The sequence below is a fragment of the Panicum virgatum genome, chromosome 4K (genome assembly GCF_016808335.1).
Source record: "Panicum virgatum strain AP13 chromosome 4K, P.virgatum_v5, whole genome shotgun sequence".
Lineage (NCBI taxonomy): Eukaryota > Viridiplantae > Streptophyta > Magnoliopsida > Poales > Poaceae > Panicum > Panicum virgatum.
Window position 1 is genome coordinate 3,672,737 of NC_053139.1, and position 70,001 is coordinate 3,742,737.

At 47.9% G+C, this 70,001-nt stretch overlaps 5 protein-coding genes, 1 non-coding gene and 1 pseudogene across 9 annotated transcripts; 3 read left to right on the forward strand and 4 right to left on the reverse strand.

Moving 5' to 3' along the window:
* Positions 1-12,883: 12,883 nt before the first annotated feature.
* LOC120702583 (uridylate kinase-like) lies at positions 12,884-16,074 on the reverse strand. The gene is made up of 7 exons (XM_039986443.1): positions 15,738-16,074; positions 15,125-15,272; positions 14,968-15,021; positions 14,680-14,771; positions 14,138-14,364; positions 13,393-13,569; positions 12,884-13,266 (listed from the first exon to the last, which is right to left on the reverse strand). Exons 1-7 carry the CDS (start codon positions 15,914-15,916, stop codon positions 13,121-13,123), a joined length of 1,023 nt encoding a protein of 340 aa, XP_039842377.1. The 5' UTR covers positions 15,917-16,074; the 3' UTR covers positions 12,884-13,120.
* A 406-nt stretch (positions 16,075-16,480) lies between these two features.
* LOC120702584 (carboxypeptidase SOL1) lies at positions 16,481-23,170 on the reverse strand. 3 transcript variants are annotated; one of them, XM_039986444.1, is made up of 15 exons: positions 23,011-23,170; positions 22,247-22,304; positions 22,032-22,127; positions 21,433-21,463; positions 21,295-21,351; positions 20,575-20,670; positions 20,075-20,197; positions 19,857-19,961; positions 19,726-19,772; positions 18,771-18,896; positions 18,574-18,676; positions 18,419-18,481; positions 17,480-17,563; positions 17,283-17,346; positions 16,481-16,917 (listed from the first exon to the last, which is right to left on the reverse strand). In XM_039986444.1, exons 1-15 carry the CDS (start codon positions 23,111-23,113, stop codon positions 16,631-16,633), a joined length of 1,443 nt encoding a protein of 480 aa, XP_039842378.1. In that variant the 5' UTR covers positions 23,114-23,170; the 3' UTR covers positions 16,481-16,630. The 3 variants fall into 3 exon arrangements, 2 of the variants coding, with proteins under 2 accessions (XP_039842378.1, XP_039842379.1); XM_039986445.1 differs by lacking the exon at positions 23,011-23,170 and adding an exon at positions 22,850-22,925; XR_005686456.1 differs by having other exon boundaries at positions 18,419-18,676; positions 21,433-21,486; positions 23,011-23,152.
* Positions 23,171-23,294: 124 nt separating this feature from the next.
* Positions 23,295-23,365, forward strand: TRNAG-GCC. Its single transcript has one exon. It is a non-coding gene; the product is annotated as a tRNA-Gly (tRNA).
* Positions 23,366-23,478: 113 nt separating this feature from the next.
* LOC120702585 (translation factor GUF1 homolog, mitochondrial) lies at positions 23,479-34,625 on the reverse strand. Of its 2 annotated transcripts, none has more exons than XM_039986447.1 (12): positions 34,187-34,625; positions 28,865-29,603; positions 28,533-28,689; positions 28,371-28,425; positions 27,874-27,941; positions 27,700-27,804; positions 27,525-27,596; positions 27,330-27,443; positions 26,769-26,909; positions 25,519-25,578; positions 24,611-24,877; positions 23,479-23,856 (listed from the first exon to the last, which is right to left on the reverse strand). In XM_039986447.1, exons 1-11 carry the CDS (start codon positions 34,496-34,498, stop codon positions 24,703-24,705), a joined length of 1,998 nt encoding a protein of 665 aa, XP_039842381.1. In that variant the 5' UTR covers positions 34,499-34,625; the 3' UTR covers positions 23,479-23,856; positions 24,611-24,702. The 2 variants fall into 2 exon arrangements, with proteins under 2 accessions (XP_039842381.1, XP_039842380.1); XM_039986446.1 differs by having other exon boundaries at positions 23,482-23,926.
* Positions 34,626-39,656: 5,031 nt separating this feature from the next.
* On the reverse strand, positions 39,657-41,145 carry LOC120704993 (pectate lyase-like). Its single transcript, XM_039989543.1, has one exon. The coding sequence runs from the start codon at positions 41,108-41,110 to the stop codon at positions 39,803-39,805; it is 1,308 nt and encodes a 435-aa protein (XP_039845477.1). The 5' UTR covers positions 41,111-41,145; the 3' UTR covers positions 39,657-39,802.
* A 7,753-nt stretch (positions 41,146-48,898) lies between these two features.
* Positions 48,899-53,282, forward strand: LOC120704959 (annotated as a pseudogene).
* A 143-nt stretch (positions 53,283-53,425) lies between these two features.
* Positions 53,426-55,303, forward strand: LOC120702586 (anthocyanidin 3-O-glucoside 6''-O-acyltransferase-like). The gene has a single exon (XM_039986448.1). It carries the CDS (start codon positions 53,844-53,846, stop codon positions 55,251-55,253), a length of 1,410 nt encoding a protein of 469 aa, XP_039842382.1. The 5' UTR covers positions 53,426-53,843; the 3' UTR covers positions 55,254-55,303.
* The last annotated feature ends 14,698 nt before the right edge of the window (positions 55,304-70,001 follow it).

Here is a 70,001-nt window from a genome sequence, read left to right on the forward strand (position 1 = left end):
CGCCGCGGAATGCCGTAGCCCCGCGCGGCGTGGAGCATGGCTTGCCCCTGGCTGCGGGGTGTGCTGCGTGGCGCGCCGCTCCGCCCTTCCCGCCCATGACCGCGCACGCCGCTCCGCCGCCCGCTGCCAGCGTGCTTGAGAAGACAGCGGAGCTCGAGGCGGCGAATGGGAGGGCGGAGAGGGAGGGAGGGAGGACGGCCGCGGAGGAGCTGCCGCCGCCGCCGGAGCGCCCTTCTCCGCCTGTCCGCGAGCAGGGGATGGGGGCGGAGGGAGCAGGGGAGCCCGATCCACCGACGTCCGCGCCCGATCCGAGCAGATCCGCGTCGGGGATGGCGGAGGAGGTGCAGACCGGGGGAGAGGCGCAACTGGGTAGAGAGCGGCAGGGGAGGCGCGGGCGGCCGGAGGTGTGGAGCACAGCGGCGGCGGCGGCTCGGGGACCGGTGGTGGAGAGAGGAGAAGAAAGAAAGAGAGAGGAAGGGGAGAGGAGGGGAGAGATGTGGCTGACAAGTGGACCCCACCGCCCTGTGGCGTCCACGTCAGCGAAACCGGGTAACAAAACCGTCTGATGGTCGAAAATGAATGGTTTCAAGAGTGGGATGGTCAAAGATACCCGGTTTTGGAGTTCGATGACCGAAATCAAACCGAGGCAAGAGTTGGATGACCAAAAATGGACTTTTTTCTTATTATTAAGAATGGGCAATAAACATGAGCACTCGTGCAGTGAATCGGTAACTGTATACTATTATTCAACAAGGCAGCATGCAGTTTCCGATAGCAGAATGACTACCCCTATTCCATCCTCCATCCAGAATTCTAGAGAACTGGAGTGCTGGAATTTTGCTAGACTCTTGCAGTAATTCTATTGTTCCATGCAGTACTTGCAGAATTCCATCGAAATTCTTACGCCCCAAACGGGGCCTCCTTAATGCGTACTAGTAGTGATCGAGACTCCAAGTTACTGTAACTAAGCCCAACGATCAGAAAAAGATATCCAGCCATCACCCATCTGATTTTTTCAGGAAAATCCCGAAACATCTGTATCTAGCATCAAACTTCCTTTAGGCTTAGGGACCTGGTTACCCTACGTGCAGTACCAGCACATGGTACCAACCGATTTGAACTTTCTTATTAACAATGTGCAATAAACCCTTTCAAAAAAAACAATGTGTAATAAACATGAGCCCTTGTGCAGTGAATCAAGAACCGGATACTATTCCACAAGGCAGCATGCAGTTTACAGTAGCAGAATGGCGAGCCTATTAGAGTCTCGGAAATTCCAGAGGAATACCCCTATTTCATTTTCCATCTAGAGAACTAGAGTCCTGGAATTTTGCTAGATTCTTTCAGTAATTCTATTGTTCCATGCAGTACTTGCAGAGTTTCCATCGAAATTCTTACGCCCCAAAACGGGGCCTCCTTAATGCGTGCTAGTAATGATCGAGACCCTAAGTTAGGGTAACTAAGCCCCATGATCAGAAGCAACATCCACCCATCACCCATCTTTTTTTTTCAGGAAAATCCTGAAACATCTGTATCTAGCATTAAACGTTTATCGCCATATGTCAATCAAACCGATCGGTGCTAGTCTTCTCCCCCGCGTCACTCCCGCAAGGCGACCGGGGGGCTCCCTCGCGCCGCCGCCCCAGACCCAGCCACCTCCCCTTCCCTCCCTCGCCGTCGCTTGAGCGGGCCTCCGGAAGCCCGGCGGCCGGCGAGGAAGGCGACGGCGGGGCAAGGCGGCGGCGGGGGCCCCCTGTGCCAGTGCGGGACAGCGTTTGGTGGCTTTGGCCGGGTGGCGCACCGGGACGACGACGGCATGGATCCGGGCCTGCCGTGAGTGGATCCAGTCTTCTTGCTGCCGGATCTGACGGTCGGCACTGCACCGGCGTTGCCTAGGCTCGGCGTGTTGGGGGCGCGTGCGGCGGCTGTGGCCTGACATGGTGAGCTGGAGCTGGGGGCGACGCCCCCGGTGGTGGTGCGGCTGGGGTGGAGCTGCGGCCGTGAAGCCACCCCCGCGACATCGTGCCGGCGGCGACGACATGGGGGCCCCGGTGACTGCGTGGGGGCCGTGCTGGCCACGGCGCGGGTGCCGGCGGGCACGACGTCGGCCTCGACGCAGGCGTGGCGCGGTGCGCTCGCCGGTGCTGGCAGTGACGGGCCACGGCGGGGACTGCACCCCTCTGCGGAGCAGCTTGGCGTTGTTGTGAGAAGCTCTAAACAATGAGCGCAGCAGATGTGGAGGTCAGTGGCATGGTGCGTGGAGGCGCGGCGGCGGCAGAGCCGCTCCGGATGGGCTGCCGTGTCTGTAGTCCGGGAGTGCCTAGCCATGATCGGGTAGCGAGGATTTGGAAGCTCCGGGCGAAAGCCCTTGCCGGCATTCTTGTTGGCAGAGATGACGACGGCGCCCTAGGGCGTTGTTTTCCTGTTGAGGGCGTTATCGTGGAGCTACAACTTTGTTACACGGGGCTCTCGGGGTGAAAACCCGGTCCAGTTCTTGGACGAGCGACGGCGGCGCCTTTGGCGTCGTGACCTCCTTGGAGGCGTCGTCTTTCGAGGCCCATCTAGGCTTAAGGTATTCCTGACCCATTGGTCATGGGCAGCAGCAGATGGTGTTGGCTATTCCATCGCGTGGCAAGCTGAATGGGTGTTGCCGCGCTCTCGTTGTGGCGTTCGCAGTTTTGGTGGTGGTCGGAGGTTGTCACATGTTTGTCGGTTGGGGCTGCTTGCAGCGGACCGTGGCGGCTGACGTTGTTTGGCAACTGTCAGTGCGGCGGGGGACTGCGTCGAAGGACGACGCTTGCGGCATTGGCATCATGGGACGGCTTGGCTTGCAGCGGACCGCGGCGGTCTGCTCAGCTTGGCTGGGCTTTCCGGTGTGGTACATCGTCGGAAGATGGTGCAAGCGACTTCTTCGGCTGCTGGGACGACGGCGGAGGTCATGTGTGTGGGCGAAGCAAGTAGGTGAGGCCGGCCTGCGCCGGCGGCTCGGTTTAGATGGAGACCTACGGACGTGGGGCAACCTTGCTCACCCCCTCGACGGCGATAAAGGAGACGGAACCGTGGAGTGGAGTACTGTGGCGGGCGTGGCGAAGCCCCCACGCGTGGTGTTTCTTCGAGGCGACTGGAGTGAGGTCCAACGGCAGAAGTGGCGAGGCCCCCGCGCATTGCGTTTTCATGGTGGCGACTGTGTGGCAGCCTTGAGAGGTTCAGTTTCGGTGGTTTCACTCCGTCAGGTGGTGGGTGGTGTTGCAGCGGCACGGTGGCGGTGGACCCTGCATGGCGGTGGTCCTCCCGGTGTGGTGTGGTCTACATCTTTCGGTTCCCTATCGACGCGGGTCACGCCTGGAGGTTCTCGGCGACTACATGAGTGTGGATGGTTCGGGGTGTGCCGCGGGCTTTGGTTCTGTTGTATTTGTTGCGTGGGCTAATTCCAAACCGGGCGGAGTTGGCTTGGAGTTGAGTTGTGCGACTGTGTCGATGCCCCAATCCGATCAGTCTGGGTTGTTTGAGTAGTTTGAGTTCGGCGCGTGTTGATGCCCCAATCCAACCCGCCGGTTTGTTCTTGTGGTGTTCTTTGTTTTTGCTTTTATTACCTAGTTATGGCCTCCCAGGGACATAACTTTGTATTTTTTTTCTGCTGTGTCAATAGAAACGCACTAGTCGAGTGCCGTTCGTTCAAAAAAAAATATGTCAATCAATCCTCACACCAAATTAATCAGGAAATCAATCAATCCTCACACCAAATTAATCAGGAAATTTGCTGAGGAAGGAGAAGGGAGTAGGGCTCGGGAGACTTACTGGGCCTAATGTGGCTTCCGGCCACCGAGCAACGAGAAGACGCGGTTTTTTTATTTTTATATTTTTTATTTTCGTTATTTACAAAAATATATTTTCGGTTTGGAAATTTACAGAAATATACTCTGGCCGCCCGGCAGCCGGACGGCAGAGGCTTATTCGCAAAAAAAAGACGAAAAAAAATTGCTAACAGGTCCCTGGGGACCGGTCGCCCGGCAGCCGGGCGGCCGGCCCCCATCCCTATATAAGGTGTTAGCTGCCTCCTTACCCCTCGTTTGCCTTACAAAAAATCTAGAAAAAAAAGAAAAGAGGGAGGGAGGGAGAGGCAAAGCGGCGAAGCCCTGTTGGATTTTCAAGCAGGCGACTTTAGGTAACTAAAATTTTCTACATTTTATAAATAGATTATGTTGTAATTATTTTTTTTAAACAGTAGATTAGAAATCAGTTCAATTATTGTTAGGAGTGATTAGTGGTACATTTAGATGCAGTTACTTGTAGTGATTAGCATTGCTATAGTACATTTTGTGTTAGATTTAGTATTAGAAAATACTAGAAAATTGTTAGAGAAGTATTAGAAAGTCTTAAAAATTAGAAAATAATATTAATAAATTTTAGAAAATGTTAGAAAATTATAGAAAATTTTAGAAAAAATGTTAGAAAATAATTTAGCAATCAGTTTAATTATTATTAGGAGTGATTAGTGGTATATTTAGGTGTAGTTACTGATAATGATTAGCATTGATATAGTATATTAGTAATCTGATTGCTCACTTGTGGTTGCCAGGGCTCAACACCATGGCATCCTCAGGATCCACCTACATTCTATTGAATAAGGTGACGGAAACAGTCCCCCAGGAGTCCACATGCCATGTTTTTTATTGTTCAAGTATCTAGTAGTACGAACGGCTTAAGCCTCTGCTTTGTAATCGTAGCATTGTTTACAAAACTGTATTGCAAACCGAAAATTTATGATTCGTAAGTACCCTTCTATTTCCAGTACACTACATTCAGTGAGCAATGTAATTGAACCAACCTACACATTTAGAACTACAACCAAGAAATCTTACTATACAAATACCTTCGTAATATTACATGCTACAATCTGGTGCAAATATATATCCATACATAACGAAATGTAATTATGACATACAGGTCGGAATACATATCCATACATCTAGTTCAAATACATATGCACACATAACGAAATCTAGACGCGACGGGCTCCAAAATCCGGAGGCAATCCATCGGTGGGATTTCCAGAAGGTCCAACCTCAGCACCAGCATTATCTTCTTGCATTTTAGGGCACTTCTTGTAAGTGTGACCATCTGCTCCACACAGGTTGCATCTTTTTTTCTTCTTTCCTGCCTCAGACTCATCCATTCTGTTACGGATACGAAGTGTCTGCCGTCGACCTACCCCTCTCCTAGCATCTGGATTGGAAATGTACATTGGAGAGATATTTGATGTAGTGAATGATCCCAGACTGCCTATGTCATATATCTCATGGCCCTAGTGTGCACAGCGGTTTCTTTTCTGTAATATTGTGAAACAAAAACCCTAGGATCCAACCCAGATTCTGAACATGCCGCAATGACATGGGAGCATGGTAAGTGAAGAAGCCGTGGCTTCTTGCATCTGCAAAAAAAACCTTGCCTTCCGGCGTTATCAAGCAATCCTGAATGACCCTTTGTCTGCGGACACCCTGCCCTGTCCTGTCCTTTCATGAAACCTCAAACATTTGATCCTTTGTGCCATGGAGATCACTCTGTGATATCGAGCCTTTTCAATCTTTTCTTTCATATAGTTAGTGACCCTATTACAAAAAATCACACCTAGATCATTAAATAAAACAGAAGTTGCCTGGTACCGCTCTTTGAAGTACCTTATGCATCCGTACATGATGAAATTCAACTATGCCAATAAGAGGAAATCCACGAACATGACGCATTACCATATTGTAACACTCTGCGTGGTTGGTTGTCTCGATCCCATATCGACGACCACCAGTGTCGTATAGAATTGACCACTTCTCCTTAGGTGCACCCTTAATCCACTGTGTGAAAGGTCCGCCGCCGGAACGTCTCCGGCTGGAGGTTGAGACATGTTCCTTTAGCAGCTCGGCGCACATGTTATCTAGCACCTGCCACAATGCATTAAACTTCCACTGCTGATTCTGAGTGTACAATCTCTTGAACAAATTCATAAGTTCCTTATTCTTGAAGTGCTCATAAAAGTTTGCACCCATATGACTTATGCACCACCTACTCACAACATCTGGCCATAGAGGAGGTTGTCCTCGACTTCCTTCATGTAGTTGCCTTATTGCTGCTAGAAGTCCAGCATGTCTGATGAGGCAAACATCAGGCCTTCCAGCAACAACGTGAATCTTCACACGTTCAAGGAACCAGTATCAGCTCTCTGTGTTCTCATTCTCAACAAAAGTAAAGGCGATGGGAACCACCTGCTTGTTGCAATCAACTCCAATCGCTGTCAGTATTGTCCCCTTATATCTTACTGTCAAGAATGTGCCGTCAATACATAGAACAGGAAGACGATATAAATGCCCTCACACATTCACCAAGGCAGAAGAAAGCACGAAGCAGAAACCCAGGTCTCCCATCTAAACTCGGTACAATGTAGGTATCATCCGTGCTTTCAGGATTTCTCTGCACAATTGCTGACAGCATGTGAGGCAGGTTATCATATGATGCCTCATATGTGCCAAATCTCATCTCAAACACCTTTTGTTTTGCCCGCCAAGCCTTTGCATAGCTGATTTTGTATTGAAAACGGTCGTCGATGTCCCTAATTACCAATTTTGGCTCATAATCAATTTTGTCCAGAATCACCCCATACATCTTCTTGGCAACGAAAGTGGATATGATGTTACGGTGAGTTTGAGCAACAGCAGTTAATCTACATGTATGTGGTGTAACAATTGAACACTCCCAGTGTGTCTTGTACTTGCCCTTGTAGGCATGTACTCGCCATGTACAATCGTCATTGACACACTTTACCTCATATTCTTTGCTGCTAGACTTCACAACTCTGAATTCCTTCCTCAATGATATAGCCCAAAGCTTCACAGTATCTTTCACAGCTTCAAAGCTTAATTTAGTATCTGAAACCAGTAGATAACTCGCCTAAGCCTACTCAAGTGTCCGGCATTTTGTCCAATCCAATATTTCTTGATCATTGCCTCATATGCCCCCCTGAAAATGTCATCAAGTTTTTTTTTACAGATAAGGAATAAGTGAATGAAAACCAAAACTGAAGCCCATTGAGTCATATGAAGACTGGAAATGTCAACAAGTTTTTTTTTACAAATACAATGTAAGCCAACAAATTTGGCAGCATGTATCGACATATTGGGAACTTGACCCACATAAAACTAAAACTGAAGTACATTGATTCATTTCTAAAGTATTGAGTCAAGAACTATTACGTGCGGATAACAACATTTTAAATGATATCGTGACTGCAGGAACTCAAGCCTGACAGAACTAAGATTTTTAGTAAAGCATTCTGCTGAAGAGTAGAAGGTTATGCAGTACAATGATCTTCAGTTAAGTCTTGCAGTATGCAGTATGTTAAGGCTTGCAGGATGATACAAGCGGAAGAAGTTTGACAATTATGTAGTATGTTTCTGAAATTTTGAAGCATTGTGCCGCTTGAGTGCCCAAGGAAATCAGGGCTACACAGACAAGGAAATGAGATGGTATACTAATAGGAGCGATTGATGAGCTGACTTTCCTCACCAATCCAATAGCACACAATAATCTAACCCCTCTCGCTCCTTTGAACAGGTCCTAATGTAAGTTCCAGCCATTATTTTTGAGTCAATGCGCCACCACCAAAAATCTAAACACACTAAAAAGCACTATATGCATGTGCAATAATGCAAACACGGACAGCAACATTTTGCAATATATAGATCGAGAAGAAAGATGCACGAGAGATTAGATGCAGCTAGCTAGCTTGATTTGGTGCCAGCTTATGTCAAGCCGACCACGAATTGATACACGAGTAGGAGTGCTTGATTTGGCGACGGATCTGAGTGGATCAGATCAGCGCAAACCCGCCGACCCAAACAAGAATCCAAGATGCTAGCTGGTCTGCTGCAGCCAGTGTAACAATGCTGCCCGGAGCCCCGGAGGGCGCACTCGTCCCTCAGCGCGGCGGCGGGCACGTCCACGACGGCGTCTTGCACAGTCATGCCGCCGACGATGCACACACTCGCGTGCTGCACGGGCAGATCCAGCCAGTGGAGCACGAGCATGAAGCGCGCAGAGGCATGGCGCGCCGCGGTCATCAGGCACAGTGCCGCCGCCTCCCTTCCGACCATTCGCACCTCCAGGCCGCCGGAGGTCAACACAAGAAACGTGGAGACGGGAAGGAGGAGAGAGGCGGTGGCTAACTGGTGGAGAAGCCCGCCGCCGGACCGCCGCCGTGCCGCTGCGTTGTCGCCTCCCGCGCCGTCGCTCGTGAGCCTTCGTGTGCCGCCAGCCACGCCCTTCCCTTTCCGCGCGCCGTCGCCTCGCGCGCCGCCAGCCTCGCCGACTCAGCTTCAGTACCTTTGCTTCACAAAGGCACGTTGTACCTTTACCTGCCATATCCAGCGTCCATTTCAAATCTAACAGCCCTCAGCACTCCCAAGAGAAGATAGCAGGATACAACAGAAACACCTACACATTCAGACTAAACAGTTTGAGTTTTGTACCAAACATTCAGATTTTTATACTACTATATATTTCTCTAAAAAATAGTTAATTCATAAATAGAGTGTCAAATCCAAGGTGCCTCACATGACAGGAAGCAAAGCATGCATTTCCAAGCATTCTAAGTGACATTTATAGGACATCACAAACACATGGAATTCTGAATCATTCAAACAGAATTTTAGGGAACAAATAGGAAATATTCAGTAGTAAAATAGACACATCTATCATCCCCTGAACTCTTTAAGAACTTGCCCCAATTAACAAGTTCATACTTTATATCTTCAGAACACTAACTGAAATAGATACAAAAGGAAAGGTATTGTCTGTCTTGCAGCTGCGGGCTTATTACAACATATATTGTTCATTCTAGTGCAATAGACCAGCAGCTGAACCTTTCAAAGTAAAGGCCATTTCACTTGTACAATTAGGCCACAAAATGCTATAGTTAGCTAACCAAATACTGTGGTTAGGTATGTCCAAAATCACTAAGTTGGAATCCACATTCTAGAACTGATTTTCATCACCAAGATCACAACTTGGAGATGTTAGGAGTTCGGTAAAAATTCCTAAGCTGCGAATGATACTGCATTCTTGAAGCTCCACAGGTGCTCCTTTGTTGCTGTCACCATTCTCTTCTACTTGGGGATGTACACCATCATCTTTCTTTTGCTCCTAGCAATGCAAGTTAAATTAATTATTTTATGAATGAATGACAATAACATGTAAGAGTGTGCAGGTTCAATGGAACAAATACCTTTGCTGCTTTTTTTGTTTGTTTGGTAGATTTAGCTGGCTTAGGCTTCCTTTTTTGCAACTTGTCAATCCAAGATTTTTTTCCTCTTTGAACTTTTCGGCTGGACCTCCTTTTTCTTTAGCTGTGCTGCACTGACCAAGTTATTTCTCTGCTGCACATTGGGCTCAACATTTTCTTGGTCATTACATGAATTTTTCATGGGAGCAATCAATGCAATGAGTTTATCCTCTAGCTGTGCATCAAGGCAATCAAGTCCATTGTCTAACATCAAACAACACTCTGGATAATTCGCTGCTTTGTATGCCAAATTGAGGAACTTATGAGACAAAGATCTGTACCGAAGATGAGCTTCCAACTTAGGATTTGCTACCACGTTCCTTCCTTGACTATCTTGTATATTTCCTTTGCATGCTTCTCTAGTCCATCTCGGTAATATATAATGTGCCGGCAATGTCTTTGTGTTAATTAAATCAAGAACTTTCAAACCATGTGCACATAATATTCCAGTTCTACTGAACATTCCACAGCTACAGGACACAATTTGCTTTGAAGGATCACATGTAACTATGCGCTCCTCCTCAAATCTATCACCATTTAAACTCCCAATAGCAATGCCATATGTATTTCCATCCAATACCTTACTGCATGCAGCCATGGATCTTTCATATTCACTTTGGAAAGCTTCAAAAATAGCTGGAGTATACACTTTGCTTGCTTGCATCAGCATAGGTGTGCTCATTAGTCTTCTTGGTATTTTTTGCTTGCTTGGTATTTGCTTGATCACATTCAGCCCATTTCTCCTTCACCTTGTAGATGCTATCTAACCAAGTTTGTTTACACACTTTAGATCTCATGATGTCAAATGCTTCTTCAAATGTTGTCTTGTCCTCAAAGCCATACATACATGCACTAAAATCTTTGAGAATATGAGATTCTTCATTGTCCTCTTCGCATTCATCTTCCTCTTCACATTCTTCATTGTCCTTATCTTTTACTGGAGATAAATGTTTAGCAGCATTCTGCATTATATGAAAGGTGCACAGCCCATGATATGATGATGTGAATACTCTAGGTATAGCTTTTGCCATCGCTGCATATATGAAGTCACTGATGTTGTGCATAGTCAAGGATCATTTTAGCATCAGCCCAGAAAATATTGGTTATGCGCTCTTCACAATCCAATTGCACAGCATACTGAAATGATGGGTTCTCGGTGATTTTTTCTTGAAAATATTGCAGCATACTTCCAGCCTGTCCATAGGCCAACTCCCTCTACCTTTTGCTCTGCAAATAATTTTTACGGTCACGGCATGTGTAGCTGAGGTTAAGTGATCCACCAACTTGACGACTAGCCAACTCATGTGCAGCTTTTGGTCTAATTCCAGAATCATCAGCTGTCTCGATTTCAAAGGCTTGAAGTTCTGAAATTTTTCTTTGTGATACCATCAAGTGGCGAGTTTCTGGCAAGTGAAGGAGGTGATTGTGTTCGAGCACAACATCAGTGACTTCATAATTTTTTGCTTCTCGATCCAATATAAGACTCATCCGAGCTTTGCAATCAGTTCTTGTTTCAGCTCTAAAAAGCTTTGGTGCATTATCTGACTGTCCTTTCCTTCGATGACCCTCATTGGAACAAACATATCTGCATGAAGTCACCTCACCATCATATCTGCTCACATTTTTGTATCTTTTCCTCACATCAAAGCCCATACGGCCTCCATATGCCACCCAAAACTGCCAAGCTTCATCTAGATTTTTGAACCTCAATCCAACTTGAGGCGCCCCCTTCTCCGATTCTATCATTTGCCTTCCACAAGCTGCTAGCAAAATGTAGCCCAGCGAGGAAAGAACAGAAGTGCACATAAGAAAAAGCATATATCGTGAACTAAAAGGAATGAATCAAGCAGGAGCATTTGAATATGTAAATCCAACAAACAATATTAATCGAATTGCTAGCAGTGTATCACACAAGCATTGCACATTCAGGCAAAAAACACAACTAGCTAGGAACTATAGCTATTGGCATCAAGACTATTGCAGATCTCAGAAAAAAACAGCATATTGTTATTGTGTCATACCTGAAACCCTGAAACCCCTCGCTGTAGATCGAACCTAGAGGAAGCAGCGTCCCTCCCCTTCACGGCGTGGTAATGGCTCCTCTCCTTCAGCTCTAGTACCTCTGAATCGACGCCTCGCAGCCTGCTGCTCTCCTCTGGCGCGACGCGGCGCAGATCCCTCCTTCCTCCCGTGCGGCGCGGCGCAGGCCACCTCCCTCCTCCCGCGCGGCGCGGCAAGGCCGCCTCCGTCCTCTGGTGCAGCGCGGCGCAGGCCGGCACGGAGGGCGCGAAGGGCGCGAATCCGACGCGGAGGGCGCGAATCCGCACGCCCACCAGACCTCTCGCGCGCCCAAATGGCCGTGGCCCTCGCTTCGGCCCTGCCCCCGTGCCTTTCTTTTGTTTTTTTTGTTGTTAAATCGGCTTTGCCCTTGGATGACCAGTGGACGCACGCGATGGAGCGAAAGACGCAGCGTGCCTTTACAGAGCAAAGGTACTGAAGCTGAGTCCCTCGCGCTCCCCTCTCCGCCTCGGTCCGGATTGGATCCGGAGGGTGGGAGGTGGGGATTGAATCCGGGCCGGAATAGGGTGGAAGCAGGCCGAGCCAGGCCCGTTTTCATTTCGGGCCACCCAAAACGAACGACGATTCCGGTCCATATCTGATTGCAAACCGGGCCACTTCATTCCTGGGCATTCCGGGTGCTGCCAAACGAGGCCTTAGGCGTTCAAATTTGTGTGATGTTTTTCTTCTCTCTCTCTCTTGAACTTGCGTTAAAGAAAGAAAGGAAAAGGAACAACTTTTCGCAAAAAAGAAAAGAAAAAGGAACAACTTGGTTGGTTGTAGTTCCACCTCTGCAAGGATCTCCCAAAGATGAAGATAGTTCACAATCTCAAAAAAAAAAGATGAAGATAGTTCACGATAGCGTCCCATGAATGTCTTGAATCCATGCTGGGTGACCATGGCTTCAACAGCAGCACGGTATTTTCTTTCCTTGTTTTCTTTTGTTCAACGAATGGGCACGAGATCATGCCAATTTCATCGATAAAGAAGGGAACGGTCGTTTCTGGGATCAATGCAAACAGCAGAGGAGCAATCAATTTCTCGGATACTCTGCCCAAGCCGCCATCTGTTCTACCAGAACATCGTGTTGGCCCCGTCGCCAATCTCTGTGCAGAAATGCCATGGAGAAGATTGACCAAGGCCTATTCACCTCGGTCTTTTGCAACCCTCACTCACTTTCTCGACCAAAGGAAATAACACGCATGTAATGAAGAAAAGCAATAGGATCGGATTACAAGAATGCATTCATGATTGCTCCAAAAAGATAGAGACATCAGGAGATGCTTCTCAGTAGTCAGTACCAATAAGTAAGATAAACTTGCATGTTTTAACCGGTTCGATAAAGAATGCAGCATAATCTTCTATCCTTTTACCCCCCCCCCCCTCCTTTTATCAGGGGGTTACTGAGGAAATTGATTAGAAATCTCACCTCCACATACCACAGCCAGCCACTCACCAATACCAGGAGCTGTGAATCGTCCTTTACGTACAGCCACATGCAAAAAGATTTTATTTTATTAGGTAATCTCCTTGAGTCTATTGTACATAGGATAGCAGCACTTGGCTGGAAAATTTTGGTCTAATTGTCTTCTTTCAAGGTTGCAGCTATAAGAACTTTGTAGCTAATCTAGTCTAGCTAATTCTAGCACCAGCTCCAAACCCAACCTCCTAAAACTTCCTACGCATAAACTAAATAAGGAAAGAGGGAGAGCACAGATCGAGCAGCTGTTGAGCTCACGCCTCGTTAACCAATCTTCTTTCTTCATGCAGTGCGTTTCCATTTTGTTCCTGATTTCCTGTGCATCCAATAAAGGTACCAACCTTCTCACCAACAATAGCCTTTGCAATGTTCCCAGGCTTTTGCAAGTTGAACACGACAACTGTAAAATGATGTGTCAGATTAAAAATTCAAAACAGATAATAAAATGCAACGCAAAGTAGAGGCTGGGATTTTACTTTTCCGTCATTATCCAAAAAAAAAGTATCAAAACTGATAGCGTCCATACCGGGAATGTTGTTTTCTTGGCATAGTGTAATGGCAGTCATGTCCATTACCGAGAGATCTCTTGTAGTCACTTCATGATAGCTCACTGTCTCAAGAAGGCGGGCATTTGGGTTATGTCGGGGGTCTGCATCATACACACCATCAACATTTGTTGCTTTAAGCACTACCTCTGCATTGACTGTTTGCATAATAACAGGGAGAAAAATGTCAGTACAAAATATACTGTTAAGTTAAACAACTTCTACTGAATGAAACAATTATGTCCATCGGAGAAGCCAGTCTAGGAAAGGCAAGTTCAAGCTTACACAATGATAGCATGTTTCTACAGGCAAACTATACCTTGGGATCATGATTGCTTATGTAAATAAGCAAGAGTTAGTGAAAATACTCTATATCACAAGTTTTGTACAAGTCCCAGCACTGTGGCAGAAAACCAGCTTTAAGATAGGTGCAGAATATTGTCTAACCTAACAGTTACATCCACAGTTTTCATTTTAACTCAATCTGCAACTGGATGTTCTGACAAACTAAGAGAAGTGAGGTAAGTAGGTAACTCATAGGAAAAAGTCCAAAAGTGCTGCTATGAGAGTCCTTGTGAGTCAACTAACCTGCAACTGACTACAGCATGACACTAAAGCAAGAACTTATTTTAGAACTGAGACATGTACACATCTCTGCAAGCATATTTGTCTATATTTTTTGTACCAAAAAACAGTTCATTTGTGAAGAATAAAGGATGAACTCACTTTCTGCACAACGGAGAGCAGCGGCTGTATCAGTTGTAAAGAATGGGTTCCCTGTCCCAGCAGCGAATATAACAACCCTTCCTTTCTCTAAATGCCTGACAGCTCTTCGGCGTATGTATGGCTCTGCAACCTCTGACATACGGAAGGCAGTTTGGACACGGGTTGGTATTCCAATGCTCTCCATTGTTGCTTGAAGAAATATAGCATTCATCACAGTAGCCAGCATTCTGAATTAGGAAACACGATCAAACATAACTATTTTTTTATAGTAAGAAACCCTACCATTTGTTGTCACAATAAATGTCTTTCGAAATGAGCAGCAGAGCACAAAATATTATAGACAGAGAACAAGTAATAAATTACAGGTGATTTTGAACTTTCATAAAATTGCAGTTTCTTAAAAGTATTGTTCATATTTCCACTCAGTAAACTACTTTGAATGTGGCTTGTATCTTAGGCAGGATCAGCCTGGCATTACAAATGTTGAACTCCTAAGTTAATATACAACACATGAAAATACATCAAGCATTGGACATATTTACCCGATGTAATCCGCAGATGAGCGATCAAGCCCACTACATCCAGCCCAAGAGGCCCCACGGAAGATATTGCCCCCACCAACAACAATAGCAACCTGCAAGGGAACATTCTCAATACACAGCATAATATTATACTAGAGAAGACGAGAAAATACAAGACACTTGATTCCAAGGCAATGGGATCAGACCATTGAACTATCAAGCATAATTATGTGATTTTACTTCATTAACTCTAAATACTGAAACAAGTATGAAATTAAGAAATAATGGAAGGCGGTAGAGAGGGCACACCTCTACACCTAGCTTGGTGACAGAAGCGACCTCTCTTGCAATTGCCATTGTAATCTGCAACACACAACACAGTTACATTAAGTTACATGACCCGCACACATTAATAGTTTACTGCTTAAATTCAAAGATGTTCCAGCCCCACCATAAGAAGACTCACCTTTGGGTCAATGTTTTCTGTGTGATCTCCAGCAAGAGCCTCCCCACTTACTTTAAGCAATACCCGTTGCCATCTATACGGCTTTTTGGACCTGGAAAAACCTTCATCAAGTGTAAAGCTGAAAGGAGGCATCAGTGATGTTTGATTCCTGACAAACCAAAAGGGGCATGGCATGCATTAGAAAAGGTAATCCAGAATTGTTACATTAAGTCTTCAACATCAAAGGAAGTACAACAGAATTGGCTGCATATATTATGAAATGAATTGGCTGGATATAGAGGCCGGATATCTAAAAAAATATGATGAAATGCAACTGATAGGCAAGCTGCTGATTACGAAGAATACAACCACAATTCCGCACTTGAGGACATCTACCATGCATATTTTCTAGCGCGAAAACTGCTGTTTTCTGTCACAACTAAGATTGCTAGATGCCTCTCTGTTGGCCGGATGCCTCCTACCAAACTATGAGTGAGTCAGTATAGGCGAGCGAGACGGAGACCCAATCCAATTTGTATCCCTCCGATTGTGCAATTATCATCTAACGATCTAGTGGGTCGAGTAAAACAAGAGATTATAGAGGCATAAGTCGACAGCGTGAAGGTGTTCCTACCCGAAGTTGGAGGAGCCGGAGGCGGCGGCGGCACAGACGACGCGGGCGCGCGGCTTTTCGCGGAGCGAGAGGAGAGTGTCCCCGCGAAGGGCTCTCGGTCTCGGTCGCGAGGAGAGCGGAGGAGACGGGGACGGTGGTGAGGAGAGAGCCCGCACCAGGGCGGCGGCGGTGGCGGCCATGGTTGGAGTGGGAGCAGGCAACCGTCGCTCCAGAGAGGCGGGCGGGGGGCGCGGGAAGAGGAGGCGGCGATGAGGTGGGCCCGCGACTGGGCTCAGCCGAAATATCAACGAGCTCAGCTCGAACGAGCCTGCTATCTGGCCGAGACTACAGCCAGGCAGGCTCGAGCTCGACTACCGTAAAGTCGCAAACACTTTGTAGATGCACTTCTTGTCTGCACTTCAATCAGGCGCTGTTGGGGGGTCACCCGTCTAACCCGACAGACTTGTCAAGCTAAAGTTTCTTCACTCCAGATTTCATGTTTTGAGTCTAAACTGGCCCAATAATCACATGTGTATTCCAGTCAAATTTGTTCCGGAACAATTGTTTTGTTTCAAAACAATTTTTTTATTATTAGAACAATTAAATTTTTTTCTAGAACAAAAAAATATTTCAAAACAAAAAAATAGTTATCATACCTTGTATGATAGTTTGACTGTCAGTCACACATGTGACCTCTAACATTTGGACTTCAATCCACCAAACAAACTAATGCGCAAGCATCAGCATGATTTTTGAGAAGCGCCTGAAACATAATATGCCTTGCAATTTGTGATATTCTTCCATGAAGCAAAACTTTCCATCGATGCAAAACTTACATATCCTTCAGCTTATACAACAGAGCATTTGGGTGCGAACCTATAGGTTACAAAACTGTCCTAGGGTGTAAATTCATATTACACAGCAACAGGCCGTCTGGGTGAGTATCTGTATGCCAGCAGCCTTGATGCGGTTTTCCTCTTGAAGACCAAATAGAGGGTCAGGAGAACACACAGTATAAGAAGATACAGCCAGATGTGAGCTTCTTGAACATGGAACATCATGTCATTGCCGCAGCGGCAACCGTAGTCATTACCGAGCACATCAGCTCCGTCCGGGTCCAGGATGAAATCAAGGTTGACAGCTCCCTGCTCCAGCACAATGCGTGTGGATTTTGGTCGGAAGCCTTCCATTGATGCCATAACTGCAAGAAACATGGACAGCAATGTCACAGTTGTATGGATGCACAAAGAAAGAGATCTATTTTTTGGACCATGGGTTTTGTCAGTCTAGAACTCTATATAACAATGAGCTGTCAGCTCGGTCTTAGTAACTAATGTGGCAATAGTTGGGAAATATTTTGTTTTATATAGATGATAAAACCTGGTTGGTTGATGCCAAACAGAAATTGTTTTACCTCCGATTCATAGCCATTAAGAATATAAGTCAAAGAAAAATTCAGAAAACCATGTCAAGGAAGAGATATGCTGGTCCGAGGATTCCCAATCTCTTTTGTAACTGCAGGTGATATAACCATATGCATAAATGCTGAGGGGAAAAGAGACGTACCATCATATTTCTCACCAGGCACAATAATTCGATGGTAATCTCCAAAAGTCCTGCTTGCTCTTACCTAAGAGCAAGAAAAAGTTTGGGAAATATGGAAATATAAATCAAGAACCCCATACTCATTTATCAGTTTGAGTATCATTTATCAGTTTGAGCATTCTAATATAACTGAACTAATGCTACCAAAACAAACTAACCTTGGAATCAATACCCTTTATCGTCACTGAGCCAGGTATAGGTCTACCAGTATCTGCTGCAAATATCCTTCCATGAACCCCTGACTAAAACTAGAGTTAATATGACAGAATAGCCTGATGAACTCTGGTAACTCTTACAGATAGAACAAAAAAGAGTGATCTCCCAAAAGCAGATAGGGCCACCATAAGGTTTCTCATCATAGGGGAAAGTGTTATTTCGTGGGGCTAAGAATGAATGGTGCCCCTGCCACCAGCAGAGAACAATTTTGGTTGAGAATGATCATATCACAATAGCATGTACCCTGCCTAAGTGACCCTCAAAGGGTCACAACTTAACATAATTCCTCCATTCCTGACATGAATTCTCTCCTTTTTTTTCTTTGGGCGGGGGTGGGGGTGAAAGACAATGATAGTATATCATATACAAACAACGGGAAATCGAAGAACTGTAATATTACTTGATAAATTCTCTTTTTACCAGATATAAGAGGGAAGACATCCCAGACATCCTGACTAAATAGACTAGGCAGTTGAGAAGCTCTTTGGGTACAGAACCCCAAAATTATACTGATTACAGCCAGAGATGGTGGTGGCAAAAACATTGTCCCAACTAGACAATAATCTATTGCAAACAGTGAATGCAAATTCTGATAAACATCTTTGAGCATGTTCAGAACTCAGACCAACTAGCCAAGTGTGCTACCCTGAAGGCCTGAACCAGCTCCCTTTCTGAAAATTGCTGTACCCGGTATTTTCAATTATAGGCAGTAACTGGCTAGTGGCATATGTTACTATGAAGCAGTTGTACATGAAACACTGGTATAAACATGAGCAGTTATGTGCCTCAACTCGCTAATTAATCCATTTTATTTCAATCAGTGCAAAAGTCACCCTTTGCAGGGCATAAGGAAACAATTGATTACTATGGAAACATATTACCTTTATTAGGCTTGCAAGAAGATTAAGCATACTCATTCTATTGTGTTCCCAGATAACAGGAAGCTGTAGCAAAATGTTAGAATACACAATTGAAAAAGAAAAAAAAAGTCCGCAACAACACAAGCAGAACCATATATAACTGGATGCAAAGATACCTCAGCTGCTTTTGGCCACTTTGTGTCACTAATCTCCAGAGTTAACTCAAAGCAGCCTCCATGTATATAATTCCAGTCTTGCATGCCACCATATATTGGATACCTGAATTGCAAACATGGATGTTGATTGATGCAAAGCCCAGACATACACCGAAAGTCTCATATCCAGTATGAACAAAATGCTATTGTTTGTTTACCAGAAGGCTCCATTTGTTATCCCCCCTTCAAATTCTTTGCTCAAGGACATGTTGTAGTGGGACTGACTATACACTGATGCCATGTGCTGGAATGTCTTATCATCAGGACATCCATAGTAACGTTTTCTGTGAGAAGTAAAATCATTATTTAGAATGCTAAAAATGTGAAACCAAGTAAGTAAAATTGTGGCCTTAAAACCAGAGGTGAAAAGCAGCAAAGAAAAGAAAGCAACCAGAGATAGCATTGACAAAATAGGTGTATCATCACATCACTGGATATGTTGCAAGGGAGAGGACATTCAAATGGTAAGTGAGAGTGAGAACATCACTTCATACATGGCAATATGTTAATCAGCTGCTCATAAGACTAAGTTAGCCATGCAGCTAATCTGCCTTATGTCCTTGACACTTGGCAGCCCTGACTTTGACCACCGTTTTTTTTATATAAAGGAAAAACCGGCCTCTATATCCAATTGACCTTGATTACCATGTAAAATTCGGACTGTCATTTGACCCCAATATAAAAATTTCAGCTCGTTTCACTTGCCCAAATTATTAGTCCAAATCAACCCCAAATGATATATTTTTGCCTTTTAGCTTCAAGCTTTGTGGATGATAGCTGCCAAGAAACCATATGTTACAAAAGTGAATCAGATTTTTTTTGTGATTGTTTTCATAGATTGGAAGCCTCTGATACTAGTTTAACCATCAATATATGAAAATACATTGTTTTCAATAAAGAATAAAAAACACAACCAATAGCTGCAACATCGCTTTATAACAGATTAAGGTGCCTATATATGATAGAAACTTTGAAAAATAATTTGCAGAGATAAAAAATGAGGCAACCACAAGAACACATTGTACATCACTACATCATCTGAACCATAAACTACCACACTAGCAATACTATTAGTTGAGATACTTGAAACTGAATCTAATTAGAAGGACTCACCCTGTATCTTTAGTTCCATCCCATGGATAATTGGCAACGAGAGCACCCTGAAAAAAAAAATCAAATAAGATAATACAGGACCTCATTTCAACAAGTAATATTACGTAACTGCAGGTAGATGAGAATATTACCCCATGCAAACTAGCAGAAGCCGTGAAATGTTCTTGCTTTATCCAGTTCATAATGGCTCTAGTTTCAGGTTGTCTGTAGTTAATATCGTTGTTAACGGAGAAGAACTGTCAATTTCAGTCAGTGTCAATTGAATGGCTACAAGAAAAAAGAAATAATGGACAAATGGGGCAGTAGAAGCTTCCCAAGGAAAAGAGGTGCAACATAGACGTGTACTCACTTGGTCAGGAAAATCTCGGTTGAGATCAATATTGTTTGCATTACCACGCCATTTAAGAGTGAATCCATCTGGGTTCATTGTCGGAAGTATATGAAGGTGCATATTCTCCACAATGAGAGTTGCCTACAGAAATTAGTTTCAAATGTTGAGTTTACCATATATTGGCTACAGAGTTTTCATAGATTAATCAAAACATACTGTGCCGCACATCTAGTTAAATTGCACGCTATATCTTAGTATTGAACAATATATTGGAAACTAAATCAAAATAGTGTGCTTTAGAATTTAATTTCATACTTCATGTTTCTAATAATTTTCCATGCATTATTGTATTTTCTTTTACCCTTTTTTACATAATCGCTTCCTTTCAAAATTATGATATCATCTGAACAACTCAAAAATACTTAAGGTAGTTACCAAAAAGCTACACCACAAGAGGTTGGGCATTGGTAAACTGCACGGTGACAAGGACAAGCAGCAACAGATGAATCTTTGCTTACCAATGGATCCTTTCGATAGTTATCACACAGCCAATTCGCAAGATGCATAAGAACCTCTCTTCCAACAGGCTCATCACCATGAACATTTCCAATGAACTGCATGTGTAGCACAAATTTATATCACCGATAAAATCATGGTGCCTTTAACATTGGGACTAGAATAAAGAGCCCCTGTCAGTTCTCATCAATTGATAATTGAATAAGAACAGAAGAATGAGGTAATTAACTCGGGCAGCAGAGCAAGCCAGCAGAATAATTGTCGACATGGCATTTTATCACAAGACAACCATGTGTGCATGTATGAATCTAGTATAGGAGAGTGACCTGAGAAATTGGCAATGTGGCATTAAACAGTTGTATGTTCACCGCTATAGAAAACGTGTGAGCCTACTATACCTTACTTTATTATGTGCTCAAGATATGGGGAAATAACTTAGTCCCCTATAAATTAATAAAGAAGGAAGAAGAAAAGCAAGGATATGGGATCATGCAAATCAACGATTGATGAAAAGGAATTGTATCATCACTGAACATACCCCACATGTGTGAATATGACTCTTGCACAGCTATCCTTTTAGATCACAAGGGTTAGATGGATAAAATAATTAAGACAATAAGATCATTACAGAAAATTTGCAGCCAAAATTTTATTTACATTCTCCAAATTTTGAATAAGAACAGCCTCACTTTAAGAGTCATTCAGAAAATGGTACCACAAACCTTGAATGCTGGTTCAGCTTCTCTTTGCCTGGGTTTGTCTGATATTTCGATCACCCACTACAATCAGCAGAATTCCCCAGTATATAAATTTGGCACTAAGCAAATCATACAAAATGTACTGCCATTGAAGTTACGTACCAATGGAAAGTCGTTCACACTCTTTCCAATGCTGATAAAATGTTTGTGTTATCCCTCAAAGAGAGAAGAAATAATAGGTAAGCGAAGTGTGAACATATGGGAATACTGGAGGGGGGAAATAAATAAATAAATAAATAAAGAGAGAAGAATACAATAAAAATTGATATAATCAAAGATAATATCAAAGTTCTATAACAAACAAACAGAAAAAGAGATTCAAACCAAAATATTATGTGGCAATGCTCAAAAGAAAGGCTAACATGGAACAATTTAACAATCTATACACAGAATTATACAAGAATGCTATGAGAATTATACAAGAATGTTATGAACATACTTATGTTCAGAAGTAGCATTTCATGATTGATTGATTCTGAAAGCTACATGTTTCATTGTAACCATTTGCTATTACGTATCAATGTGACTACATATGAATCATTGATTCTCTCATGATTGGCAAAAACTTTGCACTATATAGTATACCATAAATGAGTATCCACAAATGTACATGGTTTAAAAGAACTGATGGTCTTAAAGTTGTTTTAGAAGCTCCAAATATAATGGTAACAGAGAGAAGTAAAGTATCATGCATCATGTACCTGTATATTCTGGAGATATTAGAGCAACGACTTCCAAAGGCATGTACAGCAATCTCAAGCTCAGCATTGCTCATATATCCACGAGCCATTTCTTCCCTGAATTTAGTCCAAAATCATACACTACATGGTCAACCAATAATGTCATGCAACAAAGACACACATTGTTCTCTCTTTTTTTTTTTGGAAAAAGCTAAAAGTTCTTATTTTAAGCATACGTGATATGAGGCTTATCTTGGAGCAGGTTACGTGAAATTGACCCATGATCTCCATCATCTGTGCATGGTTGACAAATAAAAAAATGTAGATGTGTCAGTAACTGGATAATAGAAATAGGTACCTGTATGCAGAAAGATACATCAAACTTGTCGTGGACATATATAATCAAACAGGTAGACGCTGGGGCAGTCAAGATAAGAATACGTTGACTAGAAGACTAGGTCAGACAAGGGCATGGGTGTCAATACGTATTGGATGGGATGTGAACATAACAAGCCACTGCAAAATTCCAGCTTCTTCAAGATTAATCGATATTTCTTCATGATTCCATCTGATGTCAAGTATGCCCATTTGTACCAGTGTTCAATAAGATAAATCCATGCTGGACCGTAGCCGTAAGCAGCCAACACATACATCACGTATTCAAGAGCATGCAAATGTTTTGTAATTCCAGTTCGTGCTCGCCATCACTGTGCACGCGCACTGCTCATCACTTCATCCCCAATCACAAACCATTCTAATACCAAAAGTCCAAAACGAATAAAATTGAATCCTAGGCACCGTATCATTAAATCAAAGAACACAGAAATGAAACGTGCTACCGGATCTGGAGTCTCCGAAGATCACCAGCTCATTCGAATCACACCGCTTCCACGCGAATGGAAACGCTCCTAAGGATTCAAACGGCACCACTGCCTCATCGAAACGCGCACCCAGCCCAGACAAGACATCTCACCGAAGGGAAGAGGAGGGAGGAAAAGACCTGGCAGATCGTGGCCGCCTCTAGCTGCAGCCTGCGTGGGAAGCAACGCGAAGGCGCGGAGCAGGAGCAGGAGGAAGAGGGGGTGGATGCGCGAGATCGCCATGGGCGCGCGAGGACGCCACCCACGGGAGAGGAGGTGGGCACTGGGCAGTGGTGATGGGGGGTGTTTGGGTTTGACTCGCTCGGCCCAACCGACCCGGCCCGGGCCCGGGGGAGGCCAGCAGGGAACATGACCCGCTTCCAACAGAGATTAGTGAACATAAAGCTAGCAAGATATCACAACAGCACCAGTGGTCTAGTGGTAGAATAGTACCCTGCCACGGTACAGACCCGGGTTCGATTCCCGGCTGGTGCAATTTTGAGGTTTTGAATAATTTTTTATTTGTTAATCCAACTGCGCATCTCACGTTTTCAACCATTTCGTTTTGCAGGGAACGTGAAACGCCAACCAGACACGATGACACGATATTCTTCAAAAACATGAGAAACTTTTATTCAATTCACTTCCTTTCACATGTACCACATCGTTTCAGTGAACAATTGAGGTGTTATGACCCATTGCTTCTGCTCAAATTTATCTGAACAAAAATGTGTGTGTTGTGTCACACGGCAGATGCTGGTATAAGTCAGAACAAGGCTGCAGCAAAAACTGGGTGCAGCAGGCAACCCCAGGATTCCATCAATTGACAAATGCGAAGATGACGGCTCAACTTGGTGCTTCAGGGATTAGTCTGAAGCCAACGGTGAAGCCGTGTGTATATCACCACAGAAAGAACTTGCGAGCACAAAGGCTCAGCACTTCTCATCTGTCAGCTCAGCAAAACAAGGCTGCAGCGCTTGCGTTCCCTGGAAAAATTTTCAGCAGGTGCAATCATTATGTACTCGGTGGATGGAATTTGGAATAATTGTGTCGGACCTGTGAAAGGGGATAACACCATAGTTCGGCTAGGCGCTCGCCTAGGCACGCCTAGGCGCGATTACTAGGTAGTCGGAGGGTGTCCGCCTCGCCTATGGGGGTAGGCGGACCCCTAGGCGGCGGCAGCTCGTCGGTAGCGCCGGTGGGGGTGGAGGAGCGCCTGGCAGAGGCCCCCGGTGGGGAGGAGCTGCCGGCAGCGGCAGGCGCTCGCGCAGGCTTGTGCGGGCGGCTGTTGGCGTGGGCGCGGGCAGTGGAGGATGCGGGCGGCGGAGGGCGCGGGCGGCGGCAGGCGCTGGTGCGTGGGCGAGCAAGAGGTGGGAGGAGGAAGGGATAAGGTGGATAAGATGGGCTGGGCCATTGTTATGGTGGATAAGGTGGGCTGGGCCGTTTTTATGGGCCTTTCTTCTCTTTTCTCCCTATTCCATGACCATTGATCTTCTATTTTTTCTTTTCTTTCAAGTACTTAAGTATGTATTAATAAATTAAAGCATGTATTGATCATCGCCTAGAAAACCGCCTAGGAACGCCTAGGCGCGATTAATCCCAACTAGTCGCTAGGCTAAGGGTCACCGCCTAGAATCCGCCTAGCGCCTAGCTGAACTATGGATAACACATGAGGCTCAACTCTAGAAACTACAAACATGTTAGCATAATGATCTGCAGAACATTTAAATAAAAACTCACCTTTCAGAAGACTAGAAGTGGCTGCCAGTCATCACCACACAGCTACTTATAAATTTGGACAGCTACAATAACTACAATTGCTGTGGACCCATCTATTTTGAATTGGAGACTTTCAGTAGCTCATGGAATGCTTCCTGAGGAATGTCAACAGATCCCACGCGTTTCATGCGCTTTTTGCCTTCCTTTTGCTTCTCTAGCAACTTCTTCTTTCTAGTAATGTCACCACCATAGCACTTGGCCAGAACATTCTTCCTCATTGCTGACAGGCTGGAAAAGGTGAAAGAGAGCATATAAGCAAAACCCATGTGGCAGCAATGCCATATTCAGCTATTTACCTCCTAACTAATACTTGTACATAGCTTTTCAGACAGCTAACCTGATAATGAACAATATGTTTGGTTATTTACTGTGAAGAAGAACGATACTGCTAAAACTAGGGCAGTCTCCTACTGGTTAAAACCTGCACCTTTCAGGTATGCTGCAGCCAGATAACCAAGACTGCAAGCCCAAGGCTGACTGGTTCATTTTATATTAACTTTACAGGTAGATCTTTTTGGCCAACAGAAAGGTGTAGTTGGAATCTTTTTGAAAGTCACTCCAGTTCTTTTTAGTTGCTAGAAATTTGCATTACTTTCTTACAGAAAATGCTAAACATTATGAATTGTTTTGGATCAACAGATAGCAATGCTGTCATAAACTCAGACAAGTAAATAAAAAAAGTTAAGGGAAATGTACTGGGGTCCTTAATCTTTTCCTTAATTCTCACCTAGGACCATAAACTCTCAAAGTGAGGCTCTGCACTCTGAAAGTAGGGCCTAGTTGACAATCCAGGAAAAGTTTAAGGACCGCACTGCATCTCAATGGCCAGATATACTTGACAAAACAAATAACAGCTTCAAATATCTTACGTTTCCCTTGCGATAACCTTTGAACCAATTGCTGCTTGTATGGTGATCTCAAACATTTGCCTGCATTACCACAAGACAAAAGCATGAAATGAATTATTTAAGGCAGCAGAAATGCAAATCATGCTGCCACTCAACATGAGCCCATGGTAAAATTCTGTTCTAAGCCTTGCAAAAGCCACCAAAAAGAAAATTGTTCTAATATTTTATTCCCGCTTAAGTATATTCCCCTTCCAGCTAATTACACAATTTTGAGGTATAATTTATACATTGGTCCAAAAGTAATGTGCTCAGAAAGAGATATTCTCATGTGTCATGTCTCAGGCACAGTTCATATGTCCAAGCTATGTTACGTGGATACGCCTGGGGAGTGGCGTATCCGTATCCGATACGTGTCGGATACGGATACGCCTTGGATACGCTTTCAGCCGTATCCCAAAAAGATGGATATGTATTGGCTCAGATACGTGTATCCGACACGTATGGGACATGTATTTGAGAGGGAAACCATGGGGAGAGAGAGACGAGAGAGAGAGGAGGCAGCGCGGCTGCGCGTGAGCCGGTGGCGAGCGGTTGGGCGGCCTCGACGGCGCGGGATGCAGACGGAGGAGCTGGGTGCGGTGGAGGATTGGAGGCAGGGCATGGCGCGGGGGTGGGTCCAGAGGCAGGACGACGGCGCGTGAGCCGGAGGCGGGCAGCTGGGTGGCCTCCATGGCGGCAGGGTGCGGATGGAGAGCTGCTGGCGGCGGAGGCATGGCGCAGCGCACAAGCCAGAGGCGGCTGCGGGAGCTGGGCAGCAGAGGGACAGAGAGATAGAGCAGAGGAGCAGAGAGAGAGCGCGTAGAAAAGCACGAAGAGCAGAGAGGGCTGAGATAAGGTTACTTTTTTTATTGATTTCACTTCTTCAGTGTGGCAGCTTGCTTCACGTGATGTGGGGACAGGTGGAGGTGGTTCTCCAGAGAGTCCAGATGCACTTGATTCTCTTCGGTTGAGTAGGACAGCTACTGTAATACTACTAGTTTGTTGTAAATGCTACTCTCGCATGAATCATGTTGTAAATGCTACTCTCTCATGACTCATGAGTGTGATATTTTATATAAAAATTATTAATATTAAATTATTCTAGCCGTATCCCCGTATCGGTGTTTTTTGAGGAAGTGCGTATCCACGTATCCGATACGATACGTATCATATCGGATACCCATACCGGTATCCGAGTAACATAGTGTCCAAGCAATGAGGTTCAAGGTTACCTTTCTATAAATTTCTTGAGCTTCTCCACTAATTCCCTTCCAATCCGCTGAGCCTTCTGATTATGCACTATAGTTGCCATAGCATCAACAGGTTGGCCATTAAGAAGGATGTCCATCTTAACTAGATCAGATTGTTGGTATCTGTCAAGGAGAAAAGGGGAAGCAATGAATGAATAAAGTACACAAAAATTCTGGTATTTTTTTTCTTCCTCCTATCACCCATTTTACTATTTCAAATATTGCTGGTGCTTGTCAAAAATCCCAGATCTTTCCAAAACCATGTATACGTAAGACAAGCATTTTTCTGTTTGTAAATTGTAATCACTAATCATATGCTAGATTTGAAAAAAGAAAGTCCACTCGAGGATGATACTGATCAGAAAGGTGTGCTGATACCTTCAGTATATAATGGACTGGAAATGAAGTATAATAAATTAATATTAATCGAAGCATGTGAGGAAGTGAAATAAACAGTGTAATGTTTTTCTCATCTGAAAATTCCAAAAGGAAAAACAGTGTAACAAGACCATGCCTTGTTACTGCATCCACAATGGGACTTACTCGGAATCTTCATAGTCAAAAGTAGCATAGCCAGAGGTAATGCCTTTCAACTCATTGTAGAAGTCCACAATTATCTCCTTCAATGGTAATCGGTACTTCAACAGAGCCCTTTGGCTGCATCAAAAAAAAGCCATGAAAAGCAAAGAATAGAACAACACTTAATAAAACAAAGAGATTTGGGGGGAAAAGGTTTACGCATCAATAAATGTATATTCTAGCTGTTCGCCCCTCCTTTCTGAGCAAAGCATAATGACAGGCCCAACATACCTGAAAGGTGATTGAGGATGATAATAAATTTCTACTTGTGATGCTAAAATATCCAAAGGAAAAAAAAAAGCAGAAAACAAGTGAAAAAGGAAGCAGATCTTACTCACTAGGGATAATGATTGTTGCAATAACTGTGGGCTCCCAACAGGCTGCTACACGCTTTCCAGGATTCGAAGCCAAAGCAGCAGGGTTCTCAACTTGTACCTTGCTGGGAAGAAAATCTAAGTTTAGTTTCTTAGCAGAAAAAATTATATCAAATACAATTGTGAATGCACACCTTCCATCACCATATTCAAAAATATATGGTACGGTTGGTATGGTCGATATGACTTGAGCTCCATATTCCTAAATAAACCCAGAGACAGAATCAGAATCTCAAGGCAATTATAGGTCATACAAATTATTTACGCTATATCACGATTTCCTCTTTTTCACATTATATTCCAATTCTTTCGTATTTATAAGTGTCAAATGAACAGAAGAGTTTGTAGGTGGAAACAGGTATTCAATGCACTTAGAAATAGTAGGCATGGAGATAGTACCATTAACCTGATGACAGAACATGCTCTTAGGTTTTTTCTGATAAATATTTCATCCTTCTAAAGGCAGCATCTCAAAGTTACAAATTTCCTTGAGATACTAGCATAATTATTAGGAATGAAGCTCTTTAAAATCAATTTTTCAGCATCAATTGATGTATCGTGTATCTTGAGTAGTATTGTGCGACTAACTGTAAGAAAAATCAATGAATCAAAATTATGGGGAAAACTATACTTGCTCAAGCCGTTGATGGAATACATCCATGTGCAGCAATCCTAGGAAGCCACATCTGTGCAGCAGAGAGTCGTAAGAAAATCAGTAATATATTAAAGCAAATCCCACACTCAGTGCAATGAATACCATAAAGAACTAGTTCACATACAGAAAATCTGATACCTGAATCCCATGCCAAGTGCATTGCTTGTCTCTTTTGTAACAGAGACACTTGCATCATTACATGTTAGTTTCTCAATCGCATGGCTAAGAGCTTCGAAGTCAGAACCATCAGCAGGATAGAGACCAGAGAAGACCATGTGTTTCGCAGGCTTGAAACCTGAAAGGCTATTCTGTATGATGTCGCATGCAACCAAAACTAACGAAAGAGAATACAAAACATGGCTATGGAACTGCAATACATCATGTGTGTTCTTTTCAGGCTAAATCGGACTAAAAGAAAAGTGAAAATACAGATGAGGAAATATAAATGTTTCAAGAATGGGATTCCATACCAGGAAGTGGCTCAACAGTGCTCTTTGCCTGGTGAAGGGTATCACCAATGCGTGCTTCTTTAGTTGAACGCATTCCACTAATAACATACCCAACTTGTCCAGTGTAGAGCACTCCAGTAGGTGTAAGCTCAGGGTGCATAATGCCAACATCCAGAACTTCGTATGCACGGCCAGTTGCAGCTGATGCAATCTTATCACCTTTACGCAGAGCACCATCAACAACAGCAACATGGCAAATCACTCCTTTGTATTCATCATAGTAGGAATCCAGAAGCAACATCCGTACAGGTGAATCGCATTTCCCAGGTGGAGAAGGTATGCGTTCAATAACAGCAGGTAAAACATGTTCAAGGCCTTTACCAGTCTTGGCAGAAGTGAGCAGAGCTTCACTTGGATCAATGTCAAATAACCGCTTCAATTGATCCTTTACATTATCTGGATCAGCAGTTGGCTGATCAATCTTGTTAATCACAGGAATGATGCTCAAATTTGATTCAAATGCAAGGTAAAAGTTGGCAATTGTTTGAGCTTGTACACCTTGTGCTGCATCAACTACTAAAAGAGCACCCTGGCAAGCTGCAAGGGACCTGGATACCTCATAGCTGAAATCCACATGGCCTGGCGTGTCGATCAGATTAAGCAAATATCTTGGCGCATCTGATTCCTGGGACGCAGTAGTGTGCCTATAGAACATAGTTGCTGTTTGTGCTTTGACTGTAATTCCCCTTTCTCTCTCAACCTGTTCACAACATAAATGAACGTTACAGCAGAAGGCACGCGATATCAAACTACACTTCAAAGCCTGATACAATGTCAAAGAAATTTTGTGAAAGTGATGTCCAAAACAGAGTACAAGGATAAAGGGAGTTGAGGTCGTGGAAATAAACACCGTTCACTAAATGTAGTTGACTGACATAATACTACAATCTAAAAAGGTGCAGTATCTCATATTCTGGAAATTAAAGATCAATCAAGTAACTCTATTTCTGTTCTGTAGAATGGTGTCGGTACCTCTGGACTAGGGTACCCCCTCTTGCTGTGTCAAGACTCGCGTAGTTATCCGTAACTACGCCCTAAAAAGCTGAACAGCCGGACCCCTGGGGTCCGACTCCATCTCACCGGACCAACGGTCCCGGACCCGCTTTCCGCCCAGGGACGGGTCAGGTGTCGCCATGTGTCCCGGAGAACGGAGCGCTCAGCCAAAACAGCCGGGGGGCCGGACCTCCCACCAGGTCCCGGACCCCCAAATACTATCCGGACCCCTCAGCGGGTAGGGAACAGACACCCCACCTAAGGGGGGTCCGGAGCCGCCACGTGTCCGCAGGCGTAGGCACGTGCGGGTCGCGAAGCTTCCCCGGGAAGACTCGCCCACCTACCGCATTCAATGCGGGAGACGCAAGTGCGCTCTGTCACAGCAAAGCCCGAGGTGGCTTTTCTCAGGCTATTGACCGCGCGTTACCAAGGCGCACAGTGCAGCCTCTGGCGCCGCCCACGCCACGCGCGTCAGTCTGCAACACCAGTTAGACACGACAGCTCGGCGACAGAGTATCATAACGCCTACGCGGTAGACGCAACAGTCTACGCCACAACCTACACCGCCTCAACGGGCGCCTCGCCGATGGGACAGGTGAAGACCCCCTCGGTCAGAGGGTCTACAGTGCAATGAAGCATATCCGACGAAGAGATTCTCAACCACTGTAGCACCATTAAAGTCTTTTCCGTGATATTCTATACATTCTTGTTGGGCCCACCTGTCGGGGTCCAACGCCTGTGTACGCGTCCTCCTTGTGCTATAAAAGAGGGACGCCCGCTAGAGAAAGGCCAAGGTCCAAAAGAGGACTGGGAGGCAGAGGATAGACTCATCCACAGACACAAGAGCAATACTACTCTCAGTGGACGTATAGGGTATTACGCTCCGGCGGCCCGAACCACTCTAAAAGCCCCGAGTGTTCTTGTGTGTTTGCTCCATGAGTAGATCTGAGGTATCGCTTGCTCTTCCCCGAGTAACCTCCCTCTGGGATTAGGCGGGTGCACTATGCCACCCGGCTGTGGCCCTACTCCTTGAGCCGCGACATCTGGCGCTGTCCGTGGGGAGCGCGCAAATAGTCCAGATCTTCGCTCACCTCCTGGCTTCTGAGGTTGAGCTCATCCTCTGCAACGACGACGAGAAGATGAAGAGAGACACGGCGTCACCTACGCCGCATGCCTCGACACCAAGCAGCGGCGCCTGCTGTGCGTTGCCACTACGACACCTCAGAGCCGGCACGGTGGCGCGCAGGGGCAACGCCTGCTGTGCGTCACCCTGCGACACCCCAGCATCGGCTCAAGGTTTCCTCTCAAGCAACCGCCAGGGTTCCCCGGCAGCGGCATGGCGTCAGTTCAAGGCTTCCTCTCAAGATGGAGCCTGGAGCCGATGGCCATGGCTCGGGAGAAGTTGACGGTCGCCTTCTCCCCCGTCTGGCTCAGGCCTCTCTCGGTGCTGCTGCAGACAGGCCTCGACCTCCGCAGCGAGGCACGGGGGCCCAGTGCCAGCACCAAGGAGGAGCCGGCGAACGACCGCCTTTCTCCACGCTCCGTGCTCGTCCAAACGAGCACCCGTCCTTCCGCTGCGCCAGGGCGGCAAGCCGGCTTCAGCACATTGAGAGCGACCATCGGGTTGGCTTCCGTCGGCAGCTGGCAACGGCCGGGCCACTCCCATTCAAAGCCAAAGAATTTGTTCCCATGCTACCTGAGCGTGGGACAGTTCTTGTGCTGGGAAGAGCCCTGCAAGCTCCCGAGGTGATGCTGGATGATGTTGTATAGGCACGTCCAGGGCGCCTTCGCCCCCAACGACTGAGAAGAACCTCCAAGGTGGCCGTTCCACTCCGGCCGGAACATGCATGCCTTACGGGGCGACGGCTGTAGGTTACCACTAGATAGGATTGAGTGTGTTCCTCCTTTGTAATGATGTGGTGACTACGTGTGGTCCAGAGCGGTAAAGGTCCGCCCTTGTAAACCCGACCTCTGGCTTCATCGCACAAACAGGCGACACCAGCAAGTGGTCCAGAGCGGTAGAGGTCCGCCCTCGTAATCCCGACCTCTGATGTACACCACGAATCAAGTAATGAAGGAGATTTGCTTTCTCAGTCCTATCTTTACATTAACTTAATAGCACCTGTCCGTTCAGCTTGCATGTTTTCCTTCTTCCGAATGCAGTTTTTTCTTTTGTTGCTAACGTTCCAAGTTGAGTTGCTGGCTTGTGGTCAGGTTGGGACACCCCTTCTAGCTGGAAGGCGGTCCGATGTCCGAACTCCTAGGGACCTGTTCCGGAGAAGTGGTGCTTGTATCCTGAGGTGGAGGAGTTCTGCGTAGCCGCTTAGCCTGGTAATGTACCCTAAGTCTATGCACTTCACTGCCCTGTTACAAGTACCCTAGTATCCGAGGCTGTTGTGTCTAGAGGTCCGAACTCCTTTCTAGTATAAGGCGTGGTTTCCTATACCCCACTACGAGGACCGGTAGTGTATCTCGGAGGACCGAGACCGCTCGCCACGGTCGCCTGAAGCCGGGTCCGGGGAAGTGGTGCTCGCTCCCAGGGCAATTCGAGGTCCGTGCAACTGCTTAGCTTGGTTCCGCACCCTAAGCCTGCACCTTCGCCGCCCTGCGAAGAGCGCTCTAGTACCTGAACCTGGCAACAAGTGCTACGGCCTTTAGGGGGATCCGGAGCACCCGCTCTCAACATGAGCACGCCAACGCAACCAGGATTGCATCGGAACACATCACAATAATGGCCCCACCTGCTGGTTCGTACCTCCCCCAAGATGGGCCCGGGGGCCACTGTCGGTACCTCTGGACTAGGGTACCCCCTCTTGCTGTGTCAAGACTCGCGTAGTTATCCATAACTACGCCCTAAAAAACTGAACAGCCGGACCCCTGGGGTCCGACTCCATCTCACCGGACCAACGGTCCCGGACCCGCTTCCCGCCCAGGGACGGGTCCGGTGTCGCCATGTGTCCCGGAGAACGGAGCGCTCAGCCAAAACAGCCGGGGGGGCGGACCTCCCACCGGGTCCCGGACCCCCAAATACTATCCGGACCCCTCAGCGGGGAGGGAACAGACACCCCACCTAAGGGGGGTCCGGAGCCGCCACGTGTCCGCAGGCGCAAGCACGTGCGGGCCGCGAAGCTTCCCCGGAAAGACTCGCCCACCTACCGCATTCAATGCGGGAGACGCAAGTGCGCTCTGTCACAGCAGAGCCCGAGGTGGCTTTTCCTAGGCTATTGACCGCGCGTTACCAAGGCGCACAGTGTAGCCTCTGGCGCCGCCCACGCCACGCGCGTCAGTCTGCAACACCAGTTAGACACGACAGCTTGGCGACAGACTATCATAACGCCTACGCGGTAGACGCAACAGTCTACGCCGCAACCTACACCGCCTCACCGGGCGCCTCGCCGATGGGACAGGTGAAGACCCCCCTCGGTCAGAGGGTCTACAGTGCGATGAAGCGTATCCGAAGAAGAGATTCTCAACCACTGTAGAACCATTAAAGTCTTTTCCGTGGTATTCTATACATCCTTGTTGGGCCCACCTGTCGGGGTCCAGCGCCTGTGTACGCGTCCTCCTTGTGCTATAAAAGGGGGACGCCCGCTAGAGAAAGGTCAAGGTCCAAAAGAGGACTGGGAGGTAGAGGATAGACTCATCCACAGACATAAGAGCAATACTACTCTCAGTGGACGTAGGTTATTACGCTCCGGCGGCCCGAACCACTCTAAAAGACCCGAGTGTTCTTGTGTGTTTGCTCCATGAGTAAATCTGAGGTATCGCTTGCTCTTCCCCGAGTAACCTCCCTCTGGGATTAGGCAGATGCACTACGCCACCCGGCTGTGGCCCTACTCCTTGAGCCGCGACAAATGGATAAACCTTTTCAATATGGGATTTGATAACCCACAGGTGACTCCTAAAATACTAAAGATGGATGTTTGTATTGTTATAATAAGAGTTTATCCTGTAAGAAAACTACATACAGTAGCTACAAGATACTAAGTCATAGAAGAGGCGTCAATTGGTTTCGAATTAACACAACATTGTGTCCACAACAAGACCTTCACACTCGCTGTGCAATTTCAAAATCTGAAAGTCCAACAGGAAACAATTTTTTTCTAAAAAGAATAATGCAATGATCAATACATTTCCAGAATCTAATCGTTAAAACAGTAAAGAAATGCTGGCTTAACTGAATTGATCACCAATCACCATCCAATAATTGAGAGGTAAATGGCCAAAATGTTGCTAAATTGTCAAAGTTATCTAAAAACGGAGAGTAAGCGGGGAGAATCGGCGCCGCACTTGCAACTTGTCGAGGTACTGGGGCTGGCCATGGCCCTTCTGGATGGTGCCGGTGAGCTCCAGCAGCCGGTCCGCGAGCGTCGACTTGCCGTGGTCGACGTGCGCGATGATCGAGAAGTTCCGGACCCGCTCCGGCGGGTACAGCGCCAGCTCGGACCCGGACACCGCACCGCGGGGCCCGTGCTCCGGCGACGCCTGAGACGAGAGGAGGCGCTCGGGCCGCTGGAGCGCGTTGCGGGACAGGGAGTGGGCGGTGGCGACGTGCCGCGCAATCCGGCGAGCGGCTCGCCGGAGCGCGGCGGCGCCGGCCATCCGGTGCCGCGGGCGGGGGCTGGGGCGGCCGGCGGCGGGAGCTAGGGTTCTGGGTGGGGATTTGGCCGAACAGGGAGATGGGCTCCGTGGAAGCTGTCTATGGACTAGGGCTTGGCTCTGCTAGTGCACATAAGACGAGAAAGAAATCTGAAGTACTAAATAAAATTTATTTTTAAAAAATATTAGAAATAAATATAATTTTTCGCGACGAATCTAATGACAGTAATTAATTGATTATTAGCTACAATGATCAGTAATCATTTTCTAATCACGCAGTCAAAGGTCTCATTAGATTCTTCAGGGTTTCTAGCGCAAAAATTCTAAAGTTGATTTTATAAACTGACTTTATTTAACATCATAATTAGCGTTCAAAATTTTTTAGCACTCACCAGCGCGCAGAGAACCAAAGGGCCTAGAGAGCCTAAAACGTGCGTCCGATTGTGACGTGGCATCTTTTCGGAAAAAAAAAGATTGTGACGTGGCATCTTCCGAGGCATTCGAACCCCGCCGCGGCCGCCCAGCCGCCGCTTTCCCTGCCAAACCCGGCGCGCGCGGCCGCGGATCACGGCGAGGCGCACGACGCCCTCCTCTCCCGCGGCCGCGCGCGCGCTATAAGACCACGCCCGGGAGCCACCCCAACGACCAGACCGCGCCGGCTCTCCCTTCTCCCCCACCTCGTTGACGCCCGCTCACCCGGGAGGGCTCGGCATCCTTGGGAAGAACTAGCACGTTCTTCCCGAGACCTGAGCCCCGCCCCCGCGGTGACCCGCCGACCGAGCCGGCGCACGTCGCCTCCGATCCCCCGGGGCTCACCGCTCGCCGCCGATCGAGCCCCGACCCGTTAACTACTAGCTAGCATCGACCGTCAGCGGCAGTAGCTGCGCAATGGCGGTCGTGATGAGGAGCCTCCTGTCCATGTCCGTCTTCCTCTGCGTCTTCCTCGCCACCGCCGCGGCCGCGCCGACCGAGGCCGCCATGGGCGAGGCGTACGCGCGCGCGGTCAACGTCCCCGGGAACCAGCAGTACTGGACGCAGCGCGCGAAGTTCAGCGAGCCCGTCGCCGTCATGGACCGCTTCGAAGACCGCGCGCGCAGGGCCGCCGAGGAGGCGCCGGCGCCGGGGTTGGCCCCCCGGTCCCTGGCGCGCAAGCTCGGCGCCGGTGCCGGCGGCGCGGCGGCGGCTGGGCCGAGCGCCGCGCCATCGCCTTCGGCCGCGATGCCACCCGCGGGCTCGCCGGCGGTATCCACGTGGTGATCGACCCCAGCGACGCGACGACCCTCTCAAATTGTCCGCGCCTCCGCCACCGGCTCCAGCAGCATCTGGATCGGCCACGTCGATCTCTACGCACGGCTGCGCCGACGGGCGCATCGACGTCGTGATGCTCTTCGGCGCCAGCGACGACGAGGCGACAGCAATTTCGAGGTGACCAAGAGGGAATACACGCCGTAATACACTGGGTGTGCAAGTCGCAGGACGACCTGTTCCGAAACGAGGCCTTCTTCAACCAGTCCGGCGGCCAGAACGAGCGCCACCAGCTCGACAAGCCAAGAGCGGCCAGCACGCCGAGAGTCGCCGATCGACCAAGTTTGCCGGCGCGCTCAAATGCCGCGCCGGCAACTTGTTTGGGTTGGTGATCGATACTTCGACTCAGGTGCGATCGAGTTGGCATTTGCAAAGGTTGTGTAACGAACTCTTGAACTCGGATGTCGTCTGTAGTGGTCAACCACTGCTTGCGAGATGCCAGCAGCATGGTCCTTGTGACACATACGGCTTGGTTTTCGTGGTGTGTTTGTGTGGTGGTAACGGAGGATATATATGAAGGATGTGGCAGTGTTTTGCTTGATCGACCAAAATCATGTGTGCATCAATCTTAGATCATGACACGGGTTTGTGCTGCAGGCAGGAAAAAAAAATTATGTGCAGGAGGGCTGCAAAGCTCCTCCAGGTAAGAGCCCGTTTGGAAACTGGCAATAATTGACACCTGGATCTTTGAAAAGTCCAATTTACACTGTCAAGCTCTCACAAGAGTTTGATTTTCAACATTTAACTATAAAATCGGATAACAAGAGTCATTCAACTGTCTAAACCGAACAAATTTGGCCTTAAGGTGGTTTATCGGATGACGAGAGTCATCCAACTGTCCGAACAAGTTTGGCCTTAAGATGATTTGTTGTTTTTTTTAAAAAAAATAATTAGATCTAAAATAAAAAATAATTATTTTAAATTAGAAAATATGAAATGGGCACTGATTTTTTTCCTAAAAAATAGACTATCTATTATTAAACTATTTGAATCTTATTTATCAAAAAATAATAGACATAACTACAAGCAAATAAATACAAGGAATCAGGGCCGTTGAAGGCCAGGAGCGAGGTGCCGGACCACTCCGGGGCCCCTAAAATGGATGGCCTCCAAATTTTAACTAGCCAAAATCCATACTATGTCGATCGCTTCGATGCTTCCTATTTCTCATCGCTTTCCATTCTTCGTCTGGCGAATCCGCAGTTTCTAAACGAAACGTGCCACTGCTATCGCATCTACGTCTCCCCACCTCCCTAGCGGACGGCGGTAGTCCACAAATCGCCATTAGCTAACACCGGGATCAGACACCGGGATCAGACGCCGGCAGCCGGCCACAAGCACTCCAGCGATCATGCTCAGCAAGACTCCAACCGTGTGTTTGGTTGCGGGATCAATGGATTGGGTTGGATCTAACCCGGATTTTGGGGACGGAACCGACTCATCCATTGTTTGGTTGCACTTCTGATTTTGGGGACGGAGTGAACCCATTTCATGTTTGGTTGAAGAAATTGGAAATACGGGTTGGATGGCATGATAACACCGTTAATGAGGGTCCAACTTGCCACCAATGGACCCCACCTGTCAATCTCTCACCTTTTTCTTTTTCTTTTTTTTCTAACCCTTATCTTCTTCCTCGGGGGGGCACCGCGCCCGGCCCCCTGTCCCCGGCCGGCCCCCCTCCGGCGGCCTGCGCCCGACCCCCCGCCGCCGGCCGCCTGCGCCCGGCCCCCGCCGTCGGCCGGGCTGCGCGGCCCCTGCCGGCCGAGCTCGCCTCCTCCGACCATGGCGGCAGAGCTCGCTGCCTCGCCCCGACCCTCCGCCTCGTCCCGACGCCCCGACCTACGCGCGCCCCGCCGCCGGCCTGCTGCTCCCACCTCCCCCTCCCGCTCGCGCCACCCAAAACCCATGGAGCCCTAGCGTGGCCACTCGCCAGTCGCCCCGATGGTCCTCGCGGAGGCCCTGCGCGCGCGGCTGACCCGGCGGAGCTACGGGTGGAGCCGGGCCTCCTCTCCCGCTCCCGCGCCGTCGCGCGCGGGGTCGAGGTCGACGCCGCCGCGCTCAACGCCGCCGCCGTCGCGGGGGACCCCACGCCCTGGCCCGCCACGATCGACCGCGCGGCCGCCGCCGAAGTCGAGCTCGCCACCTCGCCCTGGGCCGCCCCCGCTGTCGACGTCGTCGTGCGCGGCGTCGACGTCGCCCTCACGCGAGGAAGAAAACGGCGCCCGTCTCTGCTGGGACGGAACCCGCGCAGGTCGAACTTTCCGCCAGATTTTGGCGGACGGGGCCAACCCGCATATGTTGCGAATATTCCATCTCAGAGCGGCTCCAACCTCCTCCATTCTCCATCCCAACGCTTGAAAAGAAGGTTCGCTCCGACCTGGTTGGAGCCATCCACTCAACCAAACAGACGGCAATATGCACACTCCTACCCAAAGTGAGGTGAGTAGTGTTCCCTATCACGACCAGCCAAATTAAATCATTTAGTTTTCTTTGATTCGTGAGGTCGTAATATCCTTAATTATTTTTCATATTGATACTTGATATATTTCTAAATATTATGTAAATTGAGATATAATGAGGTATTTGTGTGAAAGTGTACTTTAATTCGTTAAACATACAATTTTTAAAAATAGTTAGTGATGAGGTTAAAAGTAACCGGTGCTAATAAACCACCGATTACTGACTAAACCACCGACTAGAAGCAAAGGCCGAAACATCGAATGTCAGCCCAAAAACACGAGCGGCCCAACTCCAGTAGAGGGCCCGCGCCCCGACGAGGAGCCGGCTCGCCCGACTTCTGCAGGGGAGTTCTGCCTCGCCCGACCCCTGCAGGAGCTGCCTGGCTCCGTCCGACTCGGGAGGGGCCCACATTGCAACGTGATAGCCAGTCGACCCCAAGCCACAGGGGATGCCCCCAGTCAACGAGGGGGCCGCCACCGAGCAGTCACGTTGGACAATGGGGGGCGTGACCGCCCACGACGGTACCCGTGCGCTCCACGGTACGAACCGTGACGACAGCAGAGGCGACAGGGCGCTGCCTAGCGGCGAGCAACGGGAAGCGCACTGACCGACAAGACAGGGACGAGATGAAGCACCCACTCCCTACGGAAGGAGGCGTCATCAACAGTCAACCCCCCATCTCGGGCCGCTAGCTTGCCATGACCCAAACAGTGCTAGGGATGGGGCCGCACGACCCGTGTCGCCATCAACGGGGCTGCCAGGACCAGTGACGGGGGAGAGGGGGTCAGACTTCATCCGATCCCCCAGGCTTTCCTTTAATCTTATTTCACTCACTTTTGTATCCGACCCCTCCCTCTCCCTTGAGCTATAAAGAGGAGAGGGCGTACCCCCGACAGGGGACTCTCGAGTCCACGCAACCCGAACAGATCCATTCGAACCACATGCACAGCCAGACTTGGGAGCTCGTCCCTCTCTTGCCCGTTTGTAACCCCCTACTGCAAACTGACCGTTTGTAACCCCTACTGCAAACTGAGTGCAAGAACACGAGTGACCCGAACCGGACGTAGGGATATTCAGCCCGGACTAGTATAATCCTTGTGTCTCCCCTTGCATTACCATCTGGGGCAGTGCAGTGACGTGCACACATTAATCTACTCGCCGGCAATACGAAACGCCGACAGCTAGGGCCCCATTTTGCATTTCGCACCAGGCCCTCAAATTCCTGGAGACGGCCCTGCAAGGAATATGAAAAAAATGGATACGAATAACTTAGAAGTAGAGTGCCAATCGATGTGTAAAACTTTGATAGGCCGTGCACCTGCGCCACATAATTACCATGTTTAGTAGTAATCAATCTGCAGCACCTCATTTTGCATCCTTCGCATACGTAATTTTCAGAGACGGCCATATTATTATATATATAATAAAATGATGATTAGATTACATGCATGTCGTCCATCCCAGAATAATTAACTAGGCATGGTTGTTTGGTTTCTCTTCTGCCGTGTCCTCATGAATCCCAGAAATAATGGAGGCGCGCTATTAGCACGGGTGGCCGACGCGGCACGTGAGCGCGCCGGCGAACCTGGTGAGCTGGCCGACGTAGCTCCCGTGCTTGGCCGGGACGAAGTCGAGCTGGTCGTACTTGCGCTCGTTCTGGCCGCCGGACTCGTTGAAGAAGGCCCCGTTCATCATGACGTCCCCCTGCGACTTCCACACCCAGTCCTTGTACTCGGCGTAGGGCGTGTACTCCCTCTTGGTCACCTCCTTGGCGTTGGGGTCGTCGGGGGCGATGAACCTGTTGCCCTGGCTGATGATGGTGGGGTTCTTGTTGCCGCCGATGGCGTACATCCGCCAGTGCGTGTAGTCGTTGTTCACCACGTGGAAGAAGCCGTAGCGGCACCTGGGCATCCGCTGCACGAGCCCCTTGCCGAAGTGGTTGAAGGCGACGGTGACCTGCATCGCCGCGTCCTGCGGGCTGTCGTTGCTGGCGCCGAACAGCATCACGTGGTCGTGCTTGGTGAAGTGGCTGTTGGAGACGGTGATCCCCGTGGAGCCGTTCACCACGTCGACGAGCCCGTCGGCGCACCGGTACATGGAGACGTGGTCGATCCAGACGTGGCTGGAGGAGAGCACGGAGATGCCGTCGCCGTCGCTCCGGGAGCGCAGCCCGTGGTGGCGCTTCGAGTCGCGGATCACGCCGCCCGAGTGCGGCGCCGCGTCGTGGATGTGGACGCCGTGGATGATCACGTGCGCCACGCTCTGCAGCGTGATCTGCGCGCCGACGATGTGCACCTGCGCGCCGCGCCCGTCGATGGTCTTGTTGCTGCTCACGATGAGCTCCTGCCGGAGCCGCACCACCATGTCGCGCGCGAACACGATCCACAGCGGCCGGTCCTGGATCGCGCCGTACCGGAGCGTGCCCTTGCGCGGGATCACCATCTCGTCGTCGCTCGCGTCGGTCACCACGTAGATCTTCCCGGCCGCGCCGCCGGCGGCGCGGTGCCCGAACCCGCGCGCGCACTGCGCCAGCCGCCGCCGGTCTGCCGCCCAGTCGGCGCGGCACCGCCAGCAGCGGTCGATGGGGTTGGTCGCCACGCACGGGCCCCGGTACCGCGCCAGGGACCGCCGCGACGTGGCCCGGAGCGTCTCCGCGTTGAAGCGATTCAGGGCGGCGACGGGGTCGCTGACGTAGGCCGCGCGGTTGCTGGCGGCGGCCTCCTCGGCGCGCGCCGCCCAGTACTCCTCGTCGGAGGTGGTGACATTGGTCGCCGCCGCGGCGGCCGTGGCGAGGACGCAGAAGAGAAGAACGGGCGGCAGGGGGCTCCTTATTATTAACCCCGCCGCCATCGTGGGTGGATGCCGGCCGGCGCGGCGCCCCACCGCGGGGAAGGGGCTCAGGAGATGTGTGTGGCGCCGAAGGTTAGGTTCCTGAGCCCTCCCCGGCGGATGAACGGCGTGCGGCTCCGGGACGGAGGTGCGCACGGTGCGGCGGGGTGCGGTGGTTCCGGGTACAGGGTATATATATATAGCGGCCGCCGGCGCGATCCCCGCGGACCCTGGCTGGACGTTCGTCGCCGCTCTGTCTCTAGCCAGGGGCGCGAGGAGAATGGCCGGCCACAGGTTCTGCTCCCTCCTGGCATCCTGGCTGGCATTACGGAGCCGTCGAGTCCTTCCATGTAGGGTGTGTTTAGATCCACCAAAAGGTGGATAAAAAAGTCACATCAGACACTGTAGCACACTGTAGCACTTTTCGTTTGTTTGTGCTAAATATTGTTCTACCATGACCTAACTAGGCTCAAAAAATTCATCTCGCAACGTACATCAAAACTATGCAATTAGTTTTTTTATTTATCTATATTTAGTACTATATGTATGGGTCATTTGTTATATTTAATGTTTCGATGTGATTTTGATGTGATGGAAAATTTGGAAAGTTGGGAGGAGTTTGGGGTATCTAAACACACCCGTAGAGGAGTTGAGATGAATGTATGCTCTGTCAGTCTGTCCCGATCGGAAAAGGAAGTTTTTGATTTGCTATCATTCCCGTGATTGGAAAGCTGCCAACATTCTGCGGTGTGGACGTTCAATATGCCGGTGTGTGTTGAACAAATTATTGCTCATGTACTTATCTTGGGTAACTAGGCGACTCCCCTCCCGTTGCTGTGAAATTTGAGAGAGTTTTTTTTGATAAACTATGATAAAAATATAACGATTCTTTAAATAAAACGCTATGGAGAGCATTTTGCAAGATAAATAAGCACTTAGATCGAGTTTGCTAGAAATAAAAAAATTAATAGATTTTTTAATAAAGAAAAGCTCGTAAGATTACATTCAAAGCCATATAAGAAATCTCTTGGATAAAAAATAATAATTTTTATTATTATTCTTTGGTTAGAGAAGAAAGAAATGAATAAAACATGTATTTCATTGATGTAAGACGTGCACTAAGATGATTGGATGGGTACAATAATAAAGGTTATGTGGCTGATTCAGAGAATAGAGCAATAATGATAAATCCTTATGCATCGCAATAGTGATACACATGTTGATGTGGCTGAATGAAGCAATTAAATATATTCTAATTACTTTTATAAATGAATAAACTATTATAAATTAATGCTAGTGGTTTGCGTGACATGTTGACGTGGATAACAAAATACTAGTGCAGTGAGTTTTAATTGCACGTGGTAGTGTATTGATGAGGTGGACAATATGCATGTTGAGAGAAATTTCTAGTGGGACCAACTATATAGGTTTCCATAATTTGCACAGAGAGGTTTGTTTGTAACTGATATGTTCCCTTCATAGATAAAACTCATTGTTTCTCATAAAAAGAGTGTTAGGGGGTTTTATTATATTTATTTATACTTTCCACACAAGCGTGAGGGTAAAAAAAGGATAAAATGGTAGAGAGATGGCATCATAATCTTTAAGTGACCCCTATGAAACTTGATTGAAATCATTGCCCATAGTTACCCAAACATCAAATCAAAACGGTAGCAAGCTTGGCCAGTAGCTCCTTGAGAACGCCAGGGCAGGTGTCAGTTAGCACCTCTCGAAGCCATCCGTTTGGGTCAGCTAAAGCCAACATCCCCGCGACGGAGCTTGCACAGGTTCTTTGGGCAGATCAGCTTCATCCTCTCGAGGCCGAACGTGTCCACGACGGCAAGCACATGCTGGTACCACACCATCGCTTCGTCCTTGTCCTGGTCTTGCTCCTCGTCGTCGACTTCCGGCAGCTAGTCGCTGTATATGAAGCTAAGTAGAGCGCCGAACACCAGTGCCTCCATGTCACCGATTTCTATGGCGCCGCCGCCTGCGGTCTTGCTGTCCTTCATTTGGCCACCAGGGACCGTGCTGTGAGCAAATCCCCTAGATGCCGGCTGAGGTCAGTCGGGGGCGCACCTGAGCAACGCGTCGGCCTTCGCCGTGGAGGGAGAATCCTATAGGTCGCTTGGGGCAGCGAGGCGCCGGTGACGGCGGCGAGCGCGTCCACGAGCGGTGGGGCAGTACGCCGCTGCTACCGGACGGGGTCGAGGTGCGCAGGCACGCGGAGCGGTGCGCGGGGGTGGGTGCTGCAAGTGCACGCGGCGGCCATTGGCGAAGCTCGCGGACGGTGGGCCGCCGCTCCCTGCCACTTCCCCCTCGCCGACCGATGGGGGAGCTCCGAGCGACGTCCATGGCAGGCAGCTCCTGGAGGTTGATGATGTGTGAAGGCTGTGGGAAGCACCTGGTGGTCATGTTGCAATAGGTATTTCATGATATTACAGTAGAGATTTTTGAAATGTTGTATGTGTTTTATGTAGATGTTGAAAAAATAGATCACGTAGTGTTGTTGCATTTATTGCAAATGTTTTATCTAGATGTTGCAAGTGTTTAATCTGAATGCTGCGTCTTTAACGAGAGATTTGAATGTCTCATGAATCATGAAACAGATGTTGCGGCGGTTTTTTTACTCATCATCAAAGGATGGCTAACAATTTGTTTCATATTTGTTTTGATATTATAAATGATGGTTTCCTATGTTGCAGATATATTTCTTCTATACTACAACGTTATTATTTGCCGTAGCGTTGAACCGACGGAGCGTCCTATGGAAAAAAATTCACACCGGACAACATGCTAGCAAACAACACCCCCCCACACACACGCACCCGGGTGCGGTTGAATGTCACTTAAGGCGATGCATCTCCCACCATCGCCTGAAGATCCGATTGTATATGTGGTGGGCCGCATTTCAGTCTAATAAATATGACTGTTTGCGTGTAAAAAGAGAAAAGACATATGTATGCATGCAGATAAGACAAAACAATGACATCATCCACTTGCAAACATAGTTGAAACAAGAAAAATCCATAAGTTTCAGAGGGAATATCCAAATTAAATTCTGATTGCCGCATCATATTTCTTGCGTCAAGATCTTCAAAACAAGACCACACTTGACTATATTTGAAGAATTTTATTTTTTAAACATTTTTTGATAAAGCTGGAACGTATAGACTACAGCGAACAAATATATATCTCTTTGCGAACAAAATATTAAACCCGACGAACAAATAATAGTACACTACGAAACATTGAACAAAAAAAATTAGGGATGCATGTGTCAGATAAATAACAAAGAGATTCTGTGCATGCATATAAAAAAGACAACAAAGATGACATCATCTATATGCATGTAAATTTTAAACTAATAAAAATTATTACTGTTAAACCATATATCTAAATTAAATTTAGATTGCACCATTATATTTCTTGTCATAAATTTGAATTGTACCATTATCATTTTATGACAAGATTTTCATAACTAATTAAATAATTTCGGGTTCCGAGAATGAATAATTATTTTTACAAACAAAAAATTAAATATTGCAAACACTCAATAACGTACAAAGAACAAAATATAATACATCGCGAATATTTAATTGTATAGGATAGATATGAAAAATAAATATCACGAACAAGTGAGTTAACATCACGGAATAATTTAATCTACAAAGCGAACAAATTAGTCAACATCACAGAACAATTTAATCTCTAAAATGAACAATTTAATTTTATTAACGGAAGAAGTCAACGTAAAATTCAACAAAGAAAACTGAAAACAAAAATGAGAAAAGAAGAAAGAAGAAAAATATGTTAAAAAGAGAAAAATAACAAAAGACAACAAAAATAAAAGAAAAATACGGAAGGAAAAATGAATGAAAAAGAATACATAAAAGAGAATTTAAAAAATAAAGAACATGTGTGCTACCCACCTTTATATTTTTCTAAAGAGTCAATTATGAATTTGTGTAGATATAGAAAACGAAGAAGAATGAAATGAGTTATAAAATAGAGAAAACATCTACTTAGAAATAAAAGAAAAATAAGTAAGCAAATAAAAGGAAAAAGAAAATAAATAAAAAATAAAGTAAGACTAAAAGGATTTGTACAATAGATAAAAGAGAAAGTGTGTGACGGAAGGGGGAAATGGATGGGAGAAACCAAACTATTACTGGATGGAAAAGAAGTGCAGAAAAAAATAAAACGAGAAACAACAAGACTACATATTTCTTTCTTGCATGTAACGTGTGATGGCATTCCAGCTTCATATCAACTAGCAGCATGTAGCAGAGAGACATCCCAGCTTCATGTGTGCGTAGCACATCAACTAGCAGCATGTAGTAGAGAGATGTGGGACTCTCAGCTAGCACCTTGGGCCACGAGGAAAAAAAAAGAGAAAAATGCACGGCAACCAGTGCAAATATGATAATGGGCCGAATTTGTCAAATGATACACGCACAGATTCCTTCAGGCGATGGCTTATGTTTTGTAGCGCTCGTGATATATAGCCTCCGCCCACGCACCCACCCACACAAAAAAAAACAACGTAATTCCGATCGAGTAAAAAAAAGGCAACGGATTCGGATCCTACCCCGACATGGACTAACCTTCGTCTCCCCTCCCGACCATAAATCTCACGCACAGATGTGCCAACCCCAGAACACGAGAATCACCAAACCTTCTCGTTCGTACACGTCATCGATCAATGCTGCTGTTCGGCATGGAGCGCGGTGGACAATTCCTCGACCAGCAACCGGACCACGGTGGTAGCTTCATGTCCGCCGCCGGCGACGACGACGTGCTCTACCCGCAAGCGGATCAAGACGATGACCTCTTCACGGCGCTCGTAATGATGGCGGTCCGCACCTATGCCCACGGCGGCTTCTACTCGCCGGCCGCCGCGGCCGACCCGGCGCGCACGTCCTCGGAGTACTACAACGCCTTCGGCCTTGCCGGAGCGTCGCGTGGACGCGCTCGCGCATCCCCGGCCGCCGGCGATTACGCCCACCCCTTCCCCGCCCAGGCTCCGCCGCCGGCGGCGGTTGTGGCGTCGGAGGCGGCGATCGCGGTGCTGGAGGCGGCGGAGGCGCCGGCCGACGACTGCTGCCCGGTGTGCCTGCAGAAGGACGGGGCGGCGCCGGCCGGCTGGAGGCGGGTCGCGGCGTGCGGGCACCGGTTCCACGCCGCGTGCGTGGAGAAGTGGCTGCGGGTGAAGCCGAGCTGCCCCGTGTGCCGCCGCCCGGCCGCTCCCACTCTTCCGGCCGCCGTGCAAGGAGCAATGAACTAGTGGTTGATCATCGAAGATGGCTGCACCGGCAATTTTCTTCCGGAAAATGAACTAGTTGATAATCAAGTAGGGCCAAGTTATTCGAAAACAAGCCAGTGGAGAGACCTCCGCGTCGTCTCCCTCGCGAGGCGACTCGTAGGCGACCACCGCTCCCCTCCCCGCCGCCCTCCTCCTGCCTCCCCTTCGGCGGCCGCCGCTGCCGCTCTCCGGCGGGCGGCAGCGGAGGCCCGCGGCGGCGCTCAAGTGAGCTACGTCCGCAGTCCCCACAACCCCCCTCCCCGCACCTCCACTCCTCACCTCCTCTCCACTTCTTCCTCAACTCCGGTGGCCGGCGGGCAAATCCGGGCCCTCGTTGGCCGGATCTCGCGCCTCCTGCCCCGGATCTGGCGGTTGCCTCCCCGCTGCGACGGCCGCAGGCGTCCGGGCTCCCTCACTGCGGCAGAGCGGCTGCCAGCGTGCGGCCTGAACCGGCGGCGGCGGACGCAACCTCTGGGCGGCGGCCCCATGCTTCACACCCGGATCCGGGTCCCCATGGGGTGCTGCGGCGCGGCGACGGCCCGCGTGTCCGGCGACGGGTGGCTACGGAGGTGGTCCGTGACGGCAGCCTCCTCCCGAGTGGCAGCTTGCACAGCCTGGCCTGCGTCCGTGGCGGCCGGACGGCCCCATGTGGCGGGCCAAGCAGGCCTCCCCAATCCCCGGTGTTGGTGAGGTAGATGGTTCTGAAGCCCCCTGTTCCATTGCTCTCGCATCTCGGCGTGAAGGAGTTCTTGGCGAAAGCCTTGCTCGCTCTCGGGCTGACGGCGGCGACGCCTTTGGCGCCGCAATCCTCCCTGGAGGCGCCGTCTTGCTCCTTCTCGCTTGATCTTTGGCTGAAAACCCTTGCTCCGGTTCTACCGGACGGGCAGTGGCGGCATCCCTGATGTCGTGTCCTAGCTGTGGGCACCGTCTTTGAAGATCTTGCAGCGGGTTGGCAGTTTTCAGGGGTCTTCGTACTCGCTACTCTTCTTGGTTTGCTTGCTCTAGCTGCAGGCGGTTGCTGTGGCTCGACTAGTATCCTCTCCCGGCGCCTCTGCTTCATCGGCGCTCTTTCCTGGTGGTTCCATCAAATCTAATGCCGAGTGGCATTTCCACCTCTTCCGCCATTTCCCTTCAAGGCTCCCTCCCCTTGGACGGCGTCGGATGGTAGTACGTGGAGCTCGGATGTGCCGCAGGTGTCACCATCATTCCCAAGGAAGGTCGTCGTTCTCCGGCGAGTTATGGCTTGCGCGGTCTGCACCTCCTTTAGTCCCCACTCCGCAGGGCGGTCCCTCAAATGGAGGGTGAGAGTGGAGCGGCATAGATACGAGAGGTGGTATGGATGCAATGGTCCCAATGACTCCGGCAAATATGCTGTTTCGGTGGTGGTGCTAGCAGATGATCGGTGGCTTGTTGTCAGCTTCGGTCTTAGCTAGCCTTTGATTTACTAGTGAGTTGTGTTCTTCTCCTTCTTTGTGTATCTCTGTTGTTCATATTGTCTCTAGTCTCTCCCAAATTTCTTGTAACTCGGCCGAGGGGCCTTAAACCTTGTTGGTGCCTTGCACCCTTCCATCACCGGCTTGCCGGGATCTGTGGAATGAAAATTCAGATGGGGACTCTTCGCCCCCCTCTGTTTCCCTCAAAAAAAAAAGTAGGGCCAAGTTGGCATTTTACTGTTGTATTACAAGATTCCTGCAAAAAAAAATGGATGAAAAGATTCCTGCAAATTCAGTCACTCCATATTGTAGCACAACGCTATTTGATTCTTTGTCATCCTCTTGGAGTGTCGATTACCCGCATCTCTGATATTTTAGACTGTATGCAGGAGCCTCTGATGTGTGTCAACCTGACAAATCATGTCATGTCAAGATGGCGAACAATCGACTACTATGTTAGGAAGCAGGATTCACCTTACCGTTTGCACTGTAAATTTTACCGTTTTTACTATAGCGGTAACCGTTTTTTAGATTTTTGTATTTTTAAATTTTGAATCGGAAAACACCGGTTACCGCTACCTGTAAGTGTTGCCGCCAAGTAGCGGTAACGGTAAAAATCACCGGTAACCGGCGATTTACCGCCGGTAAGGTGAACACTGCTAGGAAGTAGGAGGCAGGAAGGAGCTAAGATTCCTGCAAAAAAAATGGATGAAAATTAAAGATTCCTGCATATTAATTTTTTTTAGATAATGAAATAGTCATATCCCGACCCTATATAGCAAGATATATCCGGCCGTTATTACAAAGTGAAAACCACCAAATCCAAACGAGAAAGGGAAATAGTTTTAAAAGCAAAGCCTATTTCTAAACTATCACCCGTGCCTCGCGAAGATCTCCATAGCGGTTGATTCCAAGACCCGACACGCTGCTACGACGGTGTTCCGATCCTCTATATTATTGAACACCACACCTAATCCAGTAGATCAGTTCCAATCATCACTTGTCAAAGCTAATACACAATACGTCAGTACCAGACTATCAGTCAGTCCCTTCCCTTGTCGATAGCTCGAAACACAAGTAGTCCAAGACTACTCCAACTAGAACACCACACGCACGCTAGCTGCTAGCAGCTGCAAACACACTGCTTCGGCACCGCCGCCATGGGCTCCCGCGTCCGAGCTCTCAGCGTCACCCATGTCCGGCCCGCCGAAACCTCCAATTCTCAGCAGCAAGACGCCGACCACGCCATGATCAAGCTCTCGCCCTTCGACACCATGTTCCTCCCCCTGACGCCGATGCAGCGCCTCTTCTTCTACGAGGGCGACGACCTCCCGCCGTTCCCCGACCTCGTCCGCGCGCTGCGGTCCTCCCTCGCGGCCGCGCTCGCCGTCTTCACCCCGCTCGCCTGCCAGGTCGTGGTCTCCTCGTCGGGGGACGGCGTCGCCATCGACTGCCGGGGCGGCGTCAGGTTCGTCGAGGCCGAGTACGCCGGCAGCGCCGACGACGTGCGCCGCCTGGCCGGCGCCGCGGAGCACGACGCAGACGCGTACGCGCAGCTCGCGCCCGCGCTCGCGGTGGGCGCGCTCCCGGCCCCCGCGCTCTCCGTGCAGGTCACGAGGCCCGCGGGCGGCGGCGGCGGGATCGGGGCCGTGGTGGTCGGGGTGTCCATGAACCACGTCGTGGCCGATGGCCAGGCGCTGTGGGAGTTCATCCGGGCGTGGGCCGCCGCGGCGCGGGGCAGCTCGACGGCCGGGACGGGCCTCGTGCGGCCGACGTTCGACCGCGCGACGATCAACCGGCACCCGAAATCGGAGGAGGTGGCGCGCCGGCGTTGCCGACGGTGAGTACCTCCATCGTGTCAGCCGTCGTAGTAGTTAAGTTTGATATACGCGTTAACATGTGAAAACAAATTACGTTTCTTGATTTCCCAGCACGAAAACTTTGACTAGCTAGTTTTATTTGATGATCGAACGAATAGTGTCGATATGCCTCCAAAATTGCAGTGTGAAGATCGCGGCCAAATTGCTCACCATTCGTCTGCAGAAAGAAATCCCAGGGCTCATTGACAAGGACCAAACCGGTTTCCTCAAAGGCAGGACAATTGCTGAGAATTTCGTATATGCAGCGGAAATGCTTCAACAATGTCACAAGAGAAAGGTTCCTACTCTGGTCGTCAAGCCGGACTTTGCCAAAGCGTTTGATACCGTCAACTGGGGCTGTCTAATGAAGGTTCTGACGGCACGAGGTTTTCCTGCCCATTGGTGCTCCTGGGTCCGTATGCTCCTTGAGACCTCACGCACTGCTGTGCTTGTCAATGGTTGCCCTGGACCATGGATCACTTGCAAACGTGGGCTGTGTCAGGGGGACCCGATGTCGCCGTACCTGTTCTTGCTTGTGGCCGATGTTCTGCAAGCCCTCATCAAGCAAGAACCATTCGGCGACAAGCTCCGTCCTCCAGTATGCCGACGACACCCTTCTTCTGTTGCGTGGGGAAGTCGAGGACGTGCAACACCTGAAGCGCCTTTTGGATCAGTTCTCTGCTGCAACCGGGCTCCTGATCAACTATCACAAGAGCACTGCGGTGCCCCTGCATATGGATGCGCGAGTCTTGCCACAGTGTATTGCTACTCTTGGGTGCCGGCAGGAAGGTTTCCCACAAACATACCTCGGGCTGCCCCTCTCGTGTGGGAAGCTCAAACTCAGTGCATTTGACCCGTACATCTGCAAGACTGATCGTTGCCTGGCAAGCTTCCTTCCTCAATCCGATGGGCAGGACTGTGTTGATCAATGCGGTGCTTGATGGACATCTCTCATATATTATGATGTCAGTTGCGCTGCCACCTGGGGTGATTGCCAAGATTGACAAGCGCCGGCGAGGCTTCCTCTGGATGGGGGATGGAGAATCAACTGGTGCCAACTGCCTGGGATCGTGTGCGACAATGCCGTTCAAACGGTGGACTTGGGATCAGAGACCTTGCAGTTCGAAATATTTGCTTGCTCCTGAAGCTTCTGCACAGGCTGCACGTCGGGGAACAGTCGTCATGGGCGGCCTGGGTTCGGCAGCACACCTGTTTGGCCACCCTCACCGGTGATCTGCAAGGCTCTCACTGGGAATCCCTTCGTAGCCTCCTGCCCCTATACCAGGCCATCACAACTGTGACGGTGGGAGATGGACAGGCCACCTCTTTTTGGCATGATGTCTGGCTGAATGATGAGTGTTTATCTGACCGATTCCCGGCACTACACAGCCACTGCAAACGGGGAGATAAGTCGGTTGCTGCAACTCTCAGCGATGGTCTGCGGAATCAGCTCGTCTCTCGGTTAACTGCTGAAGCTGCTGAGGAACTCGCGGCCCTTGAAAATATACTGTCAGATGTTGCTCTCTCTGATGCTAGGGACACAAGGCACTCTCCGTTTGCTGATGCGGATGGGAAACTACACACTGCCGATCTTTATGATCACCTGTGAACCATTTCTGGGGTAGCTGTGCCCCACCCCGGGTGCAATTCTTTGCCTGGCTCTTGGTCCATGAACGGATTTAGTGCAAAGCCAACCTGGCTCGTCGGAAGATCCTGCCGGATGACATCTGCGAGCTGTGTGGTCGATGCCCAGAAACGGTTGTTCACCTGCTCTTCTTCTGCGACTTCGCAGCCTCCTTTTGGCGTGCTCTGGGATTCGACATACCTGCTGATACGGAGGCCAAGAACATCCGTGATCTCCCCCGACCGACACACATTGGTAAAATGCACTACGACACCTTTATCCTGGTTTGCTGTTGGAGCTTGTGGAAACGCAGAAACGGCATTACGTTTCGCCAGGAGACGATGACATTGCGCCATACACTGCAGGAGTGCAAACGTGAAGCGAAAACATGGAGCTGTCGCCTTCCATGTACAGAGCAAAGTCTTGGTGACCATTGGTGTAATCTTTTTTCTTTGGCAATGTAACTTAAACAAAACATTATACTACATCTGGTCATTTCAGGCCCACCGTGAAAAAAAATATAAATACTAGGTGGGGGACTCTCTCTCCCCCTCCGTTGACCCCTAAAAAAAATAGTGTCGATTGCTGCCGCTGTGGAAAAGTTTTCTTCATGGATGTGGTCACAAAAGTCAGCTAGTGAAGACAATACAGTTCAGGGTCGCTGGATTGGAAGCAAGCTGAAAATAAATAAACTCTGGTGCCCTGGAATTTTCTGACTATTTTCGGTTGAACTCCACCTTTTTTTTCGCGACTATGACTGAGCACGTTTTTCATTAAGCGGGAGAGTTGAACTCCACTTTATGCAGTCAAATTTGGCTGCCTTAGAGCATCTCCAAGAGTTTGGTAAATCGAGTTGCCATCTTTAATTTTTGGCAAAAACATTAAAAATACTCATCCAACAGTTTGACAAAAGACTTGGCAATTTTTGGCAATTTGGGAAAAACCAGCCTCCAGCGCGTAAATATACGCGCGCGGCGCGCGGTTGGCATCGTGGTTTCTAGTCAGGTGGGAGGGTGAAAAAAGAAATAAATAACAGAGAACGGTTCCTGATTTAAGTTTTCAAAAGGTGGAAGGGCATAAATATAATTTTGTTTCTCTCTCAGGGTTCCTGATGTAAGTTAGATCTGGATTTGGCAAGTGAATTATACCAAACTGTTGGAGATAAGCTTTTTTTTTACTTAGCATATCTTTTTAGAAGTTGGCAAAACACAAAATATGCCAAGTAAAATATGACAAATTTTTGGAGATGATCTTTAGATTTTTCAATTCAATTCCATTTTCTTTAAGAATTCGAAAACTTGCCTAGAATTTGCATTGCAATCACATCAGCATCTGGACAGGTGAACACATTCCTCGAACCCGACAACGCCCTCCAGGGCCGAAGAACTTACCTGCTCAGCGCCAGCCGTCCACCGCCGCGACGCCCCCGTCCACCTACGCCACCGTCGCGTCCCTGGTCTGGGCGTCCGGCGTGCGCGCCAAGAACGCCCTCGACGACGCCGACGCCGACGCCGACGCCTACCTCATGTTCGCCGCGGACTGCCGCGCGCGCCTGCACCCGCCGCTGCCGGCCGCCTTCTTCGGCAACTGCGCCAAGGCGGCGAGGCCCTCGCGCGGCGGCGGTGCGGGAGGCGGTCCGGGAGCAGCTCGCGGACCCGCTGGGCGACGCCGAGCGGTGGACGGAGCGCTGCCGGGCGCTGCCGCCGGGCAGGGTCCTGCAGGTCGGGGCGTCCAACCGGTTCGCCGCGTACGAGACGGACTTCGGGTGGGGCAGGCCGGCGCGGGTGGAGCTCGCGTCGGTGTTCGTGAGGGAGTTCGTGGCGGTGGTCGGGGCGCCGGACGGCGCCGTGCAGGTGTCCGGGGCGCTCGACCGGGACCGCATGGACGGCTTCGAGGCCAACTTCCTGTCGCTGTTGCAGGATTCTCCATGACTATCTGACACGTGTCATACTGTCACTGTGTGTGTCTCTGAGTGAGACTGAGAGCCTGTTCAATTGGCCTAATGATTGCTCGGCTGGCTTATTACGGCTTATTCCCTCTCACAGAATACTATTCATTCTACCAGCCGAGCACTATTTATTCTACCAGCCGAACAGACTCTGACATCTTGGCCTGTCAATTCAGCCACTGCATAGTTTTTTTAATCTTGTAGTTTTTTATTTGGAGAAAAATACCAATCTGTGCATCATGATTTGCTGTATTAGACTCGAATAAAGCATGGCAACTAGAGCTTGCAAACTCTGCTTGAGTTGACTGCTTCCGTTCGTCTTCACTCTGGCGAGGATGGAGGCGTCTTCTTGGAACGATCAGTCAGTCTCTCACAATGAGTCCAACCATGGTGTGCCAGATGGAAGCATTCCAATCTGCTCAGGGCAGAACTTGTACTTTACACACTAGAAATGTTCCAGCTTCGGCATCACCGCATCATATAGGAACCTTGGGATTATAAAATGTTTGCAGCTCCATAAGCGGGACTGCAGCAGGCAGTGATCACTGATCAACAAGCTTGTCTTTGAGCGAAACTACCAGCGCCATGGGATCCCGGGTGCGAGTTCTCAACGTTTCCCATGTGCTCCCAGCCCCAGATCAAGCCGCCGTCTGCTCACCGGAAGCCCTCCCCGTCGACGGCGGCCACGTCAAGCTCTCGTTCATGGACGCCTTGTTCGTCGACAGGGTGCCGATGCAGCGGCTCTTCTTCTACGAGGGCCCCGGCATCCCGCCCTTGCCGTCCCTCGTCCGCTCCCTGAGGTCCTCCCTCGCCGCCGTGCTCGCCGTCTTCCACCCCCTCGCCGGCAAGCTCACCCACCGCGCGTCGACCGGCGACGTCGTCGTGGACTGCACGCCGGCCGCGGTCTCACCCGGCGTCAGGTTCGTGGAGGCGGAGTACGCCGGCACCATCGACGACATGCGGCGCCTCGCCGTCGGCGACGAGCACCACACGGAGGCGCTGATGCTGCTCGGGCCGGAGCTCAACGCGGGGCGTCTCCCGGCCCCGGTGCTCGCCGTGCAGGTCACGAGGCCGGCCGTCGGGGCCGGGCGCGCCGTGGTGGTCGGGGTGTCCATCCACCACGCCGTGGCCGACGGCCACTCCGTCTGGCGGTTTATGAGCGCCTGGTCCGCCGTGTCGCGGTCGCCGGAGGCTGCGTCGGGCCTCACGCCGCCGACGTTCGACCGCGCGGCGATCCGGTACCCCAAAGCCGACGAAGTGGCGCGCAAGTTCCTGCGCACGATCGCGCCGGCGCTGCCCGTGGCAAGGTCGCCGTCGCTGCACACCCCGCCGGACCTGCGGAGGAGAAGCTTCCTGCTCCGCGCCGACGACATCGAGTCGGTGAAGCACCGCATCCTGGCGGAATCCAAATCCATCGGCGAGCAGATGGACACGCACCCGAGCACCTTCGTCGCGGTGGCGTCGCTGGTGTGGACGTCCATCGCGCGGGCCAAGCGCCTCGACCCCGCCGCCGACGGCGACGCCTACTTCCTGGTGCCAGCGGACCTCCGCCGCCGCCTCGCGCCGGCGGTGGACGAGCGCTACTTCGGGAACTGCGTCGCTCCGTGCTTCGCCAGGGCCGCCGCGCGCGACCTGCGCGACGGCGGCGCGGGGCTCGCGCGCGCCGCCGCGGCCATCGGCGCCGCAGTCCGCGAGCGGCTCGGGGACCCGCTGGGCGGCGCGGAGCGGTGGCTGGAGCGCTTCCTCGCGGCGCCGAGGGAGAGGCTCACCCACGCGGCGTCGTCGAACCGGTTCATGGCGTACGAGACGGACTTCGGGTGGGGCGCGCCGAGCCGGGTGGAGCTCGTGTCGCTCTTCACCAGGGAGCTCGTGCTGCTGCTCGGCGCGGAGGACGGCGGCGTGCAGGTCACCGTGGCGCTGGATCACGCGCACATGTGGGGCTTCGCTGCCAACTTGCTGATGGTTTCAGGGCAAGGGAGGAGCCAATCTGCATAGAATGATGGTAGAAACGGACCACAACCTATCTCTCACAGATCAGAAACTGAGAGAGAGATACAGCAACTCCAGCAGAGCCTCTATTTAGATGATTAAATCCATATATTAGTCATTTTGCTCAAATTTCTATCTCCAGCAGGATCTCTATTTGGGTGACTAAAATGAAGGGGTGACTAAATTTACTCTCACACCCCCTCAATTTGGTCACCCTCTACTTAAGCTACAAAAAGTAAGGCCCACCATTTTTTAGTCAATTTAGTCGGTGCTGTTGGAGTAGAGACTACATTTTAAATGACTATTTTTAAAAATAGGCGACTAAAATAAATTTTAGTCACTCAAATTTAGTTTGCTCTTACTAGTGTGAGCTTCGGAAGTCTGACTAGATAGCAGGTGGAAAGTTGAACCGAGCAGACAACAAAAGAACTCGAACACACTTTATAGAACGAACCAGTAGTGTGAAACATCCAGTAGTGCCATAATATTTATAAGTGGAAACAGCAATGATCGACATATGTCCAGTTCAAAAGGGTTGCACAATGATAGTATATATCCTTGAGATCAAACATACCGCAATTTATTCTAAAAGTGTGAATGAGTGACTCTTAGGTACACCTTCAATTCTCTTTAGTTCAAATATTCGTACTATTTTTTCAAAATAAAATTCTAGCTTGGAGAAGTAGTATAAATAATTGAATTAAAGAGGGTTAGAGGTGCATCTAAAGATCATCAATTTGCACCCCTAATTTATTCTACGAGTGAGAAAAGATGAAGCCGGTTGGAGTATGTAGAGACGCTACTAGGGTTCAGGACAGGGATAGGATTTCCTCTTGATTCTCGTCCTTGGCCTGTCCTCCATCCTTGGAGCTCTCTTCCGTCGTACTAATTAAGCTCCCCCAAGAAAGGGATGCCAGCATGCTTCTGAATGAACTTGTACATCTCTTCTGCAGTCTTCACCCCCTCGTAAGTGATCTACAACATGGATAACATGAGAATCAAGATCATCTTGTATGCTGAGCTCAATCCACTAATTAACAAGTGGGTCCAACTGATGGGAGTTCTAAGGAGAAAAAGTTTAAAGACTATCGTTATGTCTTGTCTACTGCAGATGGGGCCTCTTTAGTAGATAAGACCTGTCTTTATTATTAAACTTGCATTTCAGTACTAGCTTAATAAACAGCCTGTTCGGTTACAAGCGGTTGATTAGAACAATAACTTACAGGCTCAGAGCTTTTCTTCCCTGCAGGGTAAAAGAGGATTGTGGGGTATTCATGCAACTGCAGCAGGAAGCAAGAGTCAGTTCTGTGTCCAGCGAAGTCAATGAGGTAGTAAATTTTAACATATGCAAATGGGCAAGCAGAATACCACAATTTCATGAAATTCATAACCCAACCAAAAATATCATATCAAGGCAGGGCTACAGTTATCCATGTTCAAGCTTCAGCATTTATGGAGAGGGTACAAGCTACAGTGTGAAATACCATGATTTTTTAGTAAGGCCATGCATAAGATTATCTTGAAAATCAAAGGGCACAAGCTTCCACAGGCGTTGCTTGTAGGTTAACAAGTACAAAACAAGCGGTATTTCACACATTGTCCCATGAATTTTTCCCATATGAAACAACGGTAGGAAGTAAATATAGTTTAACATGCATAGGGATGTAGACCATACAGGCATGAACATACCTGTATTCTTGTGCATAAAAGTAAGGGTAGATGTAAATTTTACAGTTTTGACAACTAATGTAAATTTTAAAAAAACTCGGTATGTGAGGGGCAAGCTGCCGCCTGGGCATTATAAGTAAGAAGATGGTCTTCTCATGCAAACCGAGAAATTTCTTGAACCCCAGCTCCACCCTTACATAGTGACCGTAGCCGTAACCGATTCCCCGTGTGAGAGCGGTACTTTGGCGTGGTGGCAGGCAAGAGAATTCTTTTAACCCTAACTTTTTTTAACCCGGAGTCGAACTCAGGACATAGGAAGGTGCTACTGAAGCCATCTAACCACTCTCGGCCAGAGACTCGTTCACACAACTAATGTAAATTTCACAGGTTTGACAACTCAAAATGCTCCAGAAACATACATGCTCAGGTTTGAGGTTTGTGACTATTACTCGGTATACAGCAAAGAAAAAAATAACTCAGACATCTAAATCAAGGAAATGAAACATTCTAAGCTTTCTCGGGCCTGGAAGTCCTAGCTGCCTGTGCTGTGGCGCCAGTCTGTTGTTGCATCTAAATCAAGGAAATGAAACATTCTATGCGTTGGGTTTAGAGACTTTCTCTGCATCTGGATGGCCGATTTTTTTCTTTTGCTCAGGAAATAAAAAAACAAAAAGATGGAATAATTTTATTTACTGCTCTATACGAAAACGAACAAGTGAGAAGAACACTAGGATTAAACGAAGCTGACGGTAAACAGGCATGCAAAACCGAGCAACACATGACGTAAAATGGACCTGGGCACGTGGATGCTCGTTGGTGGTGCCGTCCATTTTTGCTATTACAAGGGATTCGATGCCACGTAGATGCTTAGCTAGTTTGTTGTAAGTAGGCTCCAGCACCCGACATTCCCAAGACAATGGTTCATATATCTGCAGTTCGAAATGACTTGTCACGCTATGGGCAAAAAATAAGTCTGATGTCTACAAACATCTACCAAACACATACCTCCAAAAGTACATCTTTTGATTCATCCAAAACTATTTGTTTTAGATTCTCGCCGACAACAATTTTGACATCCCCGTCATTCTGTATGGGAACACAACGATGAATATGAACCAAACCATATACAACGAATGAATGAAGGGGACATCAGACAATTCTCGGGACTAGGGTGCAAAGTGGTATCCTTTAGGTATACCTCCAACTCTCTTTATTTCAAAATTTTGTACTACTTCTCCAATTTAGAATTCTATTTTGGAAAAGTAGCATAAAATTTTAAATTAAAGAGGGTTGGAGGTGCACCTAAGGATCGCCTCTTTACACCCCTATACTTGGGACTCACAGATTCGGGTATTCGCGAATTCATCTTGTAGAGATTATCCTCCAAGAGATTTTGAGCAAATTTCTGTGGTTGGTCCAGAAAATAAAGATGTTAAGTCGAAGTGTTCTTGAACGGGTATCGCGAGCGAAGTACTGTAGCTAGTCGAAGTGAGCAAATTCACTGTGTGTAGAAGATACTTCCCAAAATCAATATACTGACCAAATTTCTGTGATTGCTGCCTCTCAAACACTAACAGGTTTCACTTCAACAGTAGCAAAGTACTGAAGTGTGGTCAGCATATTGATTTTTGGAAAATATCTTCTGCATACAGTGAAGTGCTAATTCTGATGAAAGAAGCAAACTATAATTTGTTTAAGGGAGTATCTGCCACATCAATCAAGTGACAGACATAAGGAACATTCTCTTGAAACTTTGGTCAAAATCATTTGATCTGGTTTACTCTTCTAACAGCAAATTGCGTATTGTCTAGGTATTTAAAGAAACACGAGAAAAGCCTCTTTGGATTACGGCCACATCTTGCCACAGCCAAACTTTGGCAGCCACACTAGTATGGAGGTCGTTTGGTTCAACACTAGTGTATGGCGGCCACAGAGAAAGTAGTTCATTTATTGCTGTATGCAGGCCACATCTATTCTTGTCGAATGCTCCTACAGTTTGTCTTCTAGCGCATAATAAATGCAGCTTGACTGTGGCGAGTGTGACGTTCGATTCGGTCGCCACAGGTCGTGGCCGCCACATATGCAGCGTGGCAGAGCGTGGCCGTAATCCAAACGGACTCTAAGCCTTCCAACTTTAAAATACTAGATAAATTACCCACATTGACCATTTCAGAGTGGTTTTTATGATGGTTTTGCTAACGTAGACCCAACATGTTAGAATTTTTAGGACTTGATTTCTCACCCAACCGAGTCCTACCCACTTCCTACTGCTTTGATTGACAAGCGGGGTCCACAGCTTGACTACACAAGCCATGGCCATGGCTGGCCGCGGGTGAAGGGCGGAGGGACGACCAGCGATGAGGTTGTGGTTCCGGCACTGGTAGTGCCGGAGGAGTGGAGGGGGACCCCCCTTGTCTCTCTCCTCCGTCGGGCTGCCCTTGGGGATTGCATGACCACCCGTAGGCAAAACCACTATATAAATTTCTTTTGAAATGGTCAAGAGGGTAGTTTGTCTGGTTTTGATAGTTGAGGTATGCAAGATTTCTAGTTTTTGAGTCTGGAGTTGTTTTTCAGATTTGGTGATAAGTTCAAGAGGGTAAAATGGAGTTTTCTCTTTGAACACTAACCTTAATGGTATCATGTGATATCTCACCCGGAAGGGAAAACGTCCATTCACTTTTATATGAAGCAAGAACCTGCGGAACCAGCTTAGAGTTGGGATTTAAATTCATACCATAAACACATTAAGTAAATTCAATTCAAATTGGACTACATTTTTTTTCAATCCAATGCAAGATGAGATGTGCTAAAGATGAACACAACAAGAGACACCAATAAAAAGGATAAAAGTTAAACAAGGTAATAGCAATAAAAGTTAAGGGTATCAATAGTCTAGGTCAAGGTTCTGGCATATAGAATGCCAAGTTCAATATGTTCTTATCACAGGATTCGATTATCATTCTTTGATATGAAATCAAAGTCAATGATTGATACTGTTCCTATTGAACAAACTAATAATAGGCAAGCAAAGATGACAAAAAATATCAGAGGCATTACCGTAGTCTCTTCTCCACGTATATTAAAGTATTTGACAACATTAATAATATCTTGATTGCCTAGATCCACAAACACAAATAAAATCTGCACAAGATCGTAACACAATCACTAGTGATAGTAAATGAACAAAACAACAGCTAGCTAGTATAAGGATCACTGTTGAATTAGATTTGGGTTTTTTTAGCTGCAGTTGGATTTGAATTTGAAAATAGCACAAGGAACAAGACAAGGAATTGGAAGAAGGTTAACATAAAGAATTACATTTCCCATGAACGACTTTGCTGCTTCCTTAAAGATGGGCAGAAATTTTGATGACTCGTCTCCAGCCGCAAATAGAAAAATCTGATAAAGAAATTATGCAAAGTGGCTCAGTAAAGGCATACATAGTAGTATGTGCGTCATATGAGATACTAGGATGTCAGGCGCGCTACGCTGCGCCCGTTTCAAGAAATGCTTAGTATGATTTTCGGAATACTTACACTTGCAAATAGTTAAAAGAGTAATAATGCACCAGACCCTATAGTATTTTCATTCATGTTTGGAAGATTAGGGTGTGAGTAGATGACAAAGTTTTTAACTCGAATCAAAACAACCGATCAGTAATAGAGACTATATCAATACTGCAATCAACATATGGCAGGCAGCACTAACAACAGTTGTACTAAGAAACAGATCATACAAAGTGTTTAGATTTTGCAGGTGGGCCGCTCAGCAGAGAACTATGTTCAGCGGATAACCATGAAAAAAGGTGCATATTTTTTTCTGAAGAAACGCAGTGGTGCCACCTAATCCTTTTTTAGGAACCGATCTTCAAATTCACCATCCCTCGAGTTGTACTCAAGTTGTTGGCCTTCATCCGAAACCCATAGGTACAAAAGGAAACATAATCACACAAAGTTAGAAAGGAAACATGATGTATAAGAGGTAAATATGAACTACGATTAGGCAATACACAATTGCTAAATTGAAACTTGAAGGTATTAAAAAAAATAAGTCAACACCAATGTTGCAGTTCGGTCCAATTTTTTGAAACCTTATCAGCCCAGTACATCGGTTAACAGATTGTATCATACAGATTAAGGAAAGGGATATGACACAAAAAAAATATTACACGTTCAAGGTGGATTGTAGATTTTACTACCTATACATGATAGGTTAGCTGCAGGTGTGTCGAAACTCAAAAGATCACTTAGGTTTAAGCTGCTATCTCACTTACAGTGCAAGAAGCACACATTTGCAACTCATGTGTCCATAACCAAAATATTAGACCATACAATAGGCATTAGGCAACAGAAATTCTTGTCAAAAAAACTAAGTATTAGCACCAAGGCACACACGATGAGACCTACCTGAAATCAATTAATGGCCTCAGAGAAAAACTCCTCCTGAAGTATGTCACTCTCCCAACATACTGATTATTGACTTCCAAGGACAAAGACATATGCCACACCACATTGGTTTGGGCATAGCAATTATATTGCTGTTGGAAAGCTTAAAGCTAACATGCATGAATGATAGATATATAGATAAGCATGAACAAAGATCAGAGTGTAAATGGATACTACAATAATTACATTATTATATACCTAAGAGCTATATCTGACTGATGAGGTATTGAAGTTATATGCCTATATATGACGGTCTAAATGTATAAGCTGAAGTAATCAATCAGACCTGATGCAAATAAATGAGCAGCATACAATTTTGGTCTGATACAGCAGTCCATACTCCCAATGACATGGATAAAAAATATGCAGATGCCATACTGATCGGACACATGCTAACATAAATGTGGAAGCTGGTCAATAGTTAAGCCAGTATTCAAAAGGAGGTACAACCTTAATAAAGTAAGCATGGAGAGGCTCGCGTCGGGCGGATTCTCTCCGACGCGTGTCGCTTGGAGAGGCTCCGTGCGCTCTCAGCGCTCCCCTCCCACGGCGTATATGATATAGAGTATAAGGGGTACCGGCTATGCCCCTGGTCAAGTATTGTCGATCTACAATTATTCTACATAGTCAAAATCCGTTATATTTCTAGACATATGTAGTATGTGGACCAAATAAAAAGATGTTAGAGAATGGATAAAAGAGATGAAATTGTAGAAAATGTGACATGCCTTCTTCTTGAATAATGGAGCGACCAAGATAGAAGCCCAATTTTCCCGTGTTAATGTGGTGTGTTCAGAAACACAAAATCAGCAATGGCGCATTTGCCGAATTCCCCATCTACACATTAGACACATCTCATTATATGCATATGCAAGATTAAATTTTCTGTAAGCAATCAGAAAATGGTACATTCCCTTATACATCATCTGAAATTTTGTGTTCCACTGAATGCGGTCAAATAAAGTTAGACCATTTCCAACTGACAATCATTAACTAATAAGATGCAAGAAGACTGTTATGCCCCATAAGTGAGAAGCATGACACCGACAAGTAGAACACCTGCTACTCCCTGTACACCAGAAGGTGCAAGCTGCACGATGAAATAGCCCCCCCCCCCCCCCCCCCCCCCCCAAAAAGGAGCCAAATTTTGCTTAAATGTATTTTAGCAAAGGTATAGTATGCTTAAACACAGGGGAGGCGAACGAGACCGGGTCCGCAACAGGCAGCGCCGAGGAGTGGGCGCACAAAATCTAGCATTTGGGTGCAGCGGAGCACGATGGAGCGAGAGCCCACTTGTAGCGACACCAACCTCTCCGCGGATGATGATCCCTGGGAGAAGGCACCCCCTCTTTCTCCTGCACTGTAGCCCAGTCCACTGGAAATACAAGGCAGATCTGGGCCTTATCTCTGGGATCTCTCTCTCTCTCTCTCTCTCTCTCTCTCTCTCTCTCACCCGCTTACAAGCGCCCCCGTTGTAAGCACCCAACATTCAAACTCAAGGAACACGAAGAACACCACTCATACTGGACGTAGGGCGGTCGCCCAAACCAGTCTAAACCATTGTATTTATTGTTAGCCATCGAGCCACTGAGAAGTGCGGCGCAAATTACTAGTCGGTGATCAAAACATCGACAGTAGGCGCGCCAGGTAGGGGAAGTTGCACACTCTCAGCGTCAGCACGACGCCGGCGAGCATAGGTCACTCCCAGCTTTAGCCCTGGCCAGGCCATCCACTTCGGGATCTTGGAGTTTGTGGCCGACCGGCTTAGCCACCTCCACCTTCGTGGTGTAGGAGATGCTTGCCCTGCACGCGCGCGGAGGGCTCCGGCATCACCAACAGCGGCACCATCGCAGTGGACCTTGGCGCACGAGCTAATATTTTTACCACTCCCACGGTCCGTACCACGAACTAATATCTGGGATCGATCTCTGTTTGATCTTTTTTTTCTCTTTCCATCACACGTGCATCCCGCTTACAAGTGCCCCGTTGTAAGCACCGAGCATTCAAACTCAAGAAACATGAAGAACACCAATCATACTGGACGTAGGATGGTCGCCTGAACCAGTCTAAACCCATGTCTTTAATTGTTAGACATCGAGCCACTAAGAAGCGCGACACAAATTACTTGCCGGTGATCAAAACACTGACATTAGCCTTGAACAATCGGATCCGGATTCAGATTATCCATATCTGCACAGATATTAAAGAAGCTCTTCCCTATATCTGAATTCAGATCTGAAATTTAACCGTACCACTTTCACCTCTCTTAGCGGGAGTGCTGATAACTGATATCTAGATTGCTCTGTGCCTTTTGAGTCATTAAGTTAGCTCTTCCACTATTTTAATATAAAACAGGGTCATTGTTAAAACAAAAAAATGTCATATGACTGAAGAGAAGGACAGGTGGGTCCCCTGGTCCAAGGATATTTTTACCGTTATTGCACAAACCTGATAAAGAACCGAGACGACTTATGACAGTGGCATGAAAGGAAATAAAACTTTCAACAGATGGCACTAAAGAGATATCTTAAATGTCTAAGTGGCTTCGAAGAGATAGAAAGTTTTTTATAGCATATATGGAATTTCCTCTTCAACAGATGGCACTAAAGGGATATCTTAAATGTCTAAGTGGCTTCGAAGAGATTGAAAGTTTTTTATAGCATATATGGAATTTCCTCTCTATGCTATTCCGATCTGCAGTTACACATTGAGAGAGAGAGAGAGAGAGAGAGAGAGAGAGAGAGAGAGAGAGAGAGAGAGAGAGAGAGAGAGAGAGAGAGAGAGAGAGAGAGAGAGAGAGAGAGAGAGAGAGAGTTATGCACTGAAGGTAGTAACTTGAAATGAAAGCACATACCATATAAGGTAAACTTCTCCATCTCTTTGTTCATAAATATTAGGGACGGACGGTTTGCTGCTGGGTCCAAGTGGAAAACCTCAGCAACATCAGGTTTAAACATCTGGTAAAATCTAACACCATCTTCCAGCCTTGAAGCTGCTGCTAGCTCAGCACTGTGAGGACTCTGCAGCATTTGAAAAAAAAAAGTTCCATGAGTTAAATTGCCGCCGAGGTCTAAACATATAGGGCTATCTCGAGGCCTTTTTTGTGAGAACCACTTGCATGCATAGCATTAAGAGAAAGAGAACTCAAAAGGTTTTGAAGAGTCGATTACATAAAAAAAATATCGATTGACCACAATTAGTTCGGAACCACAACAAACATAGTATCCAGAAACATTGCATCCTCCCACATGTCTGGGCCTCTCCCTATTAAAGTATATTGGTTAAGATACCCGGTGTAGGTTGTTAGAGTAAATCTTGTACACGAGATAAGATCTCTCGGCTTGTAACTTAGGCTAGGAAGGTTGTTGTATTTTCTTTCTTTACTTGTACACCAAGATGTAATGCCACATTGAGGGCTATTCTCAACCTTTATTAACACGCAACCGTGAAGCCGAGAGGCGTCACATTTCCACATGGTAATCAGAGCCGTAATCCTTCACAGGATCAACCATGGCGTCCCCGTCATCCTCTGCTGCATCTGCTGCTCCCTCCTTCGGCTATCCAATCACTGAGAAGTTGACCAGGAGCAACTTCCGCAAATGGAGAGCGCAGATCATGTCCGCCTTGCGAGGAGCGCAGCTGGCGGGCTATGTTGATGGCACCATCGCCAAACCGGCGGCGACCATTGCCAAGCCGGGCGTCAAGGAGACCGATCCGGTCGAGATCGTGCCCAATCCGGAGCACGACAAATGGGTGGCTCAGGATCAACAGATCTTGAGCTATCTTTTTTCGTCGCTCTCCCGCGACATCCTGTCTCAGGTTGCAGTCCTGGACACCGCCACTGAGGTGTGGGCGGCCATCGGCGCGATGTTTGCCTCGCAATCTAGCGCGCGCATCATCAACATGCGCATGGCCATGGCGAACGCGACCAAGGGCGCTAGCACTGCTGCTGAGTTCTTCGCCAAGATGAAGACTCTCGCGGATGAGATGGCATCCACAGGCAAGAAGCTGGACAACGAGGAGCTCGACATCGAGTACAATCCCCTCGTGTTGGCCATCGCTGCACGGGTGGAACCCATCACGCTTGGTGAGCTCTACACTCAGTTCGTCAGTTTCAAGCAACGTTTGGATCTGCTGCAGGGCAGTGGATCGCAATCCTCCGCCAACATGGCTTCCCGCGGTGGCGATGGTGGCCGTGGCAACGGTGGAGGCGGCTTCGTCGAGAACGTGGCAATGGCAATGCCCGTGGTCGCGGCAATGACCGTGGCCGCGGCAATGGCAGGCGGCAGAGTGGCGGCAAGCGCGTCACTTGCCAACTCTGTGGCAAGGATGGCCACACCGTTGTCAAGTGCTACAAGCGCTTCGACATCTCCTTCACCGGTGCTGCTGAGAAGACAGCGGCCGCCGCAACGACGTCCTATGGCGTGGACACTAATTGGTACGTTGACTCTGGGTCAACGGATCACATCACGGGTGAACTGGACAAACTCACCGTGAGGGACAAGTACAATGGCGCGGATCAGGTGCACACCGCGAGTGGAGCAGGTATGGAAATTGATCAAACTGGTCATAGTATTGTTCATACCCCTGATCAAGATCTATTATTGAACAATGTTCTATACGTTCCCAAAGCAAATAAGAATCTTGTCTCCGTCCACAAACTTGCCCGAGATAATCATGCCTTTATTGAATTTCATCCAACTCATTTTTTTTTGTCAAGGAACAGGCAACAAAGAAACCTCTTTTTCAAGGTAAATGCGAGGGTGGTCTCTACCCTTTGAAGTCGTCTCAAAATAAAGTTGCCTTTGACGCCACCAAGGTGTCATCCTCTCAGTGGCATAGCCGATTTGGGCATCCGTCCTCATCAGTTGTTCAGCAAAATCTTAGCAAGAATTGTCTTCCTTTTTTTCAAGAGTCCAATAAAGAATCTATTTGCGATGCTTGTCAGCTAGGCAAGAGTCATCAGCTCCCATATCCTATCTCTACTAGCATGTCAAGCAAGCCCTTAGAACTTGTTTTCTCCGATGTTTGGGGCCCTGCTCTCCCAGCTGTTGGAAGAAATACTTATTATGTGAGTTTTATTGATGATTTCAGCAAGTTCACTTGGATCTATTTGTTGCGCCACAAGTGCGAAGTTTTTAGTGTTTTCATGAATTTCAAGCTCTTGTTGAACAACTCTTTAATTGCAAAATTCTTGCTATGCAAACTGACTGGGGGGGGGGGCGAATATCATAAGCTTAATTCTTTTTTTAAGCGCATTGGAATTACACATCATGTTTCATGCCCGCATGCTCACCAGCAAAATGGCTCCGCAGAACGCAAACACCGGCATATTGTAGAAGTCGGCCTGTCTTTGCTTGCGCATGCTTCCATGCCTCTTAAATTTTGGGATGAGGCCTTCTTAACCGCCACATATTTGATTAATCGTCTCCCATCTAAAGTTACTAATGGTCTCACGCCTCTTGAACTCTTGTTTAAACAAATACCTGACTACAAGTCTTTGCGCACTTTTGGATGTGCTTGATGGCCAAATTTGCGCCCATACAACTCTAGGAAGCTTCAGTTTCGTTCCAAACAGTGTGTTTTCTTGGGGTATAGTTCTCTTCATAAAGGCTTTAAATGCTTGGATGTCAAGGAAGGGCGTGTTTACATCTCTCGTGATGTGATCTTTGATGAAACAGTTTTTCCCTTTGCTTCCCTCCATCCTAATGCCGGTGCTCGCCTTCGATCCGAGATTTTGTTGCTTCCTAATCATCTAAAGAACCCTCATTCCTTTGGTTCAGGGGAAGAACAAATACGTGACACAGTTATGACCGATTTTTCTCCTGCTAACTTAACCCAAGATCGTGCAGCATCTGGTGATATTTCAGGATTTTATCCGATTGAAAATGGACGTCTACAGCAGCATGCAGCCGTTCCGGCAGCAGGAGCCTATGTCGCGACGAGCACGGGAGTCGAGGATGATTCAGCAGCATCCTCGGATCAGGCGCGGGAGGAGCTGCACCCGCCTGCTCCGCACTCGCATGTAGCAGGCGCGCCCTCCACTCTGCAGGAGCCACCTGGTGCCTCCCCAGCACCGGCGTCGCTAACTGCATCGCCGCCATCTGACGCGTGTCTGCGGTCTCCCACTGCACCGGCACCGGCGGACCCCACCGAATCTCTACAATAGCCGACCGATGCTGCAACAGGGGGATCAATCTGGATCTTCTACATCATCTCCGGCTGAGGGTTCAGTTGTGGCTGGCTCTCCAGCTGATCTCCCAAGGCGTGTCACTCGGCTTCAACAAGGCATTCGGCGACCAAAAATCTATATTGATGGGACTGTACGGTATGGCAATCTTGCTGTTGTGGCTGAACCAACCAACTTGCGTGAGGCCCTGGAAAGTAAAAATTGGAAGCAAGCTATGGATTCTGAGTACTCTGCTCTTATGAGAAATCAAACATGGCATTTGGTTCCTCCTTCAGAAGGCAAAAATATTGTTGATTGTAAATGGGTATATAAAGTAAAAAAGAAGGCAAATGGTTCTATAGATAGATACAAAGCACGTCTGGTTGCAAAAAGATTCAAACAGAGGTATGTCATTGATTATGAAGATACATTCAGTCCAGTCGTCAAAGCAGCCACTATTCGTCTTGTGCTCTCTATTGCGGTGTCACAAGATTGGTGTCTTCGACAGTTGGATGTTCAAAATGCTTTCCTTCATGGTGTTCTGGAAGAAGATGTGTATATGAAGCAGCCTCCCGGATATGAAGACAAAGTGAAACCAAACTATGTGTGCAAGCTGGATAAAGCACTATATGGGCTAAAACAAGCACCTCGTGCCTGGTATTCTCGGCTTAGTAGTAAGCTACAAGCTCTTGGTTTCAGTTCTTCAAAGGCTGACACTTCCTTATTTTTCCTTATTCGAGGAAAGCATAGAATCTTTGTTCTTGTATATGTTGATGACATTATAGTGGCTAGTTCATCTCAGGAAGCAGTTAGTGCTCTCGTCAAGGACTTGGAGAAAGAGTTTGCCCTCAAGGATCTTGGAGACCTTCACTACTTTCTTGGGATTGAAGTAAGTCGTTCACAGAATAGTCTTGTGATGACACAAGTGAGATATGCCTCGGAAATTCTCCAACGTGTGGGCATGACAGATTGTAAGGCTGCTGATACACCTCTCTCTACTAGTGAGAGACTTGTTCTTGACACAGAAAATAAGCTAGGGCCAGAGAATTCGACGAAATATAGGAGTGCAGTTGGGGCTCTCCAATATTTGACTCTGACTCGGCCTGATATTTCCTTTTCTGTTAACAAAGTGTGTCAGTTCCTTCATGCGCCCACTATAGATCATTGGACAGCAGTTAAAAGGATCCTGAGGTATGTCAAAGGAACAATGCACCTTGGTTTGAAATTTGTTCGATCTAACTCTATGCTTGTGAGTGCTTTTCGGACGCCGATTAGGTAGGCTGTCCAGATGACAGGAGATCCACTGAAGGTTTTGCTGTGTTTATTGGATCCAATCTGATTTCATGGAGTGCTCGCAAGCAAGCAACAATGTCTAGATCAAGCACTGAAGTTGAATACAAGGCTTTGGCGAATGCAACAACTGAGGTAATGTGGATTCAAAAATTGCTAGATGAGTTGCAAATTCCTCATCCTATGGCTGCTTGTTTATGGTGTGACAACCTAGGAGCAACATATTTGTCTAGCAATCTAATTTTTCATGCTAGGACAAAGCATATCGAAATTGATTATCATTTTGTTCGGGAACAAGTTGCCCAGAAGAAATTGGATATTCGATTCATTCATTCAGGGGATCAAATTGCCGATGGCTTTACCAAAACTTTACCCACTCGGTTACTTGTTAAATTTCGTGACAATCTCAATCTCGCAGGTAGTTGAGATTGACGGGGGTGTTAAAGTATATTGGTTAAGATACCCGGTGTAGGTTGTTAGAGTAAATCTTGTACACGAGATAAGATCTCTCGGCTTGTAACTTAGGCTAGGAAGGTTGTTGTATTTTCTTTCTTTACTTGTACACCAAGATGTAATGCCACGTTGAGGGCTATTCTCAACTTTTATTAACGCGCAACCGTGAAGCCGAGAGGCATCATGTTTCCACCATTTCCACACTGCCCACTTCGGAGTAACGAGCGTTGAAGGGAGAATCGCTGCCTTGCGATGACCTGAGGGTTGTGGTTGTTCTAGATATGCTTGATGACCAAGATGAAGAGTCTGTCAAAACCCTTCGATGCGCCATGGGCAGCTAGGCGCCGGTCTCAGAAGAGAGGTTGTTTTGTGGAGTAACGGTGAGGAGTTTCATCTCCATAAAACTCGCTTGGCACAATTATCAAGTTTTCAATTTTGGTAACTGTACCATGAAACTGTGCACTGAGACTGGCCTACCAAGACTGAGAATTAGGTAGGTAACCCTGCCGACTGAGTTTTAATGGGATGGAACTACTCTCACATCCCATGAAACTCCCTCAATCTCTCACTTTGTCATGTCAGCAAAATTGATAATGTGGCATACAATTTAATACCCATAAAACTCTTCATGAAATCTCCATTGAGACTGGTCGGGGAGAAAAGAAAAGAAGTATGGTCGCTAAAACATTTGAGTGTGTTTTGAATTAAGGAGTACGTAGGGTTAAGAAA

Excerpts from the sequence above, each read along its gene's own strand:
- LOC120702583 (XM_039986443.1), bottom strand. The coding sequence starts at position 15,916 with ATGGCCGCCACCGCCGCCGCCCTGGTGCGGGCTCTCTCCTCACCACCG. Across the intron at positions 14,772-14,967 it reads TCACCAAGCTAGGTGTAGAG|GTTGCTATTGTTGTTGGTGG; the intron begins GTGTGCCCTCTC and ends GTTCCCTTGCAG. Across the intron at positions 14,365-14,679 it reads TCATCTGCGGATTACATCGG|AATGCTGGCTACTGTGATGA; the intron begins GTAAATATGTCC and ends TTCCTAATTCAG.
- LOC120702584 (XM_039986444.1), bottom strand. The coding sequence starts at position 23,113 with ATGGCGATCTCGCGCATCCACCCCCTCTTCCTCCTGCTCCTGCTCCGC. Across the intron at positions 22,305-23,010 it reads AGGCGGCCACGATCTGCCAG|ATGATGGAGATCATGGGTCA; the intron begins GTCTTTTCCTCC and ends AACCATGCACAG. Across the intron at positions 18,677-18,770 it reads ATAACAAATGGAGCCTTCTG|GTATCCAATATATGGTGGCA; the intron begins GTAAACAAACAA and ends TTTGCAATTCAG.
- LOC120702585 (XM_039986447.1), bottom strand. The coding sequence starts at position 34,498 with ATGGCCGGCGCCGCCGCGCTCCGGCGAGCCGCTCGCCGGATTGCGCGG. Across the intron at positions 27,942-28,370 it reads TCCATCAACGGCTTGAGCAA|GAATATGGAGCTCAAGTCAT; the intron begins GTATAGTTTTCC and ends GGGTTTATTTAG. Across the intron at positions 26,910-27,329 it reads TTTGACTATGAAGATTCCGA|ATACCAACAATCTGATCTAG; the intron begins GTAAGTCCCATT and ends TCTCCTTGACAG.
- LOC120704993 (XM_039989543.1), bottom strand. The coding sequence starts at position 41,110 with ATGGCGGCGGGGTTAATAATAAGGAGCCCCCTGCCGCCCGTTCTTCTC.
- LOC120702586 (XM_039986448.1), top strand. The coding sequence starts at position 53,844 with ATGGGATCCCGGGTGCGAGTTCTCAACGTTTCCCATGTGCTCCCAGCC.